The following is a 60,948-nucleotide window of genomic DNA, read 5'->3' as shown; positions in this document are numbered from 1 at the left end:
TGCCTCATTCTGCTCTCCACAGTGCTATATTGATGTCTGCTCTCCACAGGGACCTCACCACTTGTCCGCTCTCTCTCTCGTGTCCTTCCTCAGTCACTCCTGCCTGAATATAGTTGATCATTCTTTAATGTGGCCCCATTTCGGGGGCAAGGTCGGGTAGGGATGTGAGTGACAGGTAATTATTCCATCATCTTGCCTCAGAAAAAATATCTTTCAAAAATAGAGAGAAAGAATTTTCAAGCAAGCAATTAGAAAATTATTTAAATGTTTATTAACATATAAAGATAACAGATTTCATGTATTCCATAGATAGAATTCTAAGAAGATAACCATACTTGCCTCCCTTCCTCCCTCCCTTGAATGCCCTTCCTTCTTTCCTTTCTTCCCCCCCCCCCTTTAATTTCTTGCTTTTGTAGGTATACCCACACTGCAGGAAAGAAAATTCTTCAAGAAGAAATATGGTCCAAAACAAAGCATTAATATCTATGGAAAGATGAAATGGAGATGAAATGGAGATCTATGGAAATCTTTAAAATCAAGGTAAAGGTAAGATTTCAAAGTAATTTTTCAATCACTGTCTAAAGTAAAAAGAGTGCCAGTGAATTGTGGTTAGAGCACAAATCACAACAAAATTTGGGACGAAAATTGAACAAAAGATGGAAGGCAGCCATTTAAAGCACACTGGGGTGAGGTCCTTGTACTTCATGCAATTGGTATATATTGTTTTCAGGTGCCATGTGATTAATCAAAGATGTATATTGCATACCCAAAACAACCACTAAAGATTTTTTAAAGTATTATAAGTAATAACCCAATAACAGAGATAAAGTGAGTCATGAAAAAAATCCCAAGTCCCAAAGCAAGCAAACCAACAGGAAAAAGATAACAAAAAACACATGGACACATGGAAAGTACTTCTAAAATGATAGAATTTAATCTGACCATATCGATAATTGCACAAGATTAAAATACCCTGAACACACCAGTTAAAAGAGATCGTCAGATCCGCTGAAACAAAAGCAGGACTCAGTGCTGGGTAATCCTTGCCCCTTCCTTGCCAACACTTGTCTCCCTTATCTGGAAAAGCTGATCACAGAGCCTGGGGACTTCCTCCTTTGGTGCCTGTGGTCAGTCACAATGGGGAGAAATCTACCATGGCCCATCCCTAAGCCTATTGAGAGCTCCCAGCCACTCTGCTTGTCTGTGCTCTCTCTGAATATGTGCACCTGCTTGAGACACCTTCCCAGCTCTTCCAGGGACCTCACTTATGTGTGTAACTGCTCACACTTTCTCGGTCTGTGTGTGTGTATAATCATCAATCTTGACTTCTAAACCAACCTTGGGCAGAAATGCACTTTAAACGTAAGGACATAGATTGGTAGACATAAAAGTAAAAGGAAGGCAAATAACATACCACACAGGGTACTGAAAAAAGAAACTCATATGGTTTTATTCATGTCAGATAAAGGAATATTAGAAGAAACAAAGAGAGGCATTGGAAGGAACAAAGACAGGATGGTCCTCAATGTGCATGCACCTAGTGACAGAACCAGGGGTCCATTGTGATGTCTTGGGTTTGGTACCCCCTCCAAAACTGGTCCTTGAGACAAAGATTTGACAGCAATCATTACTTCCAGGGGTCACTGGAATCCCCAAAGAAAAGTGTGGAAGAGAGGCAAGGAAAGGAAGGCAATGAATACAGACGTGCTCCAAGTAGGTTTCCTACTGGACACTGGCATTTAGTCCCCCAGAGACCAATAGGAACTGACATAAAACAAACCCAGTGTTGTTCCTGAAGCGGAGTGAAGAAGCCTACGTATTTATATACCAACTCCCGTTCATTATTGGCTGAGGTGTGCTTCATGGGTCTATAAGCAGAGACCAAGCCACGAGTTAGCAATTTGGAAATCCAATGACATCTGATGAAGACTAAGTTCTACAATGATATTTGGGAAAACTAACAGCTACAAAGTACCATTCAACTCATTGTTAAAAAAAATACTACCAGATGAAATGACAAAATGGCATAGCATGTATTACTTATATACCACTCACGATCCAAGCTTTCTCAAATATGACTTCACTTTGGGCAAGTGTCTATCCATGGAGAACACATCTCCCAGTTCCTGGATATCAGGTCCTCTTCCTGTGCAGACACCCCATCATCTGCTTTGGAGAGCGAAGTTGACATTCGGGTAAGAATGCCACCAATGCCACCTGGCATCTTCTTTCTTCTTCTTTCTTTTCACTTCCTTCAGTGTTTTCTATCGAGATGTATGAAGAGCTGCCTGCAGGGTTTTCCCAAAGTTCCAACAGCCGGGTCACTCCCCAGGCCAGCAGAAGTGGGATTTTCGTGATGGGACCTGGAATCCATGTCTCCAGTCTCCGTGTGACGCCAGCCTGTTTAGGGAGCACTGCATCTGAACAGTGTGGCCTGTGTGCGTGCCAGGCTTCCAGGAGCTCTCCCTAACATCTGCTCCAATGTCTGCCTGGCGTGGCTGCGTCCATCTCTTTAGTCATTAATCTGATGCTGAGCGTTTATGAGCAGAGTTTGATGAGCAATTTGGAAAATTAGCGCGTTCTTTAGTATTATTTTTGGCATCCAGACTTTCAGAAGAAGGGTGGGGTCACAGTCCAGGGCTTTTGGAATGACTCCTCTTACATAATACACTTCCGTTTCCAGAAGAGCTAAATCAGTTCATATCAGCAATGAGACTGCATGTCAGATTTCAGTAGACCTCTGCTTGTCCATCATTGTGAACATGTAAAATAAACAATTTACTTTGTCTACTTTATAAGCAATCTAATGTTATCCTTTTCTTCTTTTTCTCAAACAATTGTGGATGTGATTCATTAAATCAAACCAAACATAACTTTGGGGACAAACCCAGTCTTCACCTGTGGTTCTCCTACTGTCCAGCAGAGGGCAGCATCACAAAGGAGCAAAAGGCTTCCTCCACTCAGGTCTGTGGGGAGCTGAAGAGGTGTCAGTGTACAACTTGGATGGAAAAGAAAACCACACAAAATATTTTAAAATTGGAGACCGGTAACATATGCCATTGTCCTTTCCCGTGTGACCTTTTTAAAGGACAGAAGGCATAATCTACTGCTGAAAAAGCCACAGAGATGGTGATGGAGACCTGCGATGTTTTCTTTTCTCGTTTGCACACTCACCTGTCAAGGGCCAGGAATTTTGTTAAACAAATGAACAACGAGTGAACAAACGGACGAATGATGAAGTCTGGAGACCATGGAAGGCTCTTCCCACAAAGCTGCCTGCTTTGGAAGGTTGTGGGCTCCTGGCACTGGAGGTGTGCGGCAGGAGGCTGGGCCACTAGGTAGGGAATGGATGAAGTTTAAGATTGCTTCCGAACCTGAGAGCCTAGGAGTCCATGGAACACGAGCTCAGGGAGTCTAAGAGTAATTTGGCTGAGCACGGTGGGGCACTGAGTGGTCCTAGACTTTGTCAAGCTTGTTCTGGGGGTCCCTAAGCAAAAGGCACCTGCTCCCCTATGGGTGTCTTTGGGAAGCTTGTGGGGCAGGAAGATTAGGCTCCTGCAAGGGAGGCAGCCTTCCGCAGGAACTTGTTGGACCAGTTTGTGGCTTCTGTAACTTGAGAGTTTGCTCCGGACTCTTAGGATAAAAGAGGGTAAACCATGATTGAGCCTGGCTTTGATTCTCCACAGATGTCCCTGGAGATCTTTGCAAGGAGAGCTTTTCTGGCATCTCATGAGCAGCCCGTGGAGCTGTGGGGGTGAGGATGTGGAGGCGAGGCCTCAGGCTCGGGGGCAGCACCTGCAAAGCCCCTCAAAGGGACACAGAGAACTCCCAGGGCCTTCCAGGCTGGGGCTCTGTGCTCTGGTCCTGACCTCTCTGGCTACCTCTATGGCATGCGGTGAGTCGTGAAATGCAAACATCAGGGGGCATGTTTGGAAATCTTTGTCCTGGGCCAAGGTGAGCGAGGACCTGACAGGTCCTGATCCTCCGCCGATATGAGTGCCCTCTGGACTTGGGGCCACCGAGCCAGACAGCCTGGTCGTTCTGCCCAGACACCAGGAAGGAAGAGAGTGCAGGTTGTTTTCCCCCTGACCATTGGTCTACATCATAGCTGAACTGTGCTAAGTGACTCAGCAGAATAGGAAAAGTCTAGAGTCTTGGATAAAGGTTTAAAATGACTTAGAATGTCACGTGTGGGTAGAAAATTTGAGAAACAGTCCAACAGAGTCATTGGAAGACAATCTGCTACTTGCAGACCCCAGTGGGGGGGGGGGTGGTCTCACCATGGAGGGAAGAGGAAGACCAGGCAAGGTCAGGAGGAAGGTGGGGCGCATTGGCGAGAGCTTATGCCAGGGTTTCTGCTGGAAGGAAGAAGCAGGGAGGACAAGCAGGCTAAGACTGGCCGGTGGCAGTCATTTCTGGAGATTTGGGCACAGGGTCTGCCCTGGCGGTGCAGTGCCTGGCTCTGGGGTGATCGGGCAGGGAATGGTGGCCTGAGTGTGAGAGCCTGGTGGGGAGGGAGTGCTGGTTCCGTTGGATCCTGGGCAACACAGTTCCACTAGGGTCGGCAAGGTCAAAGCATCAAACATACAATGGTTAATACAGGGGAACAGCATGGGTCCTTGGAATACACTGGTGCCCTCCTATAGTCAGAGAAGCTGAGACTTGCAGAGGGACATGAACCTGCCCGACGCCTCCCAGAGCATCAGTCCCTGGTCTATCTCAGGTTCCTGAATCCAGAGCCAGCATTCCAGCCCTCACTGCCCTGACAGCTCAGGCCCTCATTTGATTTTGGATCTTTTATCTTCTTTTAGGTGGTGAGCCACTGTGAGAGGCCTGGGGCGTGGCCTAAGGTCACAACAAGAAGGGACACAAATTTGGAGTGGAGCCTTCCTTTACTGCCAGTTATCCCCAGGCAATGCCTTCTTGTCCCCATCTTTACAAAGTCTGCTGCCATGTCCTCAGTTTCCTCATCTGTAAAATGGGCTTGCTAATGCTTAGCTGGCAAGGCTTTTTCAAGCAGTATTTAATGGACAGGAGTGGACATTGGGCACATGGTGTCTGTTCGGCAGGTGCACGTTCCCGTTGTTCCTATTGTTGCCTCCCACAGCGTCTGCCCACTTTTTCACTCTGGGCTGTCTGGCGCCTGCTGAAGGTGATCACTGGGCTCCTACGTGTGAGGCCCAGTGGTTTCAGCTCAGACGCCACCCCCCGACCCTGCCACCCCGCTTTGGTGCACTCAGCCCTCTACCCATCCCCCTCCCTCCTTGCTGGGCTTCCAGGGTGCGGCGACGTCCTCCTCCTCCCTCCGATGGATTTTCTAGCCTCACCGTCGCTGTCCTTGAGTTTCCTCTTTCTCAGCTCTCACACTGGCATCCTCCATGGGGTCACACACCAGGTTCAACACGCCTGCTCAAGTGCGCATACAGCATATGGCTCAGAACCAGCGTCCTAATGGGTCGATGTTTCCAGAAGCTTCTGTTCCTTGCCAACAGCTCTTCCTGGCATTGACCCGAGGGTGGATCCTTCGTATGCTCAATTCTAGGTTGCTCCTTAAAGCAGCCCTCATCCTTCTGTCGCACAAGGAGGAACTCGGGCCTGGAGGATTTAGGTGTCTTCGTCAAGGTCAATGCCTACAATGTGGAAAATCCCAGCTGGAGTCCAGGTCAGACCTCCCTGCTCTGACGTGTCCGCTCTTCCTCTCCATGTCCACCAGGGCACCCGTCTGCACCACCTGTGGTGGACACCGTGCACGGCAAAGTCCTGGGGAAGTTCGTCAGCTTAGAAGGAGTTGCACAGCCCGTGGCCGTCTTCCTGGGAATCCCCTTCGCCAAGCCCCCTCTTGGATCCCTGAGGTTTGCACCACCACAGCCTGCAGAGCCATGGAGCCACGTGAAGAACACCACCTCCTACCCTCCCATGTAAGCTGTGCACGGGGCTGGCGCCGGCATCTCTCAGGGGAGATGCTGTAGGAAGGAGTCAAGGCAACCCTCTGGTTGGCCTACACTGTGTTCTAGGGCCCCCAAGAGCATCCCAGAAACCTCACAGCATGCTAGATCCCTCGGTTCAACATACTTTTATGGGGCACCTAATGTGCTAGACATGTTTAGGTTCTTGGGATCCACTGGTGAACAGATCAAAGCTCCCTCCCTTCCTGGAGCCTGCATTCCAGCAGGGGGAGACAGATACCAGGCAATGCACAAACGGAATGAATCCTGTAATGACTGTGATGAGTGTGGGAATAAAAGCTGGGACCAGCTGAGGGCGCTGAGAAGTCATGCTCCTACTTTTCTCCTCTCTCCACCTCTGCATGATTGTGCCTTGGGATGAGTGAAGGGGCCGGGGCTTGATTTGATGAGTTCTCACTGCCGGGTGTGTCCAGCTACCCGGACACAGCAGAGCAATGGCTGGTGTGCCACAGTCACCCTTATCTCCTGGGGATGAAAGCTCAAAGCTCCCCCCCCCCCCCCACACACACACCCAGGACGCTGACACTCCATGCATCCATCCCAGTTTCACTCATCTCCTTGGCAAGGCCTTCCTGACCAGGATTCTTCCAATTGCCTTCTTTCTTTCATTTCTTTAAAATATAATGTCTACTGTTGCTACCTCCTGATTGAGAATATAATACATACTCATTACCAAAATGTAGGACATGCAGAGGAAAAAGGTAGGGAAATTAAGACCATGTGCAATGCCATGACTCAGAGAGAATTGTTTTTAATGTTTTACATCATGTTTCTCAGTATTTTTCTTGGCTGTTAATATTTTATGTAATTTTTAAAAGGTTTATTTATTTATTAGAAAGGTAGAGAGAGAGAGAGAGAGAGAGAGAGGTCTTCTACTTACTCGTTCACTCCCTAAATGACTGCAACAGCCAGGGCTGGGCCAGGCCAAGGCCAGGAGCCTGGAACTGTATCCGGACGTGGTATGTGGGTGTCAGGGGCCCAACTATGTGGGCCATCTTCCACTGCTTTCCCAGGCCCGCTATCAAGGAGCTAGATTGGAGGTGGAGTATCTGGGACTGGAGCCAGTGCTCACATGGGATGCCAGCATCACAGGTGGTGACTTAGCCTGCTTCACAATAACACCAGCCACAGTTGTTGATATTTTAGGACATTTTTTTTCAGTCTCTACCTGTTTAATATTTTTTCTCTTTAAAATGGAATAATATATACAGATATATATATTTATATATAATATTTACAGATAGTATAACGTAGGCTATATCTAATTGAGGTTTTTCTAAATATTTTATTTTATTTATTTGAAAAATATAGTTACAGAGAGATGAGGAGAGACAGAGAGAGCAAAAGTGAGGAGATATATATATATATATACATTTATACACACACACACACACATATATATATATATTTTTTTTCCATCTGCTGGTTCACTCCCCAATGGCTGCAATGAAGCCAGGCACCCGGACCCTCTTCTGGGTCTTCCCCGTGGGTTCAGGGGCCTAAGCACTTGGACCACCTCCCACTGCTTTTCCAGGCACATTAGCAGAGAGCTGGATCAGAAGCAGAGCAGCTGGGACTCGAACCAGCACCCTTACAGGATGCCAGCATTGCAGGCAGCAGCTTAACTTGATGCGCCACAGCAACAACCCCAAGTCGTTTCCTCCTCCCTCTTTCAAGATTTATTTATTCCAGAGAAGCAGAGGGAGAGGAAAGGAGAAGAGAGAGAGAGAGAGAAAGAGAGAAAAGAGAGAGAGATCTCTATCCGCTGATTCACTCCTCAAATGGCTGCACTAGCCAGGGCTATGTAAGGCCAAAGTCAGGAGCCAGGATCTTCATCTGGGCCTCCCTCCTGGATGGCAGGAACACGAGTACCTGAGCTGTCCTCCACTGCTTTCCCAGTGTAGCAGGGAGCTGGACTGGAAGCTGAGCGATTGGGACCCAAACAGGGCTGCTGGCATTGCAAGGGGTTGCTTAACCAGCTGCACCACACACCAGCTCCACTGTCTTACTTTTTAATCCATTCTGTCACCTTGTGTCATTCAATTGGATAATTTACCTTGATTTCAAGGTAATTATTAATAGTCAAAGACTTACTCCTGCTATTTTGTTACATGTTTTCTATTTATCATGCATTTTTTTCTTGCTTGGTAGTTGTATGCTTTTCTCTATAGTATGTTTTTATTTCTTCCTTTTACTTCTAGTGTATATATTATGACCTTTTGCTTGGTTGTTAGTTTGAGGTTTACAATAAACATTATAATTACAATAAGTTATTTTAGAGAGTTTACAACTGAACTTCAGGAAGTAATGAAATGAACAAAACTACTATTTAACTCCAATTCTCCCTACATTTTTAATTTTTTATTTCATTTTTTCATCTTTTTATATTACCTTTCATTAAAAAATTAATGCGGTTATTTTTGTCTTAAATATTTTTATATGGCTGGGCCAAGTTGAAGCCAGGAGCCAGGAACTCCACTGGGTCTCCCATGTGGGTGACAGGGACCCAAGTACTTGGATCATCTTCTGCTGTGTTCCCTGGCAAATTAGCAAGCGGCATGATCATAAGTGGAGCAGTCAGGACTCAAACCTGTTCTCACGTGGGATGCCAGCATCACAGGCGGCAGCTTAACCCGCTGTGCCACAATGCTGACCCCTCTATGTTCATCTTTATGCTAAAGATATAAGTGGTTTTCATAGCATGATTACAGTATCAGAGTGTTAGAGTAATTGTAGTTTCTATATTTTTACGGGCTCGTTTTATACCTTCAGATGTGTCCTTGTGACACTTCAGTGTTTGTTTTTTCAAGCTTGTAGCGTTTCTTGCAGGGCAGGTCTGGTGAGACAAACCTTTCAGCTTTTGTTTTTCTGGGGCGTCTCTCTCCATTTCTGAAGGACAGCCTTGCTGTGCAGAGAGAGTTTTCCTTCAGTGTCTGGGTCTATCGTCTCGCTCCTGCTGGCTGCAAGCCTTCTGCCAAGTCATATGAGAACTTCCTGATGTGTTATTTGCTTTTTTGTTCTTGCTATTTTTAGGTCCTCTCTTTGTTTTCTATAGCTGAAGCTTTGATTATATATCTTGGGGTAGTCTTGGTGGATTCAATCTGATGGGTCACCTTTCACCTCTTTGTACCTAGATATTTGCATCTTTCTCCAGGTTCTGAACATTCTCTGTTGCTACTTTGAATATACCTTCAACTTCCCTGTCTTTTTCAACTGCGTCTTGAACTTCAGCAGCCCAGATATTTTCTCTGTAGTTGTTGTTCAACAGATCCTATGCATTTTCCTCATTCCTTTTTTTTGTCTACTGCTCTGTGTGTTTTAAAATAGCTTGTCTTTGAATTCACTGATTCTTTTATTTGGTCAACTTGGCTGTTAATGCTCCGGATTGCATGTTTTATTCATTGTATTTTTTAGTGTGTAGATTTCCGTTTTTTAATATTTTAATCAATCAAATTTCTGTAATGAATTTTGAATTTTTTTTTTTTTTTTTTTTTTTTTTTTTTTTGCTTTTCATGAAGTTCATTGAGCTTTCTCAAAGAGCTGGTTTGAACTGTTGCCTGGCTGATCATTCATCTCCATCACTTTGCTGTCAGTCTCCAGCATCTTATTCTGTCTGTTTCCTGAGGGCCGGTGTCCCTGAACGTTCCCGATGCTGTGGGTGTGCTGATGTCTGCATGCCGAGAGACTAGCTTGTCTCAGAGTTCCTAATCTGGTTTGTGCTGGTCCTTCATCAGTGGCGTTTCAGGAGATCTTCAGTGTGTCACATGACACGTCACAACTCACATGAGCCCACGACCACTGCAGTCATCTCGGCACTGCAGAGTCTCTAACCCCAGGTCTCCCAAAAGCCTCACAAGGTCTTTAAGGTTGACATAGCTCTCCAGCCCAGATGGACCTTGGGAAAACTCAGGAACCTGGGCCATGCAGGAAAGCTTGTCAGAGACTTGAGTCCAGATTCAGCTCACTGGCCAGGTGGGTGTGTCCCCAGCAGTTCTGCACCATGGAGGACTGCTTCCTAAATACAGAGAGTATCTGGAGCTGACACTGGGTTCTGCCAGGAGATAGGTGCTGGTGAAGCCATCGTGTTGGTTCAGACAGGTACATGTTCCCCTGTGATATTTCCTTGATCACAGAAGGAAGGGCCAGACCTAACGCTGTGTTCTTTCAGAATCTGTTGTGGGACAGAGGCTGGTGAGCCCATCGCATCGTCTCAAATAGGCATGTATTCTCCCAAGAGGAGAGCGTTCCCAGACTGCAGTAAGTGGGGCCCATACTCAGCCTGGGTAGCCTTGGATCTGCTGCGAGCTGAAGGCTGCTGAATCCTTCATGGAGGCTTAGACTTCTAGGCCACAGGATGTAGATGAGGCTCTGGGTCCTTGTGTACGCAGTCCACAGATGAGACCTTAGCTAAGGGGAACTGGAGTTGAGCCATGAGTCAAAGGCCCTCTGTAAAGGCCTTTGTTGGTGGGCTGTTAAGCCCCTCTGGTGAAGCACTGGTGTGCACGATTCCTCCTAGACTCGTTGGCAAGGGTCTTGTTGCATCTCAGGCCAAACAGAGCTGCAATAACCAAGACCTGGGGAGAAGAGGGCCATTTCTGGGCTTGACCGTGGGAGCACAGTCAGCAGGTCTCCCAGCTAAGTGTGAATCTGCACTCTTGAAATGACCCTCCCGGGTCTTGGGTTCTGTCAGGTGTTCGAGAAATCCCCTCAGTAAGATCTGGCCTGAATGTAGGAAAGGCGCTCGTCTAAGGTCACCCAGTGAATTGGTGGCAGAGATGGGACTGGAATGAATCTCTCCTGAGGTTGTTGCATGGAGATGTCACCCCTGACCTGCTGCTGCAGGCTGTATGTGTCTGCCACCTGGGTGACCCTCACGGTTGCTAGAAGTCTAGCGTGGACTACAACTCTTACAGCTAGGGGGGAACCACGGGCAGCCTGCAGTCCACTGTGAGGAGCTGAGAGGAGAGCAGGGCCCCATCCTGAAGGCGCAGGAAGTGCATCTCCCAGGGAAGCTCAGTGTACGGGCATCCTCCTCTGCTTGGTCCAGAACATCCATGATGTCCTCGAAAGAACGGTGCCAAGGCCTTCTCGTGGTGCAGGGTCTTTGGAGGCCTGTGTGACTTGCAAAACCCCACCTGAACCACCCCAGGTAACCTTCTACTCATCCCCTTATCTCAAGTCAGGTGATAGCAACTCCATTACAGCCTTCCACCTCCCAGTCCAGGCCTAGCCTCACCCGAGAAGTCACCCTGCTCAGGTCTGGTTGTACCTCAGGGATTCTTTTTCTCCCTCAACAGGTGCTCCCAAATCACAGGGTCCGGGCCAGTGCTCTCAGAAGTCTTTGCTAACAGACTGGAGAACATTTCTCTCGTGTATTCGGAAGACTGTCTTTACCTGAATATCTACACTCCTGCGGACTTGACAAAGAAAACCAGGCTGCCGGTAAGCACAGGATCCCAGGTCCAGTGTGTGAAGTTCAGGTCTCAGGCTTCTTTCTACTGAAGACCAGAATGGGAAGAAGGAGATTTGAGGTTGGGGGCATCACAGGCCAAGGGTCTCAGGATTTCTTCCAGCCACAGGGAACACAAATTTCCCATAGTTAAGTTTGCCTTAGTGACACAGGGTGAGTGCTGGTTCATGCCCTGGCTGCTCCACTTCTGATCCAGCTCCCTGCTAATGTGCCTGGGAAAGCAAGGGAAGATGGCCTAAATGGTTGGGCCCCTGCACCTACGAGGGAGACTGGGATAAAGCTCCTGGCTCCTGGCTTCAGCCTGGCCCAACCCTGGCTGTTGTGGTCATTTGGGGAATGAACCAGCAGATGGAAGACCTCTCTGAATCTCCCTCTCTCTCTAGATAATTCTGACTTTCAAATAAATAAAGCTTTTTTAAAAAAAGAACCTGTTTACCAATTTAATTTCCTTTGGGTAAATTCCAAGGAGTGGGATGGCTGGGTTGTATGATAGGGTTATATTCAGGTTTCTGAGGAATCTCCAGACTGACTTCCGTAGTGGCTTAACCAGTTTGCATTCCCACCAACAGTGGGTTAGTGTCACTTTTTCCCCACATCCTCTCCAGCATCTGTTGTTGGTAGATTTCTGAATGTGAGCCATTCTCACCGGGGTGAGGTGAAACCTCATGTGGTTGTGATTTGCATTTCTCTGATTGCTAGTGATCTTGAACATTTTTTCATGTGTCTGTTGGCCATTTGGATTTCCTCTTTGGAAAAATGTCTATTGAGGTCCTTGGCCCATCTCTTAAGTGGGTTGTTTGTTTTGATGTTGTGAAGTTTCTTGATCTCTTTGTATATTCTGGTTATCAACCCTTTATTTGTTGCGTAGTTTGCAAATATTTTTTCCCATTCTGTTGGTTGCCTCTTCGCTTTCCTGACTGTTTCTTTTGCAGTACAGAAACTTCTCGATTTGATGCAATCCCAAATGTTAATTTTGGCTTTGACTGCTTGTGCTTTTGGTGTCTTTTCCAAGAAATCTTTGCCCGTACCTATATCTTGCAGGGTTTCTCCAATGTTCTCTAATAATTTGATGGTGTCGGGTGTGAGTGGGAGGGAAATTATGGAGTGAAAAGCCATTGTAATCCATAAACTGTACTTTGGAAATTTATATTTACTAAATAAAAATTAAAAAAAAGAACCTGACATCCAGGGTAGCTCAGACATGGTTTCCAACAAAGTCAAAGCCAAAAGGAATCAGAGCCAACATTTCAACTCTTTATTTACAGAGAGAGAAACTGAGGCCCAAGCAGGGGAGGGGAGCTCACACAGTGGGGTTGCAAAACTAGAAAGTCACTCTTCTGATCTTCAAACCAGGGCTCTCTAACACAGACTGGGGAAGACAGCGTGTGTTGGCTTTCCCCCGCACCCCAAGATCCATCTGTGACAATGCCACTCTCCAGCGACAGAGGTGTGGGGAGCAGAGCTAGGAGGGCTTTCCTTTCTTTGCCCTCAGTCAACCATCTGGGATTGCTCTGGGCTCCTTTCCCTCTGTAAGTGTCTTTGGCACAAGCTGATGGGCCAATGAGTCAGCATCACCTAAATCAACAAAGGGACAGAGATAGGGCAGGGTGCCTGTTGCCAGTGGAGAGAGTGGGAGATTAGGTCTGCTGGAAGCGGGCAGCTGTCAGCACCCAGCCACTCTCCCAGGAATGCCCCTGGCTTGCTGCCCAGAGCGAGCTACAAGCTGTTCCTGCACGTGCTTTCTAAGGTCCTATAAGGAAGGAATAAAAGTTTATACACCGCTTCAATCCTTTATTCTTTTATTGTATAGCTGGTGTCCCCATAGAGGTGGGTGACCGTTCTGGTTGGGGGAGAAGGAGAAGCACAGAACTCTCAACCCACATCCCCTGCCTTTGTGGATCTTGGATGCACAGAGGAGGCAGAGAGGAGGCTTATTAGGGTGAGAAACTCTCAGGGGCCTGTGAGATAATCACTGATGTGCAGAGAAGTTTAATTCACTCCAGAAAAGTTAAATGAGATGAAGTGCAAGGGCTGACCCAGTGTGTGTTGAGCTAGATGGATGGTCCAGCAAGGAGGATGTTAGAAGCGTAGGGCAGAACCTGACATCCCGGACTTTTTCTATTCCCATCATGACACTGACAGCCTCGAGAGCCTTGGGAGGAGGTGGCATTTAGGGCTGGAGATAAAGGCAGAGGTCGCCAAGGTGCTCTGAGTGATGTGATGCCCTTGGCCCCAGCTGGGGGAGCTGCAGAGGAGGGAGACTGCGTGTTCAAACTTTGCTGGACTCTGGTGGACGTTGGGTAACAACCACCCTGAGTCAAAGCCAAGAGGTGGGTCATCAAACCGGTAACCTCTTAAGCTCTGTTTCCTGTAACCTGTGTGTCTTCTTCCTCCCCGACCAGGTGATGGTGTGGATCCATGGAGGTGGGGCATCCATCTATGATGGCCTGGCCCTCTCTGCCCATGAGAATGTGGTGGTGGTAACCATTCAATATCGCTTGGGCATCTGGGGATTCCTCAGGTAAGATACTGGACTATTCTCATGTGTAGTGGTCCCACAGTGAGGGTGCTAGGACCCAGCTCAGGTCGTGTTAGCCCTCCACAAGACCCTTCTTAAGTTCCTTGTTGAGGCATCCAAGTCCCTTCATAACTGGGCTCCACCCACCTTCTCATTGTGCACAAACACTGCTTCAGTTGCTTCTGAGTTTTAAATCTATTTTTACTATTGCATGGAATGCTTAATCTACCCAACCCACTTCTATTCACCCTGCAAAGCCCACCACATGTTACCTCCTTGGAAACACTCATCTCTTTATCTATACGACCTCAGCATGTTGCATTCCTCTTTGATGATGGTTAGCAAGCAACATAGCAGTTAGGCATTCACACACTCCTCAAGGCAGGGAAAGGAAGGGGTAGACTCACAGAAGGAGCTTAGCAAACGCTTGTGTACAAAGTAATGACTGGGTGCAGGTGGGAAGTTATCTCCATGGAGGTTCCACATCCCTTTCATCTACAGCCCACGGTCTGCTCCTTGAGAATGTTAAAACTGCTCTGAGATCTCCGTCCAGCTCATTCCTCCCTGTCTCTTCTCTACCCAAGCCAGGCAGGTTCTCAGCTGTCCATGCCATCAGCCTCATCTTGTTCAGGTCACCAGTGACCTTCACCAGCCCTTGGCCCAACCTTATGCCTTCTTGGCACAGACACAGATGACCACTCAGGTCTCTGAAACACTTCCTCTTCTGGTTCTTTGGCTACAGTTACCGCTTTGCTGGCCCCTCCTTCTCTACCCCCATCTTCGGGGCTCTGGGTGTCCCCCATCCCTCTCCACAAATCCCTGTGTGATCTCATTGGTGCAGAGCTCTCTGTTTATAACCTCCACGCCCCCCTTGAAACTCAGGTGCCCATCATGAGCTACCTCCTCCCCCTCCACAGAAGTCCAAAGGGAACTTCCCACATCACCTAAACAGGCTAGACCTCGGCTCCCAAAAGCCCCTCCTCCAACAAAGACACCCCTCCCTTTCTCCAGGTTCTGCTGCGTGACAGCTGGCAGCTCCATCCTCCACGTGCACAGGATAAAGGGCTGTGGGCAGCCTGGGCTGTTCTTTTGTTCTCACCCCCACAGCAAATTGACAGGCAAACCCTCTTGGCCCCACCTTCAAAACAGAATCAGGGCCGGCACCGTGGCTTAACAGGCTAATCCTCCGCCTTGCGGCGCCGGTACACCAGGTTCTAGTCCCGGTTGGGGCGCCGGATTCTATCCCGGTTGCCCCTCTTCCAGGCCAGCTCTCTGCTATGGCCCGGGAAGGCAGTGGAGGATGGCCCAAGTGCTTGGGCCCTGCACCCACATGGGAGACCAGGAGAAGCACCTGGCTCCTGGCTTCAGATCAGTGCGATGCACCGGCCGCAGCGGCCATTGGAGGGTGAACCAATGGCAAAAAGGAAGACCTTTCTCTCTGTCCCTCTCTCTCACTATCCACTCTGCCTGGTAAAAACAAACAAACAAACAAACAAACAAAAAAACCCAGAATCAGAGGCCGGTGCTGTGGCTCACTAGGCTAATCCTCCACCTGCGGTGCTGGCACCCTGGGTTCTAGTCCCAGTTGGGGAGCTGGATTCTGTCCCAGTTGCTCCTCTTCCAGTCCAGCTCTCTGCTGTGACCCGGGAAGGCAGTGGAGGATGGCCCAAGTGTTTGGGCCCTGCACCCGCATGGGAGACCAGGAGGAAGCACCTGGCTCCTGGCTTCAGATCGGCACAGCGCACCAGCCGCAGCAGTCATTTGGGGGGTGAACCAACGGAAGGAAGACCTTTCTCTCTGTCTCTCTCTCTCTCACTGTCTAACTCTGCTTGTCAAAAAAAACCAAAAAATCAGAATCCAACCTCTTCATCTCTTTTTTTCCCAGCCATATCCAAAGCCCTTGATCTTGTGACTGGTTTTTTGTTATAACCACTTATTTTTAAACTCTTGCTAAATTTATACTCTGGCCGATCTACACAAAGTCCAGAGGGGTCCTGAAGACATGGAATGAGTCATGTCACATCTCTGCAGTGGTCTCCCATGTCACCTGCAGTGGCACCAAAGTCCTTCCCAAGACACACAGCCCCCTCCAGCTGCATCTTTTGTGTTCACACATCTGTTCACTGGGCCCCAGGACCTTTGCAATTACTGTTTCATCTTCCCGAATTCCCTTCTTTGGAATTTGCAAGATGCCTGTCCTCATTGTACTCAGGTCTTACTGAAACACGGCTGTCTCTAGGTATCTGCCCTCATCTTGGGATCTGAACTAACACCCTACCCCCCATCCCTGCCTTTTCCTCAGCCTGGTTTGTTTTCTGGTGAAGAAGTTTCACGACCTGTCATTATATTCTGGATTTATCCATTGTTCTGTGGCCTGTAGTGTGAGCTCAGTGTATTGGGAGGTCTTTCCCATTTTATTCTTAGACGAGTTCTAGCTCTGAGAACTCTGTTGGGCACATAGAAGATGTTCAATGTACAGTATCCAGGTGAATGAATGTGGAGCCCTGCACAGAGGTGCTGTGGGATTGGGAGGTGGGTGAAGACCCCTGTGTCAGGGATGCTAGAGCCCAGCCTTATTCTTAAGGCTTCCCTACAGCTCACTAAGTAGTTCATTTTCCATTGCTGCAACAAAATACCTCAGGTTGGATAACTTCTAAAGCAAAATGGTCTATTTAGCTCACGAGTTTGGAGGCTGCAGTTTCAAACAGCACAGTACTGGCTCTGGTGAGTGCTCCATTGATTACATCACATCACAGCAGGGTGTACCTTGATGGGCACCTGTGTGAGATCACACAGTGAGACAGGAAGCCAGGGCAGGGGTGGCTAACCAGGCTCCCATGAGAACTACTTTAAGCCTTTCTGAGGCCATGCCTCTAATGACCTCCCAGATTGTCCCCACCTCTTAAAGGTCTCACCACCTCTACATGTCACTCTGTTGGGGACCAAGCTTCCCACACATGAATGCTTGTTCTGCAAACTACATTGAAACCACAGCATTCTGCTCTTGGCTCCCAAGGTTAATTGTCCTTCTCACAGTGCAAACTATAGTCATTGCATCCTCAATAGTCCAAAAGCCTTAACTTGTTCCAGCATCACTCAGAAGTCCAAGTCCAAAGTCTTGTCTGAGGCTCAAGACCAACCCTTTCATCTGTGAGACCCTGTAAAATAAAGAAGTTAGATCCTTCCAAGACAAAATTATGGGACAGGAAAGGATAAAAGCTTCTATTCTAAATGGGAGAAATATGAAAGGAGAAATAGACTCATAGCAAGGCCAGAAGTCAGCAGGTATATATTAAGTCTTACAAGCTCTGACTCCAGCCTTTTGTTCATACTGTGGTGGTGGTGGGGAGGGGTGCAGGATCAGCTAAGTCCTTCACTGGTTGCAGCTTAGTGGTTGGTCTCTTGCACTGCCTGTTACTGTCTGAAGCTGTCCCACCAGTGTTGCATGTTGTCAGTGTTTCTACCTCTCTGGGGTCCCAGCTGTGGCAACTTTCTAGTGACTCTCCTAGATATTCTAGTTGGGAATCTTTGCGGTCTATGACATACTTCTGCTTTGCCTCTCAAGGTTTTCTTTGAAATCTTGGTGAAAGCTGCCATAACCCCATAACTCTTACATTTCACCCACCTGCAAAACCAGCAAACCATGCCTGAGCCTCATTGAACTGTGGCTGAAGCAGCTTCAGAAAAACAGAATCCTGAGGTGGTCCCAGGCAGCCAGGCACCATGGGCCCTTTCCTTGACACCAATGAGCACTGACAGGCATCTAGACCTGTGATGGGAGAGGCAACCTGGAAGATTTCTGAGACACTCTTAAGGCTTTTATCAATGGTTCTGGTGATTGTCATTCATGGTAACTTCCACTCTGCTTCCCTTTGCTCTCACTGCAAATCTCACTGCAAGAGGCAAATAATACCCATGCTGCACCCTGAATGATTTGCTGTTCTGCCAAGTGATTGGTCCATCGTTTTAAAATGTAATCTCCAATAAGATCCTAGGGCACAGAGTAGATTCAGCCAAGTTCTTCACAGTGGTGTAATAGGTCACTTTTCCTCCCATTTCCAATTAGATATTCATTTCCATCAGAGCCCAGTTCCCCAAATGTCATCATCTTCTGAACCCATACCAAATCACCTCTCTCCCTCCCTCTACTTCATTCTAGACTTCTTCTAGCCTGCTCCCCCCATCTCTTCCAGGTTCTGTCCTGAGTCACTTGAAAATGCTCTTCTGTGCTTTCACACATAGTTGTAGCAATGATTCCACTCCTTGGTACCAACTTTCTATAATAACTTTTCTCTGTGGCTCTCACAAAATACTTGAGACCAAGTGCTTTATAAAGAGAATGGTTTATTTTTTTCTATTTTCTTATTTGAATGGCACAGTTACAGAGAGGCAGAGAGAGAGAGAGAGAGAGAGAGAGAGAGAGATAAAGATCAGTCTTCCATCCACTGGTACACTCCCCAGATGGCTGCAACAGCCAGAGCTGTGCTAATCCAAATCCAGGAGCCTGGAGCTTCCTCCAAGTCCCTCACATGGGTGCAGAGGCCCAAGGACTTGGGCCATCTTCCACTGCTTTCCCAGGCTATAGCAGAGAGCTGGACAGAAAGCGGAGCAGCCGGGACTTGAACTGGCTCCATATGGGTTGCTGGTACTGCAGGCGGTGGCTTTACCTGCTACACCACAGCGCCAGCCATGAAGAATGTTTCCTTTAGCTCATAGTTCTGGAGCCTGAAATTTCAAACAGCATTGCACTGGCTCTGGTGAGGGTTCCCTTGGCTAAATTACATCATGGCAAATGGCATCATGGCAGGGGATCACAAGATGAGATATAAAGCCAGAGAATGGGTAAGGGACAGTCTTACTCTTCTGAAAGCCCTCCGATGACAACAAGGGTCCTGAAAGAATTATATTGGTTACTTCCAAGGACAGAATACCAACAACTCCCTCACTTGGTTCCACTTATTACAGGTTTTATGATATTCCAATAGATTGTCACATTGAAGACTAAACCTCTAGCACAGGAACCCTTGGGGAAATAAACACATATAAATCATGGCAAGCCCCTATTCCTTATGTGACCTGGTATCTGGCCATGACTACTCTTCCTCCCATTCCCATCCTGTTGTTTTACAGCACAGGAGATGAGCACAGCCGAGGGAACTGGGGTCACTTGGACCAGGTGGCTGCGCTGCGCTGGGTCCAGGACAACATTGCCAACTTTGGAGGGAACCCAGGCTCTGTGACCATCTTTGGAGAGTCAGCAGGAGCTGAAAGTGTCTCTGTTCTTGTAAGTGTTCCTGGCAGCATCCCCTCCCAGGCATGATATGATTACTGATGGAGCCTCCTCAAGACCAGCAAGTCCATCCAAAGCTATCTTTGCTTACAAGATCTATATTCAAGGCACACCATGCTCACTACACAGCATCAGATGGTGAGGAGCTAAGCACCAAACTCTCCTTGGCCAACCAAAAGCCCAGCACTCCCTTTCAGGCACTGGAGTCATGAGTCTCCACTTGAAGGCTGCAACAGTGATGTCCCTCCACATCTAACTTGGTCGAGTCTTCTCTCTCATTCCTAATCATTTCAACATTGAGACTCACCTCACATCTGTTGGGAAGAAGAGTGGGCATAAATTATGAAAAACATGGGTCCAGGACAAGTGGTGGGCAGAAGATTATTGTTGGGCTGGAAGTCAGATCTATATGTTAAGGGGACTCAGCCACAAAGAGCAGGCAGCAGGCTTCCTCTGTAGTGGGCTGATGGCTTGTACACACCCAAGAGAGAACATAGCCAGCTCTGGGACTGGAGTATGAAGTGATCTGGAAGGGGAGAAGCAGATAAGAGAGATGGAATACAGGGCAGAGGGAAATGACACAGGCCAGGCAGGACACAGACACAGCCAGGGTGCATGTGATACCTTGCTGGTGGGGCAAATGAGGCTGGGGAGATGCTGAGGGAAACAAGAAGGTGCTGGGAGCTGCAGGAGCCCCTCTAAATGTCTCATATTCAAGATTGGGGCCAGTTCTGTTACTGCGATTTTTCAAACATGTGTTGGTTTCAGAGTTGCATACTCAGAGGGAAATATTTTTATATTTTTAGGGTGTAGGGAAAGAGACAACATGAGTAAACCCAAAGAAGAAAAAAGTCACCTACAATCCTACTACCCAAAGAGAATCCATGTGAATATTTGATATGCATTTTCCTAGTCCTTCTTCCATGACTATTTGCTATCTGTCTTCAATCAGGTATCTTTTTATCTGTCATCTGTCTGTCCATTATCTGTCTTTACTGATTTTGCGCGTTAGCATATATCAGTTTCCCCCTCCCTCTACCATCCATCTTCTTTATATAATATCTTCCCTCAATACTACACTATAACATAAATACTGCACAAACATAAAAACTCATGTATAATATTTTCTTTATGATTATATAGGATTTCATGGTAAGAATCAAAAAATACATTTATTAACTTAATGTCATAATACTGGAATCTTGGGTTTTTCCAATTTTTACCATTATAGACAACATGAATACTTTCAAGATGAATTCTTAGTATTGAATTCTTAGTATTTTAAGATGAATTCTTAGAATTTGTAACTAAGAATTCCCAAGTTGTCTTTTACATACTTCCAATTATCACAATGTGCAGGTACTACACATTCTTAGTGTGCAGAACTGATTCCAACCCTTAGTGTCCCTTGCTTTTTTCTCTGAATCCATTCTGCTAAGATTCTCTTGAGGAAGCTCAGCCCAAGGGAGCTAGGGGAACAGGCCAGGCCAGGTGAGGAGGTTTGGACCCCAGTGCCTTCCGGACAATGGACCAGCACAGAGCTGCAGGTAGAGGAAGCCTTGAAGAGCAAACATCACTCTGAATCTTCCCCTGAGTATGAACTCTCCCTTTCCCAGGTTTTATCTTCCCTGGCCAAGAACCTCTTCCACCGGGCCATTTCTGAGAGTGGTGTGGCCCTCACGCCTTGTCTATTCAGGAAGGACATCACACCAGCTGCTAAGGTAGGTCTCACCCTGGACAGCTCCTGCCTTCTTCGTTCTGCCCTCCTACATCCTCAGGAATCTTTCTGAAATGAGAATGGCTGAGCAGGTAGGGCAAGGAGAGACCTCTCTCTACCTTCTAATTCTACAACAAAGCAAACTAGCAAAAAGCGGAAAGTGGGAGTGATTTGTTATCAAGGGTGAGCTGAGATACATGTTCATGACTGGAACTGCCAGAGGGAGCTCCTCACAGTGAGCCAAGCTGCACGGTGGGCAGTGGCCTGTGAGTGGTTCACGGCTCCTCAAAGGCTCAGGCTCACTGGATGCACTTGCAGGCTGTGGGCCTGGAGAAGATCTTCACTGAGGGCCTGTGATGGGGGAATTCGCTCACTGATTCATCCAGTCATTCAATGGTTAGTTTTGACATGGCCACACATGCAATGACCTCATGAAATTCCACTCTATTGATAGATTAATGACTACAAAGTCATGTAAAATATTAAATATTCTGGTTCCTGTTTACTAAGTCCAATCTTATTCTAATCAATTCTCTTTTGTTAAAAAGCACTCCCTCTTCTTGGCTTACCCTGATCACACGGACACCCACTGGTATGGGAAAAGACCTCTGAGACAATTCTCCCAAATCCTAGCCATTCCCTCCCCTCCTGCTTATCAGTCCCTGTGGTGAGGATGCTGTACTCAACACTCCACTAACACCAGCTATAATGCAGAGGTAGCCAGCACCATGGCTCACTAGGCTAATCCTCCACCTGTGGCGCCAGCACCCCGAGTTCTAGTCCCAGCTGGGGAGCTGGATTCTGTCCCGGTTGCTCCTCTTCCAGTCCAACTCTCTGCTGTGGCCTGGGAAGGCAGTGGAAGATGGCCCAGGTCCTTGGGCCCTGCACTGGCATGGGAGACCAGGAGAAACACCTGGCTCCTGGCTTCGGATCAGCGCAGAGCACCAGCCGTAGCAGCAATTTGGGGGTGAACCACGGGAAGGAAGACCTTTCTCTCTGTCTATTTCTCTCTCTCTCACTGTTTAACTCTGCCTGTCCAAAAAAAAAAATGCAGAGGTAATAGCAGAGTCAGATGTAACAACAGAATCTTAATTAAGGAGCATCTAGTCCAGGAGTTGGGAGAGGGCATTAGTAGAGTTTTTCTCTCAAAGTGACCAATGAGTCAGGATCAAAAGAGTGAGAGATATTCCACGTGGTGAGCCAATAATATTCCAGGATTCCAGAGGGAAAAGCACATGCATACTTCCTGTGGCAGAGGGAAGTATCTTGAATGTAAGAGAGTGAGAGAAAGTTGATGAGTTCAGAGCAGAGGAAGCAATGAGAAACTGGAGTGAGCTGAGGGTGGAGTCATTGGCAGGAATCATGCTGAACAGGAAAGGGTTTTGTCACTATCTGGAGAGTGGAAGGAAGCCAGAGGAATGGATGGTCGCTGAACTGGCTCTGCTGAGGAACACCTGTTAGAGCCAGAGACACGGAGTATGTCAGCGGAGCTGTGAAATCTGGTGCTAGTGGAGGGTGAGTACAGCATCCTCACCACAGGGACTGAAAAGCAGGAGGGCAGGGAATGGCTAGGATTCGTGAGAATTGTCTCAGAGGTCTTTTCCCGTACCAGTGGGTGTCCATGTGACCAGGGGTAAGCCAAGAAGAGGGAGTGCTTTTTAAGGAAAAAGAATGGATAAGGACGAGATTGGTCTTTGTTAGTAAACAGAATTTGCAAACTTAAGGGAGTCCTGCACTTTATCATTTCTTTCCCTTGAGCATTGATTCTGGGTCACACCCTGGAACAGACTGCATGTTCACCATGACCCCGGCACAATGGAGCCACATCCAGCCATCAACATCCTCCCCTCTGGTTGAACACTGGGATGCCTTAAGATGATCAATATTTGTTTCCTTAGTGCTCACACTGATATCACATTGTGTGCTTTCTTAATGCCTTTGTGTTAACAGCCTTGTCTAAGGTATTACAATTCTGCACTGTTCAGTGTGTGGGTCACATGGTGCCCTAGATATTTCATCTTATAGAATAAGTGCAATCATTATCTCCACCATTTAGTTTTTATTTTTTAAAGATTTATTTATTTATTTATTTGAAAATCAGAGTTACACAGAGAGGAGAGGCAGAGAGAGAGAGAGAGAGAGAGAGAGAGAGAGAGAGAGAGGTCTTCCATCCACTGGTTCACTCCCCAATTGGCTGCAACAGCCGGAGCTGTGCCGATCTGAAGCCAGGAGCCAGGGGCTTCTTCCGGGTCTCCCATGTGGGTGCAGGGGCCCAAGGACTTGAGCCATCTTCTACTGCTTTCCCAGGATATTGCAGAGAGCTGGAGCAGAAGTGGAGCAGCCGGGTTTCAAACTGGCGCCCATATGGGATGCCGGTGCTTCAAGACATGGCATTAACCCGCTGCACCACAGTGCCGCCCCGCCCCCCATTTATAGTGGAGAAATTAAGACACAAAGAAATGGAGTTGTCTGAAGCCTAATGGCTAGTGGAGTATAGGAGGCAGGGTTTGAAACCAAGGAGTGGAGTTCCGGATTCCATCCTCTTCACCTCCAACCTGCACTGCTTCTGATTCAGCTTTGAGATTATCATGTCCATTTAACAGAGATTAGGTAATGGAGACATAGAGATTGTGTAATTGGCTCATATCACAATGCAGATTCATAACAGAAGCAAAACTCTGTGGACCCTGAGCCCACACCTGCTGGTCTAGAGTATTTTCACTGCCTTCAGAAGTTGGACTTCGAATAGAATTTCCTACTTGCTTATTAATGGACGGGAGGGACATCACACTTTAGCTGTGCTATTGCCTTTGATCTCTGCAGCAAATTGCTGATGCAGCTGGGTGTAACACCACCACCTCGGCTGCCTTGGTTCACTGTCTGCGCCAGAAGACAGAGGATGAGCTCTTGAATGCAACATGGAAAATGGTAGGCCTCCCCTCCCCGTGTCTTTGGCCTCAGACTTCACTGTCTTCTTATTCTGGAAAAAGTACCTGGGACAGTGTCAGCGCCCAAATGTGAATAGACAATTTCATTGATTTTCTTTATCATTGTGAAATACTTCAAATGCCAAAAATTCCAAAAATAATAATATGAGGAAATAGTACATAATACTTCTGCAACTTTTCAGTTAATATTTTTCCATTCTCATGTTCACAAGTCTTGGTTAAAAATAAACATTCCAGTGTCACCAAAGTAAGCATTCTAAATTTTGTGTTTGGAGATATTAAGCACAAAGATTTTTAGAAATGGGTTACAAATTATCTTTGTTGATTTAGAAACTGCATAAATTATACCAAGTCGAGTAATAGCTCAGACATCTAGAATTTCTGAGACTCTGCCTCAATTATCATTCTAGGATGCCCATCCATCCACTCATTCCTTTATCATCCATCCATCCCTCCACCCATCCATCCGTCCATCCATTTTGTGATCCATCTATCCACTGATGAATCAACCCAATCCATTTATATCTTCTATCACCCTAATATCAATCCATCCACAATGTTTCATTAATCTATTTTCAATGTATAATAATCCATGAATCATTTAGCCACAAAATATCTTCATCCATCATGCATTTGACCAAAAATAGTGATCCATCCATCACTTATCTTCTAGCTATCATCTATCTATCCATGTATACATCTGATTGACTCACATTGCATGTATTTAAAAACCCATCCATCCATCCACCCATCCACCCCTCATCTGTCCATCCTAAGTATCTGAAGGGGGGTTAATATCAGGAATGGTAAGCCAGATGTCAATAGGACATATTCTGTACTCACAAGAACTATACAAGGAGAAACGTAATATACTTACTGGGTTGAGTTGAGAGTATAGAGAGGGGATAAATTCATTATAGCCAGCTAGGCTACTTCCCAGGGAGGGTGGCATTTGAAGACTGATGGATGTTCAGGAAGACAGATACCCAGAGAACACAGAGTCCAGAGCCAATGGGAACTGGTTCTTAATGCAAGAAGGTCTGGCCAGGAGCTCAGAAGAAAACTGGTGTCCTGAGCAACTGAGAGCACTCCTGCGCCCCCAGGGCAGGCCCGCAGCTCTGGGCTCTGCCTGTATGACTATGGGTGGTGTCTAATGTAAGGCTGGACATAGATTCTGGCTCATCAGCTCCGTCAGCTCCAATGAGGGGACTACAGTTAATTCTAATGTCTAGAAAGATGCATCTATTTTCATTGTTCTGCATGTGGCACAAGAGGACCAAGCTTATAAAGGAAGGGAAACACAAACAGCAGATGACCTCTCCAGAGCCCCAGTGTCCCTGTGCTTATTCCCAGGGACAGTCTTTCACTTGCTGATGCCTGCCCTTCCCTTGTCCTTCACCTTGACCTTTGCTCATGCCCAGTGGAGAGTCACATCCTGCCAACCAGCCTGGGAGGCACTGCGAAGTGTCCGACCCTCAACTGTCTGGCCCACATGATCAGGTTCCCCCAGGAAACTTTCTCACCACATCCTCTGCTTTTGTCTTCACAGAAGTTTTTCACTCTCAATTTACTTGGAGACCCCAGACAGGTAAGGATCTTTGATTTCTTTATCATAAGTTTCAAGTCTAAACACCTTCAAGCTCCAATTGACTTGAATGAAAGCTTCCCTACTGTGGAATCATTATCACTCCGTGTGATCATTATCACTCTGTGTGAGCACGTTGCTGAGGTTCAGAGATGGGTAACTCAAGAGATGACTTGCCTGGGTAACACAGCCAGGATGACCAGAAGCAAGACTGGAATTCATCCCTTGCATGCTGGCTCCCAGGCAGAAACTGTATATCCTGAAGACTCAGTCTCTTATTTATTTTTCCTAAGATGTCCCTGTGGGAGGAGGCTGAGCTGGAGCCTCCCACTGTGAGGAGGCAGAGAACTGGATACATGGTTTCTTCGGGAGCCCTTGTTGAGGACTAAGGGTCAGGAGGCACATGGTTGATGAGCTGTGCAGGGAGGAAGCAGAAAGTCAGTCCTGGGGACCCCAGGCTCCTCCCAGCATCCAGGGAACTGCATGAGTGTCCTTTCCATCTCGTCCCTCGTCCCAGTTGAGTTCCAGGCTCTGGTGATGTCAGCTGTGCAGCACCTTACCTCTTCCTTACAGTGCTGATTTCCCTGATACCTCCCTGGAGATCAGAGCACTTCCCTTAAAAAGACTTGCAAGGATTAACCGAGCTTCATTCACTCGTCCAGCAAAGGTTAACCAGGTACTTACTATGCACCAGGATCTGATTTATAAGTTGGGAAAATAGAAAAAAATAAAAATAAAAAAAAATAAAAAACAAAAAAACAGGTAAGATTCTTAGAGATGTCCATTCCAGCAGGGAGAGTTCAAGAGACACACAAATAAAATATGTGGTGTGTTTGATAATGGCCAGCATTAAGGAGGAGAAGAAAGTGGAAGTGGGACAGAGCTTGCCAGTGGTTTGGATTTAATCCATAGAGTCAGGGAATGAATGGCTGAGAAGGTCACATTTGAGTCAAGCTGTAGGGGAAGGGGAGAAGCCAGGAAAACTGGAGGAAGAATATTCCAGGCAGAGGGAAGAGCAAGTGCAAACACCCTGTGGCACAAAGCCAAGATGCTAGGAATTGGAGTAATTAGCGGAGACGACAGCCTTGAGGTTAAAGAGGTCATGGGAGGAGCAAGGTAGGAGGCGGTCATTTAAAGGATTTGGATTTCTACATGGAGCCAGATGGGAAGTCTGTGGGGGCTTTCAGCACAGGAGTGAATGATCCTAGAATTTCCAAGATTCTTTCTGCCTACTCTGTGGAAACTGACTGTGGGGAGTGAATAGAGCAGAGGCAGAGACCATTGGGAGGTCCCTGTGCTGCACTCAGCCAGGCACAGTGCTGTGCTGTTGGCTCAGACCAGGCTGTAGCCTTGGCTGGAGAGCAGTGGTTGGAGTCTAGGCATTTTTGAATGAATTGCTGCTGGGGTTTGCTAATGGACAGAACATAAGGTGAGAGAGAGAGAGAGAGAGAGAGAGAGAGAGAGAGAGAGAGAGAGAGAGAGAAGGTGCCCCGACTTCTCCAATCTAAGCAAGGCTATGTCAGTGGCCCAGTCAGGGCAGCCACTGCAGACACTGAGTGGACAGCAGCCATTACTATGGTTCCCCCTGTTGCTGAGGTCACTCTTCCCCCACTGGTGCTGCTACAATCAGCCCTCACTGTCTCCCTCCCAGACTTTTACTGCGTCCTCCTTCCACTTTCCCTTCCTTCTCCTGTGCCCCATGTGCTGCCAGAGTTGCTCATTGAATACAGGTGAGAGCCTGTCACTCCTTTCTTAAAAGCCTGCCCTTTCTTGCCTCTATCACGTTAGTCCTTCCCAGCATGTCTGAGTATCTGCTGGGTGCCAGCCGTAGAGCAGAAGACACACTCCACTCTAACTCTCTCTTGTCCCTGTCCCATGTTTAACCTTCAAGCCCGAGGTTCTTTGGAGTTTCTGGGACCAGACTTGCACAGTGACACCTCTGCCCTTTGCTCATGTCACTCCCAGTACTTGGAAAGTTCCACCTCTTTCTTCATCTTAATGCCCATCATTCCTCAGAGCTCACTACACATGAGAAGCACCTGTTCCAGTGACCTGCACTGTGTCTGCCCTCCAGAGAAGTGCGGCTCTTGTCAGCTCCCAGGGCTGTCCTCTAAGGCCTGCACAGACTTTCTAAGGCAGCCGGAGTTGCCCCCAGATCCCGTTCTCTACTGTCAGTCAGATTAGATTAGGATTTTTGCATGTCCTCCTGGATCTAGTTCTCTTTCCAGGACTTCTGTGGGCAGCCAGAATGGACTCATTATTCATTGCTCTTTGCAGAACAGATATAGGTCCAGGAAAACACAGGGTCCCAAACACTAGAATTGTCCACTTCCATATGGTACCCAGGTATGGAAATGTGTTGATGAACCTTGGAGCTGGAGATGTGGGAATTAGGGATGGTGTCTATGTGGGGCATCTGTCCTAACACTGCTAATGAGTGACATCTAACCCTTACTGAGCCCTTTTTGGGAACTATGCTGAACGTTTATACGTGTTCAGTCATTTAATCTCCCCAACTACTGTATTAGTCTGTTTTTGTTACTGTAAGGAAATTCCTAGGGCTGGTCATGTAATGAAGAAAAGCAGGTTTTTAGCTCTCAGTGTTGGGCATTTAAGGTCATGGTGCTGTCATTAGCTCAGCTCTGGGGAGACCTGAGGGTGGCACCACAATGGTAAGAGCACGCTCAGGAACAAGGGATCACACTGTTGACAGGAAGCCAGAGAGCAACTCGTGACTGGGCCTTGCTCTTCTAACAGCTCCCTCTAGAGAGGACTAACTCGGGGTCCAATGAGAACCACCTTGCTCTCCCCCAAATTCAGCACCTAAGAACCTCCTGCTAGGCCCCACCTCTAAAAGAATCACCATCTCCCAACACCACCTCACTAAGGGCCAAGACTCCACCACATGGATCCTTGGAGGATGCACTCCAAACTGCATCTAAACCACAGCAGTTACCCATCCCACAGATGAGAAAACTGAGGCACAACCAGATAAATTACTTTTCCGAAGGAGGAGCTAGTGAGTAACAAAACCAGGCTTCGTAGCTGGGTAGTCTGACTCCAAAATGCATGCTATTAACAACCACACTCTTACAATTAAGTATGAGCAGTAGACAACACTCAGCACCAACTGCACAGATGCTGACATTTGATTGAGGCCGTATTCAATCTATGACCCTGGAAATAATTTTCTTCAAGGGTAAAACCTAAAATTAATACGCTTATCCCTACGAGTCCATCTCTGATTCGTGTACTCATCGTATGCTCTCGGATAGGGAATCAAGTCTCAGGATAGGCACCTTGGATGATGGGGAGTTTGGACTTCCTTAAAACAAGCCATCTATCAGTAGGAGCTCCTGGTTAAACAGAGAAAATACAGTTGGCCCTCGTTCATCATGGATTCTGTACTTGTGAATTACTTGTTCAGATGTATTTATTGTCCTTAAGAGACACTTGCTGCACCTCGAAAGTCACTCACAGGCTTGAGCAGAGTGGACGTTTGAGTCACGTGATGTGCACATTCGCTTCTGAGGTCAAATGAGGTGATGCTCTATCTTCCTTTACCTCCCATGCTGAGTGTCTTCTCTGTGGTCTATGTAATGCCAAGTTTTTGCATTCTTTGATCCAAGTTTTTTAAAATGATTTCCCTGTTTAGCGTGGCTCCTAAGTGTTGTACTGAAGTGCTGAAGTGCTATCTGGTGTTCCGAAGCTTAGGAAGGCAGCGATGTGCCTTGTAGCAAAAATCTACTTCTTACAAACCTGGGATTCAGGCCTGAGTCACAGCGTGTCGGCTGTGAGTGCAGTGTCAGGGCGCCGACAGTGCAGGGCATCCAGAAAAGGAAAAGGAACCTCAACATGCACATGAGGCCCTTCTGGAAACTGTGGAAGTAACATCTCCTGTTTGTAAAGGATGAGAAAGCAGCCAAAGTTATGGAGTCATGAGACGGTGGGGAACATGTAAAAGCCTAGTGGGCAGTATCATTGTGAGACCAAACACCAAAGAAATGCACAAGCACATTGCCCAGAGTCTTGGAAGTGGTAAGTCCTTGTTGCCTGGTGCTGGAAACTCTAGCAGGACTCTCCCTTAAAAACAGTCTTTAAAGTTAGGCCCATACATAAAATGTGAGACGAGGCTCTCAGTAACCTAAGCCTGGATTTTCCCTGGGAGCAATGGCTCAATGTTCACTGCTGCAGTGTCCCTAGCACTGCTGTGGAGCAGAACTACCAGAGATAATGAGAATCAGTGATAGATAAGAAGGGAGATAGGTAGACTTCAAATTGATGTATGTTTATATGGCTCTGTTCATATATTATACCAGGCTGATTGAACACCCCAATCCCCAATACAAAATCTGAAATGTTCAAAATGTGAAAATTTTGAACACTGACCTGATGTCAACAAGTGAAAAATTCCACATTTGAGCTCATATAATAGGTTGAAATCAAAACAAAAGTGCACTAAAAAAAAATTCTATAAAATTAACTAGGGCTATGGGGATGAAGTGTACATAAAACCTAAGTGAATTTTGTGTTCCTTCTCCAAGATATTTCATTATTTATGTATGTGCAAATATTATAAAATAAAAAAAATCCCAAATCCAGAACTCTTCTAGTCCCACATAATTTAAAGAATGTTCATCTTGTATGTATAAAGTTTGAGTGAAGGTTTGCACCCCACCACCACCCCTGTTACCTTACCCCTGCTCACCATGGTTTAAGTTCTGCCTCCTGGGGCCATACATATTAGCCCCCCTTTATTTACGACTCTAAGCTTTCAAGAACACAGTCCATAGCCACATAGGTCTATGCTGCTAGCCTTGCCTTCAGATAGCAGAGTGGACAGTGTGGGTGTTACGTGGGGAAGGGCTCCACAAACATAACGCCCTTTCTGCCCTAGAGCTACCCCTTCCTGACCACTGTGATTGATGGGGTGCTGCTGCCCAAGGCACCTGAGGAGATTCTGGCAGAGAAGAGATTCAACAGGGTCCCCTACATCGTGGGAATCAACAAGCAAGAGTTTGGCTGGTTTATTCCAACGGTGAGAATGTGCAGATCTTTTAGACAGACCCGCCCACCCACTCTCCAACCTCTGTTCCCAAGAGCTCTTCCTTCTCCGGGTCCATGTGAGTCCACGGCAGCTGTTGCTGTTGGCAAGAGTTGACATTGCCATAGAAGCTTTCTCTGGGATGGATCGATAGTCACACTGGATGGTTTAGCCCTAGAAATACTTCTCACCAAACACTCTTATCATTTTTCGTTAAAGATCCTGAAATGGAAATGCTGGGAAGCCCTAGAGAGATAACGACTGAACACACGGAAAAACCAAGAATGCCTAGAAATGAAAAGGAACTCTGGGAGTCCAGCAGAGGAAAGCTGTGGCCCAGAGGCTTCTCACATGGGCTGCTACACATGAGTACCCATGAAATGGCACATGTGTTCCCTCTTGGTCACCTCAGTGGAAAGACTCAGAGAAAGTTGCTTCTTCTTGAGTTAAAATTGACTTCTAGAAGTGGTGGCTTTTGGGCCAATGATAAGCAGAGTTGGACCCTAGTTGAAGCTGGACTGGTTTCATTGAGTGCTACAATTGCAATTGGGAAAAGATGAGGCATGAGCTGAACTCCAATTCTAGAAGCAAAAAGCTGGAGGTGTTTCAAAGCAGGGTGTGCAAAGGGAAGGCCAGGATAGTGAGTACTAAGGGGGTAGTCCATGTGGTTAGACCATCTGAATTTGTGTGTTCATGCATATCTTCAGGAGAAACAAGATTATCTTACATGGAAGATAGAAAGCACTGGGATAAGGTGAATCGAGGACCCCATTGAGTTAGGCATTCATCCTTTCACAAACACTGTGAAGAACATGAGCAGTTATCTCCATGAGTGCTCCCACTTCCAAGAGTTTTCGAAAAACTTAAATGAGAATTCGCTCTCATCTCCTGCAGGAAACAGTTTGGGTAGATGTACATCTCATAGGTCAGACAAGGGGTTTACAATGGTAAACTTTATAAAGTAAGTACAGTAAGAGAGGGTGCAGGGGCATATCTCCTATCACTGGGTTTGGCTGGAGAAAACAATAGATTCTCCTGGCAGCATTGAGTTTTCTTGGGCAGGCATGTTACGGGAGGCTAAGTTCATCCTAGGACCATGGCCTTTAGCTTCTTAAAGCTGAAGTTGGGTCAAGTCTGAGTGTAGAGGTTTGGACAGAGCCATTGTCTGCCATGAGTTCTCATTTCAGAAAGACGCCCAAAGGATTGAAGCCATAACAGTAGGATTTGGGGTTTTCTCAGTCATCTGAGATAGGTGGAGGTATGGTCTGTGTCCTCTGTCCAAGAGCCCTCAACATCAATACTGGCTTCTACTCCACCTTCCCTCTGTGGCTGGCTGGTTATTCTGGGGATTCTTACTGGATGAATATGCAAGTATATATTTATATAGCAAAGGTCTCACTAGCTTCTGCTGGGCATTTTCAATCCTCTGTAACTCCATGAGTTTCTGGATCCATTAGGTATTTGATTCATTGGTTCTGTCCAATTCATTGAAGACACACATCCATCAAGGTCTGACAAAGAGGATCTTTCATCTGCATTGGCTTAGTTGGTTAGTCAATGTGATTTTTTCCTGTTAATTTCTGATGATTCACAAACACTTAAACACCCCCCATTTTTTTTAACAGATGATGGGATATCCACTCTCTGAAGGCAAGCTGGACCAGAAGACAGCCACAGAACTCTTGTGGAAGTCCTATCCCGTTGTTGTAAGAGTCTAGGGAATTATAAGAATGGGTGGGGACCCAACAAAGGGCAGGAGGTTGCCCCAAATCACAGACTAATTAAATGGCATGAGAAAGACTGGATCTGGGGTTCTGCCCCATTTTTCTGCTTCTCCCATTTTACCACCCCAGGGAGGAGTTGCACAGGGTTCAAGAGGTTTGCCACTGACTCAAGTATTCCTCACTAGCTGGGGCAACCTCATTACTCACTGGGGAAGCTGGTCACTTTCTTGGTCCATTTCAGAACATCTCCATGGAACTGACTGCTGTGGCTACTGAGCAGTATTTGGGAGAGACGAAATGCAGTGCCCAGAAGTTAGACAAGTTCCTGGAACTGGTTGCAGATGTACTATTTGGTGTTCCATCTGTGACTGTAGCTCGTGGCCACAGAGGTGAGTCCCAGGGGTTGGATAGGGGAGAGACACTGACTCTACTGGCTTCTGATTTTCCATCTGCTAGTTCACTCTCCAAATGATCCAAACCAGAACTGAGCCAGGCCAAAGCCAGAAGCCAAGAATCAGGAACTCCGTATTGTTCCCCCACGTGGATGCTTGGAGGCCCAAGCATTTGGACGACATCCACTGCTTTCCCAAAGCATTAGCAGGGAGCTGGATCAGAAGTGGATCTGATGGAACTCAAACCAGCGCACACATGGGATGCCGATGATGCTGGTGGTGGCTTAATCTGATGAGCCACAGCACCAGACCCTAATAGGAGCATTGACTTACAGGATTGAATTCCCAGGGTAAGACTCTGCAAGCTGGAGACCCTGGGATCACAATGCCATGGCTCAGTCCCAGCATGGAGGCCTCACAGCCAAGGAAACCAATGGCAGAGCTCCAAGTCTGAGACTGAAACACTGAAACCCCAGGGTCCCCTGGTGTGGCTCTGAATTCAAATGGCAGAGAACCCGAGGTTGAGACCCAAGGACAGGAGAAGAGTGTCCCTGCTCCAGGAGAGAAAGCACATCGCCTGTCCCAGCTGGTTTACGCCTCCTGCCCACGTTGGGAGTCAGTCTTCTACCTCTTAGTCCACTGACTCCCATGCCAATTTCCTTTGGAAATGTCCTCCCAGACATTGCAGAGAGAAGGCATTGCCAGTTCTTAGGGATTCCATAATCTAGTCAAGTTGACCCATCACAGCTGGCTGAAACCTAGTTTGTTAAAGTTAACAGGAGCAGGGGAGGAGTGGGGGCCAATCCTGGGACCCAGAGTTTCTCCAGGACCAGGAAGGCCCAAAGGAGGGGCGCTGAGGGTGGCGCCAGGATGGGGAGGAGCCAGTATCTGTGGCCAGGTTTGCTCTGTGGTTTCCAGAACGCAGGCTTCCACCACTCTTTGGCATTTGTCTCACTCATTTGAGAAAAAGAACTTTTCTCAAAGAAAATTAATGTATTACAAAGCACAAAGCTCTGAAAATACAGGAACTATAGAGAAGAAGCTTCAAGTCGCTCATAATGTTCACTGAGGCATCCACAATAAAATTTTTTCTATATTTCCTGCCAATAATTCTTCATACCTTACATATAATTTAAAAATAAATTTTATATTACGTGTTTGTTTGGAGATAGTGTATTAAGCATATTTCTTAAAGCCCATCAAGAACATCCATTGGGGCAGTCATTGTAGCTCAATGAATTAAACCAATGCCTGTGGTGCTGGGATCCCCCATCAGAGTGCTACTTCCTGTCCCAGCTTCTCTGTTTTTGATCTAGCTTCCTGCTAATGTGCCTGGGAGAACAGTGGAAGATTTCCCAAGTGCTGGGCCCCTGTAACCTACATGGGAGATCCAGATGGAGTTCCTGGCTCCTGGATTTATTCTGTCTCCGCCCTGGTTATTGTGGTTATTGTGGCCATTTGGGAAATGAACCAGCAGCTAGAAGTGTCTCTCTCTCTCTCTCTCTCTCTCTCTCTCTCTCTCTCTCTCTCTCTCTCATCTATCTCTGCATCTATCTCTATCTCATCTGTCTTTATCTCTCTGAATCTCTGCCTTTCAAATAAATAAACCTTTAAAAACATCCATTATTCCACAGAATGGGTACATTAATTTTTACCAGTACTACCCTCGTGGATATTTGGACTGATTGCTCAGAGTCTGCTTATAGTCTGATGCTACAGATAACATGACTCTCACTTTGTGTACATAAATCTTTAACCGCATCTCCAGTAATTTTCTTAACATTGCTTATTGGTTTTCAGAAGAGAAGTTACTTGCTTAGAACCTAAGAACATTTCAAGGCAGTTGATACACATTGCAGAATTGCTATACAGATGATGAGTATAATTCCTTAATTCAATTTCTCACCTGGAATACTTAGATAAAAAATAAAAATAAAGCACACAGCTTTACATGTTAATTTGCAGATATTTGATTACTAGTTCAATCCTTGTCTCTGCTTCTCTTGCTCCAGATTGGTGTGATGAAATGTGTGCCCTGTGTTCCATTTAAGGGTTGTTTTAGGATTGCAGGGATTTTATAAATTTAATATTTTAGGCAAAAAAAATTTAGAAATAAAATTTTTGGTCAGCATTCTGTCTAAAATAAATTCTCACATTCACAGAAGATCTTTCTTTACTCTTAGATTCTGAGTCCTTTCTGAAATCATTAAATGGTAGAGGCAAGGTTAAACCCTCCTTTCAGCAAGTTCTGCTTGATTGTAACCAGCTGTGTGCCAAGGGGGTTGTAGACCTTGGCAAGATCACTTGTTCCATACAGCAGTTCTTGCTAACTAGGGCACAGTGGTGGAGGCTGATGGGATGACTATAAACTTATTCCACATCTTCAGGTTGATTTATACCTGTTGTTATTATCTCATCCACTTGTGCATGAATATTTACTGATAGGAAGACATTGTTAGAGTATGTTGCAAAATAACATATATACCATTATCCCCTTGTATATACATAACAGAAACATGTTCTAAAATATCAAGGTGGTGGAATTATGGATGAGTCTCTGTTCTTTTCTGTTATCACAGTTCTGAATTCATTACTGTCCCAGAGGGGGACATAACATTTCCCCACGAGCCTGACTGAGGCTGATCCTTCTCTCCTAGGGGCTCTCCTGTGTGGGCAGCATGAGCAAGGCAGAGCTCTGAGCTCCTCAGCTCAGGTAGTCCATGAGTTCCTGCTGGAGCAGGGATTGGTGGCTCTGAGGATCCAAACAGGGCAACTGACATCTGTGGATGTGCACAAGGGATTGGGTGGTAAGAGAGGGAAGCAGAGAATAAGAGGAGAGGGGTCAGGGGAGAGACAGTGCAGCTTCTCTGGCCCCCTCTCTTTTCTGCCACCCCCGTATTACCTTATCCCAGAACACTCCCTGGGCCCAGCAGGAAGCAGCTCTGTGAGGTGACAGAAGTAGGACAAGTGCAGTCTGTGGCTCCTGAGGTACAGGAGCCAGGTTGGTCCCCTCTGCCCAGATCTGCATTTACAGATCTCAGGGTTCACATCAGCAGTGTGCATTGCTCCACTCCTCTCTGAACGCATGAGAAAAACACCGAAATGGCTCAGCAGCGGCCCCAGAGAAGGCACCTGTGAGGCTGTAGATGTTCTCCAAACGCAGGAACACCAGTTTATCAATGACGTTCACCCGGCGTGACCTGGATGAATGGAGTTTCAGGATTATGTACTCATCCTGAGTGAAAGGGGTTTTTGAAACTCACTCGGTGTCCCTTTAGTGATATTTATTTAAAGGATAGAACCAGGATTTCAACATTCATTCTTTCAATATTCATTCATTCAATCAATTCAGGTTCAAATCCCAGTTTCTGCTCAACCAGCTGGGCAGTCCAAGTGTTTCCCTGACCTTCAGTTTCTGTACTATGCTAAAAACCAAGGACTTATTGTAGGGCCACACTTTGATGTGGCTGCACGGTTTATAATCCAGAGTTTCCTGAAAGGCTAGAGATGTGGATACCAACCAGGTGTGTCTGCCAACATGAACTGTGCATCAGTCTGTGTCTTCCAGATGCCGGAGCCCCCACCTACATGTATGAGTTTCAGTACCGTCCCAGCTTCTCATCGGACATGAAGCCCAAGACAGTGATAGCAGACCATGGCGATGAGGTTTACTCTGTCTTTGGGTTTCCCTTTTTAAAAGGTAACAGCTCTATGCTTGCTATGAGTGTGGAGTTAGGAAAGCTGGGTCCCAGGCTTGGTTTGGGGCCTTGGGCAAGTCTCTCCATCTCCCCTGGTCTAACATGAAGGAAGGAGGATGTGTATTCATGTGCCCTCAGCCATTGCCACCCTCAGAATCCTGCCTAACACCAATATGACAGGAGGTGGCTCTCCTGTGGGTCCCTGCTCCATGGTGAGAACATTCCACTTGACTTCCCAACTCCCAAGAGTCAGATGTGAGTGTGAGAGAAGAGATGGTGAGAACTGGGGTTAATTTTACATTGTGTCCTATGTGTATTTGTTGGACTTTATTTCTGTGTATTATCCCTCCACCCATCCATCCATCCATTAACTCATTCTCCCAATATCGGCCCCAATTCCAGTCTGACCTCAATCAGCTTTACTATCTCTGAGCTTCTTTCTAGCTACATATCATCTATACACCAGTCAGCTAATCATCTACCTAGCATCTGTCTACCTAGGATCTATCTACTTCTATCTCAAGCTCATATGTTCATCTATAATATATTTAATCATAAGATATTTCAAAGAAAGGTTTTTACAGATGCCTTTCATATCTTAAGTCCCAGCAATTGTCTATCACCTACAACCTACCCTACAGCTGCTGTGGTACACAAGGGCCCTTGGGCATCTCCCAGTAGGGAGATTATTTAGGGTGCTTGAAACTCTGCCATTTTTCAGACTATGAAAACATGAGTGGGTAAGATATATACACTTTATACAATATACACATTGATTGGGACAAAAGCCCCAAGAAGGAGCATCCCACAAAGATGAGTTGCTGGAGAACAGGGGTGGGGAACGACCAGCCTGTGCGCTCTATAATCTGAGGAAATCATTCTGTCTGGCTCTGCCAAGCAGCCACAGGAAGAACTAGAAATTTGATAAATCTCTAGCAGGCTAGCTTCTAAGTTGATAATTGTGTTGTCCACAAATGATGTTAAATATGTCTAAAAGGCACTGGGCAAAAGTTTCACAACCCCTGCTGGGGAAGAGACATTAGGGTATGACGTTGCAGCCCTGGGGGTGAGGCGGGCAGGTGGGCACAGAAGACTGAGGGAGGGAGGTTGGCTACATGCTCACTGATGAGTGCTCAGCCAGTGATTCTCCAAGTGCAGACCTATTACTGAGGATCGTGCTAAAATGCAGGTGTTTGCTCACTAGGTGTGGAATAGGGGCTAAGAGTGTATTTCTAACAAGCTCCCAAGTGGTGTGGATGCTGCTGGCTCAGGGACTACATGTTCAATAGCAAAGGCTTGTCTTTGATGTCCCCAGGGGGTGCTTCAGAAGAGGAGACCCAACTCAGCCGAATGGTGATGAAATTCTGGGCCAACTTTGCTCGGAATGGGTGAGGCCGGTGACCAAGATGGAGCAGGGTGGGAGGGTCAAAGCTCATACCTATTGAGAGGGGTAGCGTCTAAGGTTTGGGTGATCAGATTCCTGACTTTGTTACAAGGGGACAACTCCAAAGCGATAGTCATTCAACGAGATGGTGAGCTCCTCGTATCTTGCAGATGTGAGAGCGAGGGGTCCCCTAAATGCCTCAGATGGGTTTTAGCACTGCAGAGCAGCTTTGAGGAATTTCCATTTTATTCTGTTCCCAGGAACCCCAATGCGGAAGGGCTGCCCCATTGGCCAGAATATGACCAGAAGGAAGGGTATCTGAAGATTGGTGCCATCACACAGGCAGCCCAGAAGCTGAAAGACAAGGAAGTGGCTTTCTGGACAGAACTACTGGCCAAGCAGGTGTTGGAGAAGTCACCCTAGGCAGAACACATGGAGTAGGAAGAGGGAGACCCAGCCAGCATCAAGATTCTAAAGGCACCAGGAATGGAGTACTCTGCAGGCATTTGCAGGCCAAAGAGGCATCTGATTGCGGAGGCTGGAGATTGTCCTGGTGGAAAGAGGCAGAGGCCAGGGGGGAAAATGTGCTTGTGACCACAGTGGGGTGAATAAATATTCTTGGGGGACCACATCAGTGTCTTTGTCTAGGACTGGAGATTGGTCCATCATCCAAGAGAGTGAGGGGTGAAGAGAGCCCACCATCAATAGGAAAGTGGCTACATTTGGATGACATGTTTGCTGGACTAGCAGCGTGCAGGAGGCAGGGCCCTTGAGGTATTAGGTAGACTCGGACATAAACCTGTAAATGCTGGACCACCAAAAATTGACAATAGGCAAAGGGCATTCCTCTCCTGTCTTCCCGAGTGAGACGTATCAATCACCAGTGTGGAGTGCTCCTGTAAAGGAATGGGGCTGGCGACTGCCAAACTATTCCGATGCTGCCGATGCCCAGGTCCCCTGTTGGAGTGCCTGGGGGTTCAAGTCCCGGCTGCTTGTTTCCAATCCTGCTTCCCAAGGATGGGCACCCAGGGAGGTGATGGTTCACATACTTGGGTCCCTGCCACCCTTGCTGTAAACACGGCGGGCGTTGTGGGCTTCTATGCCAGGCCCAGCTCTGTGGGCACTTGGGGACTGGACCATCTGATGACGATCTCTCTCCATCTGTCTCTCTCCTATCTCTCACTGTCTCTGACTTTCAAATATAAGAACCAAAACATCATGAGGAGAGAGGGGGACACCAGCTTGTTTGTTGTCCATTGTGCTTTTTCTTTGAACATACGGTTTACTCAAGTCCTTTACCCATACAAAAATTTTGACTACAAGTTTGTACTTGAAAGGCAGAGGCAGACAGACAGACAGACACACACACACAAACACACACACAGAGTGGGCAGGGAGGGAGCTTATCTTATGATCACCAAGGCTTGGCCAGGTATTTTGTTTTTTCTTCGTCCACTGTTTTCTTTGCCCTGAGACAGGAGCTCGGCTGCTTAGGAAGCCCCACAAGTAAAATGGCCCTGAGGCCATTCAGCATGGAAGTTCTGGGTCCTCAGGAGGGTGCTGCTGCCTTGTTTGTTTTCTGATAGCTCTCACTGCCACACTGACAGGAGCAGGAGGCGCCTTAACCAACTTACTGTGTCCCTGAGAGTGGCGGTGAGAGTAGGGGCCAGCATTGTGGTGTAGTGGGTAAGGCCCCCGCCTTCAATCCCGGCATCCCATACGGGTGTCTGTGTCCTGGCTGCTCCACTTCTGATCAAGCTCCCTGCGAATGGCCTGGGATAGCACTGGAAGAGGCCCAAGTCCTTGGACTCCTGCCACCCACGTAAGAGACCTGATGAAACTCCTGGCCCCTGGCTTTGGCCTGGCCCAGTCCTGTGTGTTGTGGCCATTTGGGGAGTAACCAGAAGATGGAATTTCTGTCTCTCTCTCTGTCACCATCTATGCTTCTCCCTCTCTCTGTAACTCTGCCTTAAAAACAAAAACCAAAAAGATAGTGAGAGTAGCCAGTTGCTCTGTCAAACTTCACTATCATACTCTTTGCAGTCTGGCTTTGGGGAGAGAGTGCCATCGATGGATCCCCGAGTAAAGATTCTCTCACAGCCTGTGAAAGGCAGCCCAGCCCCAGGCTGTTGTCCCATGGTTGATGTGGACGGGGAGTTTTTTGGTTTTGTTTTTGTTTTTAAAGATATATGTATTTGTTTGAAAGGCAGTTACAGAGAGACAGAGAGGGAAAGAGAAAGAAAGAGTGAAGTTTTCCATCTGCTGGTTCATCTCCAGAGGGCCCCAATGCCTGGAGTTGTGCAGATTGGAAGCTAGAGCCACAGCTTCTTCCAGGTCTCCCACAAGTTGCAGAGGCCTAAGGACTTGGGCCGTCCTGTACTGCTTTCCCAGGCCACAGCACAGAGCTGGATGGGAAGTGGAAAACTAGGAACTGGGCTCCATACGGATTCGGGCACTGCAGGCAGTGGCACCAGCCCCAGTGAGAGGTTTTGAAAGTCCATTCAACCCTTCCATCAGAGCAGCTACTTCCAGGAGATTGAATGAAAAGTGGAACCACTGAATCCCATGGACATAAGACTCTTGCTTCACCTCTCTGGATATGAAAGAGATTCCTTGATTAAGGAATTGTTCTCCGGGGTCTATGACCACCCCTGGGTCTTCGGAAAGCATCACAGACAAGGAAGACAAACCTCTGCACCTGTAGCTGTGGCTGTGTTGTCTCCACATGTGTGTGTGTGTCTCTATCTAACCTGAATCTCTATCTGTACACCTTTGTCTACCTGTGTATCTGTATCCATTTCTATATCTAATCTGTATCTCTATCTCTGTATGTCTGTGTCCTTATACACACGTATATCTGTATTCCCGTCCATACCACAGCTGTGTTTCCATGTCTACACCCGAAGGAGGCAAGGACGGGGACCCAGCAGGGCTTCAGATGCTCGCTGCTGCCTACAAGTCCTCCTGAGCATCCAACAAGTCCATGAGCCGCCTGCTCACTCCTCACTGCAGTGTTGCTGCTCAGGGTCCCAGGGCTCACACAGGGTTGGGAGAGCAGATGCTCCTGGAGCAGGCTTCCACTGCCCTCTGCCCACCCTGGATGTAGCCATCTGCCTCCCCATTCCCCATGCAGGGAGCAGATGAAATAGGTGTGGTCCTGGGTGTGCTATGTGAGAGCAAGGATGACCTGGCCATGGGCATTGAGAACTGGCCTTGACCTTTGCCATCATTGTTGGCCTACCCTACATGGTAAAATTGACCAGACTAGACAAGAAAGCTGGCTTCCCACACACGGCCATGTTGGCCTCTGCTTTCACCTCCAGAGAACACCCTGTGAGCACTTGTGGCCCTGAGACCTTTGTGGGACTCCCACTGACGTGAGCCCAAGTCCAGGCTGGAGTTAAGGACACATAGTCAAGCCTTGAGCCAGACCTGATCCTGAAAGGTCCTGGCCCTTCGAGACACATGCTTAGGAGTGACCCTGACCCTCCAGTGTGCCCTTGGCCTTAAGATGAGCTGGGTTCCACTCCCTTTTGTGAGGCAGAGGGTAGAGGAAGGAGCGGGTGAAGTCGGTTTCAAGGGCCAGTGTGCAGGACAAATCCATGCAGGGAGCCCACCCAGGGGAGGGGTCCCCCGGCTCGTTTCTAGTGCAGCAACCTGTGCCCTTACCCTGTGCCCCTGTCTCCAGAGCATGCCCGTGCCCCACATGAGACTACAGAAGAATGGAGGCTGATCCCAACAGGAGCGTGCCCGGCTGACTGGGCTGCAAGTGTCTGCCCTTAGCCCCCAGAGTCAATGCCCACGGCCACCCAGAGAGGCCACCACTTCCTGCTATCTTAGGTGACTGACCTGCTGGTCCCAGGTCTGTGTGCTGCAGTGGTCTCTGTAGCCAGTCCCAGTTTCAGATCTGGTGGAGTGGATTCATGGAGGAGGGGGAAGAAAGGCACGGAGAAGACGGATCCATGGAGGGGAAGGGACGCTGGACCTCACCAGCTCAGGGTGGGTCATGAGGTGACTCACACCTCACACAAGGCTTGCACAGTGTCAAAGGCCATGTGACATGGGGACCCTCAGGAATCACTGGGTGGCCGGGAAACACGCATGTGGCTGAGGTTGGAGAATGAAGTGTCAGTGGCCTTGCACGAAGTCCATTGGGAGCCTATACACCGGGGCCTTGGGGCCACAAGAAAGGACCAAACCCTTCAGAAACAAACTCTTTATTCTATTTCCATCAGCAAGGGGCAGGGGGAACCCTGGGGCATTCCTGTGAGTTTGAGGGCAACCAGCGCCTCTGGTTTTGCCATCTCCACAATGTGTTGGCCGGACACTCTCGCTGCCTCCCCAGGCCAGCAAATTGGTAATTCAGTGTATGCCCCCACCCCAGGGAGTCAGAGAATGTTCTAGAGGAGGGATGGGTACTGGATGCAAGCACGGCCCAGTGGACAGCAACCACGGACTGGAGGGACTCATACTGACCTCAGCTACTGGGTGGGGGACACAAAGCATACCTGGGACCCAACTTTGGAGAACAGAAGAGGCCAGAGGAGGCTGCTAAGGATCAAGGACCAATGCTGTAAGGACCTCTGTCCATAAGGAGGACAGGGTGTTAGAGGCAGGGTCATTGACTTCAGGGTGCTGCTGTGGTTCCATATTTCCCTGCAGTGGCCTCAGCGTGCCAGCCTCACCATGGAGGAGCCACCAGGCTCTGCCAGCACTCGGGGCCGTGAACCTAACATGGGCCTGGCCCTAGGGATGCTCGGCCCAACACTGCCTGAGTGCACGGTCTGCATGGGCCACAGGGCAGGGGTCCTCAGGCCTATCTCAAGTTCTGGGGGACACAGGTGGGGCTGGGGTAACAGGGGCCAGGGCAGATGGGGCGGGGTCACAGGTTCTACTTGGTTTTGTTCTCTGGGGTTCCAGAGTCCCCAGCTGGCAAGGACTCCCTAGGCTTAGGAAAGCCAGCTGCTTGTGCCACACTTATGTCATCCCCTGAGATGTGGGCTGGGCCCAGAGGCTCTGATGCCCCGAGGGACAGGGCTGGCTCCCAGGGCTCCAGGGAGCCCTCCTCATCACCCCACTCCTCATCGCTAGAGAAGGGCCCGCAGCAGGAGATGTCTGCTTCCTGGCTCCCTGCAGTGCAGACAGTGTCTCGGGGCTCCCCCAGGCCCTTGGTCCAGAGGGGAACCAGAGTGGCCTTGCAGGGATCTAAGAGTGCCTGCAGGATGTCGCTATCCGGAGGCCAGCGGTCTGCGGCCAGCATGTAGACCACCAGGTCAGGGAGGGAGCCCCACCCTGATGGCCCTTGCTGGTCCCCTGCTCGCTCCGCAGGGCGGGAGAACTCAGAGGAGCCCAGGGAGAGGCTGGAGGCCCAGGTGTCAGGGGAGTCCTCTTCATGTTCCCAGGCTTCCGGCATGGAAACTTCTAGCACCTCCATCGAGTGAGGGCAGGGAGGCTCGGTGGGCCCACAGGGCTGGCCCTGTCCTCGGAGCCCCAGGGAGGCTGCAGTGGGCTTGCCGGGCTCTAAGAGCGCCTGGAGGATGTGGCGCTGTGGGGGCCAGCGGTCTGCAGCCAGCATGTACTCCACCAGGTCAGGCAGGGACGCCGGTGCTGACGGGCTCTGCTGCTTCCCGGGGTTGTGGGCGGTGGGAATGACAGAGGCGGCACCCAGACTCTCCAGGGACCCTCGCAGGAGGCCGGGGACCCCAGGCTCTGGGGAGGCCTCCTGTGTCTTCCATGTCTCTGGCTCCAACGTATCCTGAGGGATGGAGCACTTGGCTCCTCCCACGCCGTGGCTGCAGGGTGCTGAGCCCCGGAGCTCCTGGGGCAGGGTGGACCCAGCAGAGCGACGCACTGCAGCCTCATCACCCAGCACCTTGGGCCTCCGTGGCGTGGGGAGTTGCCCTGGCTCCACAGCCTCCAGCGTCCGGCCAAGGCGACCACTGGGCAGCTCCTCTGGCGGTGCTGAAAGGCAAGGAGAGGCGGTCGGCTTCTCGCAGAGCCCAGTGATGCCCGGGCTGGGCCTGGAGCTGGGTCCCTGGGGCACTCAAGGTCCTTTCTGGCCCCTGGCCTGGTCCTGAAGGCACCTGACTGCTCCTGCCCAGGGAAAGGTCTTGGCATCTGTGTTGGGCGAGCTGTGAGGGGGCCCCAGGATACCGGGATGGTCCCCATGGCAGGGCTGGCTCTGGGCTCCCTATTTGACAAAATCATCCCAGAGACCTGGGTCACAACAAGACTCCCATTGAGTTCTCTCCATCACCAGGCCCACCTCTCACATAACAGCCCCGTCAACCATAGGAGGGGCTGCTGTGGCAATGACAGGAACACGACTGCCAGGTCGCCGGGCACCTGGGTTTGGAAACCCACCTGGAGGTTCCCTTGGCCAGGATGTGTGAAAGCCTCTTGGAGCAGATGACATGAGGAGGGAAGCCCAGGGCAGGTCCTGGGTACCTGGCACGCCCTCTCCTGACTCCCCAGGGGGATGGGAGCATGCACGGGGGCCCACCTGGAGGAGGCAGCAGGCAGCGGAGCTTGCGGAGCTTCGACTGGGAGGCCTGGAGCTGCCTCCCCACGACATGCTCGTCCAGGGCCCAGGCCTGGCTCAGCTGGTCCCGGAGGAACGCACTGAGGGAGTCCTGGGACAGCTGCAGGAGGCGACCTACACGGGGGACAGTGGGGGTGAGCGGCTTGGAGGAGCCCAGGCAGGAACAGCACCCACGGTCTCTCCATCCCCTGTCCCACACCCAGGTAGCCGCTGGATCCTGCCAAGGCCTCCCCTGTGGTAAGGTTGAGACTCACATGTGAGGAACCCTGTCACCCAGCCAAGGGACAGGGACTTGCGAGGGGGTTCCTGGGGTACTCTAGGCCCATGCACACGCATGGGGCCCAGGCAGCCACTCCGGCTCTCCCTCAGTCCATGCTCCCAGGGGCTGAGCAGGATCCCCCACCCTCAGCCCAGCACCCCGCCCTCCATGGCCCCAGAGGACTCACCCTTGTGGATCTTGAGAGCCACGTAGGCCATGGCGGTCAGCACGGGCTCGCCCTCCAGAATGTAGATGTCCCAGAACCTGAGGGTCACTGGGAAGGGACTCTGAGGGGGCAGCAGGGGTGTGAGGATGTGGCCGTGCAGGCTGAGCAGGGAGCAGAGGGCAGCGCAGGGGACCCCGCCCAGGGTGAGACCCCGGTAAGGTGGCCCCAGATGAGGTCCTGCCACTGCTCAAGGGTGGACTTGTCCTAGTGTGGATGTGGGGTCACCTGCCTGGGGGCTGTAAGCTCCACCGGGGACCCAGTGGACTGGGGAGAAGGGGTGACTGGCAGCATGACCACTGGCCTGCCACCCGGCCCTGTGGGCACAGCTTCCCGGATGCAGGTGTCCCTGGGCACCTTACCCCGTCGGTGAAGCAGCCTTTGAACCACTTGGGAATATAGGTCCTGGTGGCCACACCCTGGCTGTCCTACAGGAAGGGAGAGAGGGGCTCAGGGCCTGTCTGAGTCCTCCCCAGAGAAGATACTCCCATGGTGGAGCGGCTCCTCAACCCCCACAGTGCTGGGTGTGTGGACACAGGCGACACCTGCTGGCCCCTGGGGACTGTGCCCCGGGTGCTCTGTGTGAGCAGAAGGACAATGAGTCCTCCCTGCAGAGCCACTGCAGCCCCCTCCCACCAAGAGGGCTCCTGGTAAAGCCTTGGCCCCACCCCCGTGCAGAGACAGCTGGGACCCTGCTCCAGAGCGCCCCCTGGAGGAAGCCAGGGCCACACCACTCACCAGGTGGCTCTTCAGTGTGGGGAGCACCAGCTTCAGGATGGTCTCGTGATGCTGCTGCAGACGCGCCAGCTTGGGCTCCCCGGCCTTATAGAACCCTGAGAGACCCCGACCCCCCTGGGGAATCAGAGCCTGAAGGCACCGCCGGGGCTGTCAGGGGGCACTGAGGGTGTAGACTAGGGAACACGGGGAGGCTCTGGTGTGGACAGTAGAATCCCCCCTGCCGAGGGTGCAGAACAGCATGGATCAGGGCTGCAGGTGGGTGGCCCGGGGTTAAGTCCGGACTGCACAGAGTGCTACCAGAATAATGGGTGAGCAGCTGGCGGCAGTCTGGTCGAATCTGGGGTACAAGGATTAGGCCAAGGGGACCCCGTTAGGGAGGCCCTTTCTGTCCATCCTCCAGCTGTGCTGAGTAGGGGCTGGGTGGCGGCCATGGTGCACAGCAGCAGGACCAGCAGGCACCTGGACCAGGACGACCCAAGGGCTGAGGTGGGGATGCACAGGCAGCCATGGAGAGGCTGTGGGCCCGGCTGATGGGGAGACCCAGGGTCTCAGGCTGTGTGGGGGACCCCCAGCCCCACATTCAGACTCTCCAGAGGGAGAATGTTGTGGACACCCAGATGTGGGGCAGCCAGTGAGCCGACCATGGTGGCAGCTCGCAGCCTGGCTGCTGGGGCCTGGTCCAGCCAGCACCTACCCTGCATCGCATGCCTGTCGTTGGCCATGAGCTGCGCCAAGGCCCAGAAGGCGTCTTCTTCATCTAAGAAGATGAGCAGCAGGGCGGCCACCTGGTTCAGGCCCGGGCTGTAGCCCACCTCCTGCAAGAGCCCAAAGTCGCCATGGAGCCGCACCGCCTGGCTGACCCGTGTCAGTTCTTGCTCCCGGAACTGGGCACCCCAGGGCAGCAGTCTGCGCCCCACCCCTTGCAGGCCGAGCTGACATCACACAAGCCCCCTCGCCCCCAACACCCTGATTGCACCATGCAGATACTCACAGGGTCATACACAGAATAGGCCAAGAGCAGGTGAAACAGGGCCTGCTGCCTGGGGACGAGAGGAGGGAGGGTTGGCGAGGTTCGTGAGAGGCCGTGAGCTCAGCTCTGCAACCCCCCCCTTCTCTGCCGCCCCCAGCCAGCGCCGTGCACACCTCTCACCCTGGTCACAACCCAGGGCTCCTTCCTACCCAGCCACCCAGCACGCCTACAGCCAGCTCCAGGTCACCCTCAGCCCTTGGCTTGCAGTGGAACTCAGGGGCTGGTCCCGGCCCCAGGCCACTCTGGCCTTCAGGGTCCTGGCTCCTGTCCCTGGGCTGTCTCTGCTGCTGTCCCTGTCCTCCTGAGCTTCCTGTGTTCTGGCCCCACCGGCCCAGGTCTCCAACCAGCACCTGGCACCCAGCAGCTGCTCAGGGCCCGGTGCTGGCTGATCCTCCATGGGCAGCCTCAGCACCTACTGTGGGCCCAAAACTTCCAGTGACCCCACCCTCATGCCAGCGCCACACATCTCGCCCAGGACACTCCCAGTTCTCCATGACACTTGGTTCCCCGGAATCCCTCCTCAGGCACAACCAGCCCAGGCCTCACTTGACTCCGAATCGCTCCCGGAACATGACGTGTCCCCTGAAGGTCTTGCTCACGGCCACATCGATCTGCTGCACCCACTGTGACCGCAGCCGGCCCTGCGCCTTCAGCTTCTGGAGGGCGGGCGGAGGGCGGGACCAGCCTCAGCACACAGCCCCCGCTTCTACCACTCCTGTGCCCACAGACCCCAGGGTCCAGCAGGGGCCGAAGGAGCGTTTGGGCCTCAGGAGGATCAGGTCCCTGAGTCCCTGAAACCAGGGAGGTCCCTGGTGTCAGCTGACCATGGTGCCCGTGTCACCCATGAGATCCAGAGCCCTGCCGAGGGGTCCCCTGAAGACCACCCTCTGCTGATGGGCAGGCATGAGGGTCTGTGCTCCAGGGGAACAGTGGAAGCCATGGGCCTATCCAGCACAAGCTGCACACAACCTCCCAGTGGAACACTGCCAGGACATGGTGAGGGGACAGGGCAGTCACAAGTGGACAATGTGGAGCAAGGACAGTGGGACCATCCAGAGAGGAACAGGAGCACACAGGGCCCAAAGGAGGCCTCTTCCCATCCCAGGGCTCTGCCAACCACGCACTGAGCTCTGGATCCACCCGGCCCAGCAGTGGCATCTCTGGCCCCAAGCTCAGGGCCCTACCTGATAGGTGCCGGGGTTCTCTGCCTTCACCGCGTCCACCCCGAGGAGCAGGCCCCACACCTTCCCCCGCACCTGGGCGGGGACGCCCTTGTACATGCGGCGGCGCAGCTGCAGGAAGGAGGGGCTCTGGTGAGCCGGGCCCAGGGCACCCTGGGCAGGCTGGGGGCAGAGGCTGCAGCAGGATGGGAGCCTGGGTGCCCGCTGTCCTGGGAGGGCTTGGGTCAATCCCCAGGGACAGAGGTGGTCTGGGTTTAGGGAACAGAGGCCTGGATCTCAGCCATGGCCTCCCTTCCCTCGGCCGGGGCGTGGCCAATACTGCCATCAATTCTCTCCCCGGGGGACCTAGAGTGGAGGACACGAGGCTGAGCCAAGGCCTGTGTCCTTGGGGATAGGCACCGTGGGCCGCCAGCTGACTGGAGAGAACCCAGCGCCCCCACAGACATGGGTGCTGCTCCCCCAAGGGCAGAGAACGGCCCCACAGCTCCCTCAGCTGCCACGCTACCTTCTGAGTGTTCTGATACTTCTGCCAATTCTTCAGAATTTTCAGCCATTTTTGGAGGCTTCGGTTCTGCCGATTCTGCCGGAAGGGAGCGACTTTGTTGTCAGCACAGCTCTGTGTCTTCTAGAGCGGCCCTCGGAGGCAGTGCCCAGCCTGACCTCACTAAACTGCATGGACCCACAGGGGCCCAGATCCGGGCCCAGACCTCTGAGTGGGTCAGAACCAGTGACCTGTGGCCGCCTCCACAGGAGCCACACTGAGGACGAACACCCCCGCTGTCCAACCCTCCAGGTTGTCCCGTGGCTGTGGGCAGGGTCCCGTGGCTGCATGTCTTTTTAGGACGGGAGGAGGTGGTGGGGTATCCCAAGAGTTCCTGACTCTGGATGACTCTGGGTTCTGCCCCTCACCACCACCCAACACACCAAGGCCTGGGGGATCCTCCCAGCCCCACCCGGCGGTCTCCACACACAGCTCTCACCTTGGTGCCCCAGGCGCAGTCCCGGGGCAGCTTCTTCTCACTGGGAGGCAACAGAGGCACAGCCCTGAGGACCTGAGCCAGGACTGAGCCTCTCCACCGCCCACGCCAGGCCAGGGAAAGGACAGCATAGGCTCCCAGCCTCAAGTCTTAGCCCAGGAGATCAAAGAGAAAGCAGGAGGCAGCTTCCTGCACATGGACATCCCTGGGAGGATGGGACCCAGGAATGTGGGGAGCACAGGGCCCACAGGGTCCTCGGTGTCCACAGGGGGCTCTGCCATGGGAGCTCCCTCCTGGGCAGAGACCGGGCCCTGTGCAGGATTGAGAATCCACAGTCCTGAGACAGGAAGGCTGCTTGGAAGCCGAGGCCTGAGCTTTCTTGGGAGCCAGTGTCAAGAAATGACAGAACCACCAACCAGACCACCACCTGGCCTGAGATCTGCCCAGTGCTGGGAGGACTGTCATGGTGCCTGCTCCCCCGACACCCTACCCCGCCGTGGGCTTGCCCTATGCCACCTGCCTCTCCTGATCTCAGGCTGTTCAGGCCCCAACACGAACTCACCCCCTTCCCTGTCCTAAGATGCCTGGGGCACAAGAAGAAGGCCTAGTACCTCCTCCCCAGGCCCCAGCTCCCCGGCTCGGACTCAGGCCAGAGCGCCTTTGCTGTGCACCCTCCCTGCCCAGTCCCTTCTTCAGGACCCCAGCCAGGGGCTCTGCCTCAGCCCAGCTTCCCTTCGGGCACTGAAAAGAAGACTGCTCTCGGGGGACCCCGAGCCCAGCAGCCCGGGTCTGTCTTCCTGTGCCCACACCCTCTCTGCCAGTGACAGGGCCTCTCCCCTCCCCGCTCCCTGGCAGCCCTGTCCCGCCCAGTGTCTCCTGAGGCTCAAATCACACAAGGAGGGCCCAGACTATAGAGACAGGTCCCTGTACCAGAGCAGGCGCTCTGAGAACAGAAGCTGCCCTGAGAGGCCATGGGGTGTGCCGACTCACTGCAGGATGCCCAGGTGATCCGGGAATGGGCGGGTGGCCTCGTCTTCCTCCTCCCAAGGCATCACCAGCACCCCTCCTCGGCGACCCTGCAGCCAGAGGGGCACCCAGGTGAGAAGCCAGGGGCACAAGTGCTGGGGAGAGCAGGAGGACCCCAACCCCCGCTATGGCCCTTGGCAGCCCGGTCCGCTGTTGCCATGGACACGGCCGAGGTCCTAGGGTCCTTCCTCCATGGTAGGTGCCTGGCCTGTACCTGCTCATACTTGGTGATGGTCACGGCTCGCTGCCGGGCCTCAAGCATCTCCAGAGCCTCCATCTCTGAGCTGCAAGAACAAACTGTAAACATGACAGAGCCCAGGAGGACCATAGGGAGCTGCTTCCTACCACCCCACCCTGGGACTCAAGTCCATCCGATCTGAGCCACCGCCAGGCAGATGGCACCTGGCTCTCAGAACCAGGAGGGTTTTGGGTCCAGAGTGGATATGGATGACACACGAGGGAGAGGGGGGTGCACCTGACTTCTGGCCCAGCCTGACTGAAGGAGCCTTCTCTCCCGTGAGGTGTGGGCTGCCCTCCACTGTGCCCAAACACACCCTTAGAACAGAAAGTCTCCTCTGGCTCCCAGTTCAGAGGCCCAAGTCTCCGATGAGCCCACAACAGGTACCCCTGCCCCCTGGGGAGCTCAGTGTTGACCTGGACACCCACCCTGGGGCACCTGGGCTGGCACAGACCCACACTAAGGGCATCCTCACAGCCACCCCACTCCATCATGGAGGCACTGAAAGGGACCTCGGTAGCCGCACTCAGCACACAGCAGGCAACGCGCAGTTCTCAGCCGGCGACACTCATCCAGGAGCCACTGTCCCTCCCCAGGGAGCATCCCTCTCACCTCTGTCCCAAATCCGTCCTTTCTGCCGAGTCCGCTCCAGTCTATAAAGCACACGAGTCAGTCCCTCACAGACACGAGCAGCCTCTAACTGCCACCACCCACGCAGGAGGATTCCAGGAATGCTGACATCACGGGGTTCCACCAGCAGTGTCACAATGCCACCCTCCCGGGTCAGCAGAGCCTCCTCCCCTCAATGGTCAGATCCCCTGGAGGTGGGTCCTGTGCTGTCTCCACAGCTCCGGTCAGGAGGGCAGGCCCAGGACAGGTGTTCTGGAGCCAGGTGCACCTGCACCTCTGGCCCCTGTCAGGCAATGAGACAGAGACCTTGCTATCTGTAGAACAGCCTTTAAGCCTCTTCAGTTTGAATAAAGTTCCCACAGTGAGCCCACTTCCTAACTGGGATGCTTGTTTTGTCGTTGGTGAGTTTCTCCTGTTCTTTATATGTTCTGGGTGTTAACCCTTTATCGGATGCGTAGTTTGTAAATATTTCCTCCCGTGTCGTTGGTTTCTTCTTCACGTTGCTGGTTGTTTCTTTGCTGTGCAGAAACTTCTTAGCTCAGGGTATCCCATGTTCACTTTGCTTTCCTGTGCTTCTGGGGTCGTCTCCAAGTAGTCTTGGCCCAGACCCGGGTCCTGCAGTGTTTCCCCTATCTTTTCCTTCAGGAATTTCTGGGTTTCAGGTCTTCTGCTTAGATCATGGATCTAACGTCGTCTGAAAAAGTGTCCTTTCTTGGAAGGATTTAGGTCTCTTGTCAATATTAGTTGATCAAAGATGAGTGGATTAATATCTGGGGATTCTCTACTGTTCAATTAGGCTACACGTCTATTTTTGAGCCAATGCCAGGTTGTTTTGTTTATAACAGCCCTGCAGTAGGTTTTGAAATCTGGTACTGTGTTGCCTCCAGCTTTGATTTTGTTATTAATGATTGTTTTGGCTATTTGGGATCTTTGTGCTTCCATAAGAATTTTTGGATTTCTTTATACCTATGTGAAGTATGTCCTTGGTATTTTCATTGTTGATCACTTTTAATATGTAAATTACCTTAAGTAGTATGAACCTTGGATATATTAATTCTCCCAAATCAAAAACAGGAAGATTTTTCCATTTTGGTGTGTTCTTGTATTTCTTTCATTAATAATTTTTAATTTTCATTGTATAGAACATTTTCATTCTTAGTGAAATTTATCTCAAGGCACTTGGTTTTTTATGGCTATTTTTAATGGGATTTCTTTCTCAGCCAGAGCTGTATGAGAATGATGTAGATTTTGATGTTCTATTCTGCAACTTTACAACTTTTTTGATGAGTTCCCAGAGTCTCTTAGTGGAGTCTTTTCCTGCCTGTATGTAAGGAGCATGCCATCCACAACAAGGTGGACCTCCTCCTTCCCACTTCGTATACCTTTGATTCCTTTTCCTTGTCTAATGACTCTAAGTAAAACTACTAGAACTATATAGAATAACTACAGTGAAACTGGGCACCCTTTTCTGGCCTGGCTCTTAATGGGAATACTTCCATCTTTTCCTCATTCAATATGATGATGGCTGTGTGTTTGCTCACTATTGCCTTGAGTGTGTTGCAGTGTGTTCCTACTATATCCAATTTTTATGGTGTCCACCATGAAAGAATGTTCTATTTAATCAAATGCTTCCTCCTCATCTATTGAGCTAAAATAATGGTTTTCCTCCGTGTTGTTGATGTGACATAGAGTGTTTACTAATTTGCATGTGTGGACCCCTCCCTGCAAGAGGCACAGGTAGCACGTGGCTGGCAGCTGTGTGTCTGTTCTCTCTCCTCTCTGCTCCAAAGAGTCTGTGTTCTGTTCTAGCTCCTCTGTTTATGTGTTTGCCACTTTCAATCTCTCTCAGTCCCTGGGAACATGGTCCTCCCTTTGTGTCTCTGGCATCTGTCTGGGGCAGAGGTCAGTGCGGCCTCTTCCTGTTCAGGCATTCTGGATCATCCCTGCCAGCCATTATTATTCTGCAGGCCACTCTAGCCTTGGGACTCTGTAGAGAGCCCAGCTAGAACGACCTTTAGCTCTGGGGAGCCCAGAGGGCCACCAGCCACCGAGGGTCTCAGCAGCTCTTCCCATCTCTCATTTTTGCTCCCCTTCTCTCTGTCACTCTGCCTCTCAGGTAAAGAGATGATAGATGATAGAGGATAGATAGATAGATAGATAGATAGACCTTTTTAAAAAAGGAATGGCTCCATCAGTAGCCAGGAGCTTGAACTGTTTTCCATGAGTGGGGTTGGCAGAAGTTGCTCCTGGACCCCCACTTCCCAGGGTAATCACAGGGCTGATGATTGTCCCCTCCTCCCAGAGTGCAGTGGGAGCTGAATGCCCTGTTGTCTCCCACAGCTCCTTCTAGGGCCACCCCCAGGAAAGATGGAGCCATCAGCGATGAGCTGATCACCACATGCCCGGACCTCCCTCAACCCCACAGGGGCACGGCCTGTGTGGAGCACCCTGCTCGCCTCCCTACATCCACCGTGGTCACGCTCAGGTCTCCACAAGTCCACATTGGACAGGTGAATGCATTATCATAATGGACACTATTCTGTGTCCTGCAGCAAAACTGCTCCCAGGGAGCCCTGCCTCTGCTGCCTCCCCAGCAGAGCTAAGCACAAGGAAGCCGGCGATGGGTTTCCCACCATCAGAGTTCATCTGTGGGGGCAGATGCTCCCAGACACATGGGGACACATGTGAAGCCACCAAGAAGCTGTTTACAGTGGACCCAAAATGGTCAAGAGTGAGCGACAACTAGCACCAATCAACGCACAAATGGAGAACACGTGGATGTAACCATAGGAATAATAAGGGGGCGGGTGACAGGAGCCGAGAGTTGGATCTGAAAGTCAAAGAGCCAGGGTGTGTGGCAGCTTCCATCAGCTGGGAGAGGCAGCGACAGATTTTCCAGTGGGGAATTCATTGACTGATTACTGAGATGCGAAGTGACAGAGAAGGAGAGATGGAGAGAGAGAGATTCCATGTGCGGCCTCATCCCCAAATGCAGCCAGAGCTGGACCAGGCAGAGCCAGGAGCGGGGAACTTGTCCCGCTCTCTGTGTGGGTGCAGGGGCCCTCACCAGGGCTGTCATCTGCTGCCTCCCAGGCTCTTTGGCAGGAAGCAGGATTGGAGATGAGTGGCCAGGCCTGGACTTGCATTCTGACATGAGATGCAGACGCCCCAGGGGTCACCTTTGTCCAGGGCTCCTCTCCCCTCCCCCCAGGACACTGTTTAGCTGTGCTCATCAGGGGCCTGATTTTGAGCAGGGTGGCCCCTGTGACTGACAGGGCTCTGCTGCCCTCTTGTGGACAGTGCTGTACAGCCACACAGGCTTTGCAGTGGTGCTGGCCTGTGCTGACAGCTTTGAGATGGACCTCTTGGCTCTCTCAGACTGGGCTCCTGGTCCCTTGGGGCTGTTTGGGGGGAAGCTCCCACATCTCAGGCCTCTGTCCAACTGAGATCCAGTGACGCTGGCCCGGGGGCCTCCCCAGCCACCAACGATGAATCCATCTTGCTCCTGGCACCCAAGAAGGCCTTGGGAAACTCCTCCTACCAGCACTGTCCTGTGCCTCCCTCCTGGGCTGGGCTAAGATTCCTGAGCACGGAAAACCCACTGTTTGCCCTGCACCCTCACGCTCACTCTCCTCACCGCACTGACAGCGGAGTCAGGGTTCTTTCCCCAGGCAGCTTGTTCCCAGGGGACACCAACAGAAGGTCCTACAACCTGACGCCTCCCCTGTCTGCCTGGAGATGGCGTCAGAGGCCACCAGACTGCCCCTCATGACCGATGCCAGCGGCAGGGCCCGGGGTCACCATTGAGCAGGTTCGCGTTGTGCTGCACACCAACTTGTCCGTGTCTGGGGAGACGGCACACTCTCACGTGCAGCGAGGTACATGGAGCTGCTGATCGCCTACAAGGCCTGCCCGGGACAGCAGAGCCCAGGATCTAGTGTGAGCCCGTCCCCCAAGGCTGTGGACAGCTGCCCAGGGCAATGCAGTCTCACGGGCACGTACCCCCCTTGCACCACTGTGAGGGACCCAGAATGCAAGCTCTGCAGGGTGTGTACCCAGGGACATCATGACACATTGGGTTGATCATTTCCAGACAAACCGCAGCCCGGGTCTAAGGCCGCCCTCCTAGCTCGCGGCGCTGGACTCCCAGCACATTCTCAAGTTGTCCTGGAGAACCTCAAGGAAGAAGGTGGGGGAACCAGGGCAGTCCAAGCCCCTCTACCCCCGCCCAGGGAAGTGTCCTGCAGTGACCTGTGCTTCTGACCACCCGGCTCGATACCCAGCGTCCCTGTGCCCTCCCCGCTCAGGGTCAATGCTGTGTGAGAAGGGCTCCCGGGACACAGGGCAGCACGTACCTGTCCAGTTTATGATGAAGATCGCTGCAGAGACAGAGGCGTCCACAGCCGAGCCTGCAGAGGGCCAGAAATGTGCGAGGCAGAGGCGCGGGGCTTCTGCCCTCCCTGGGGAGCACCACCCTCCCAGTGCCTCCTGTGTCCAGCAGGTTCTCCAGGCTCTCCATGGAGGCTCCTTGGGCAGCATGATGACCAGGTCATTGGCACTGGCGGGGACCTCAGCCCACCAACTCCCAACCCTGCCCGCTCTTGGAAACAGGCGGAAAGTTCCAGCCTCCGAACCACACGGCCGTTCCCCTGGCACCAAGCCCCATCCTGAGACTGCCCGGGACACCCCGCCTCCACCTGCCATCCCCTGGCATCCAAACTACATGTACTGGGGAGTAATTGTCCTAGCAGTTACGCTGTCTCTGGGACCCCTTTGCTCCATATGGGAGAACCTGGGTTCGAATCTCAGCGTCCCTCCCCTCCAGCATCGGACTCCTGCACACGGTGGGAAGCAGCAGTGAGGGCTGAAGTCACGGGGTCCCTTCTGCCCACCTGGGAAAATTGGATGGAGTCCTGGCCACCTGGCCTCAGCCTGGCCCAGTCCTGGCCATTGTGTACTAGCAGATGGATCTCTCTCTCTCTCTCTCTCTCTCTCTCTCTCTCTCTCTCCTGCTCTGAAATAAATGTTTTAAAAGACACTTATGCAAGACTTTTAAAGACAATGTGTCAATAAGAGTTGAAAGGGAAGAAACCACATACACATTTCTTTTTTAAAACTGATTTTAGGGGCTGGCTCTGTTGCTCACTCTTTAATCCTCTGCCTGCGGAGCTGGCATCCCATATGGGCGATGAATTCTAGTCCCGGTTTCTCCTGCTCCAGTCCAGCTCTCTGCTGTGGCCCGGGAAGGCAATGGAAGATGGCCCAGGTGCTTAGGCCACTGCACCCGCATGGGAGACCAGGAGGAAGCACCTGGCTCCTGGCTTCGGATCGGCGTGGTGTGCCAGCTGTGGCGGCCATTTTGAGCATGAACCAACGGAAGGAAGACCTTTCTCTCTGTCTCTCTCTCACTGTCTAACTCTGCCTGTCAAATTTAAAAAACAGATTTTATTTATTTATCTGAGAGGTAGAATTAGAGTGGGGAGGAAAGAGTAGGAGAGACAGAGAGAGAGGGAGAGAAAGAGAGAGAGAGAGAGGTCTTCCTCCTACGGGTTCACTCCCCCAGATGGCCACAATGCCTGGAGCTGGACAGATCTGAAGTCAGGAACCAGGAGCTTATTCCAGGTCTCCTACACAGGTGCTGGGACCCAAGCCCTTGCACTATCTTCTAGTGCTTTCCCAGGCCATAGCAGAGAGCTGGGTCAGAAGAGGAGCAGCCGGGACATGAACCTGAGCCATATGGGATGTCGGTGCCACAGGCGGAAGCTCAGCTCTCTACAGCACAGCTCTGTCCACGTACATTTCTGATTATTTCACACTTCATCCTTGGGGATGCTGTATTCCTGTTGTGTTTTCTAGTTCCTTCCTGGTACTTGGTGGGGCTAGATTTGGACGGATGACTCCCCAAGATAAGACACAACCGTGACCTTTCCTTCCAGACAGGAACTTCTTTCCAACCCTGGCTCAGGAGGGTCCCCGGGCCCTGAGCATTGTCCAGGGAACAGAAACCCCGGTGCTCACTGCATCCTTCAGCCTCTGCTGAGCAGCAGGAGCGTGGTGCTGCCCCCTGGTGGACACGGACCGCGTTCTCTCTTCACAGCTTCCTCCCTGGATGCTGAGGTGCCCTCTTCTGCAGGGCAGAGAAGAGAGAAGATGTAGAGGTGGATTGATTGGGATGTCTTCCCTTGTCCAATCTGGCAGGTGCCACCACCGAACACAAACACACACACACACACTCAGGATGCTGGGCTACCAGGACTTAGGGCCAATGATGGGCTTCGGTTGGCCGTGCAGAAGCCCAGGGGCTCCAACAGAGGAACTGCGGGATTGTGCCCAGAGAACTGGGCTGCCATGAACTTGCATATCTCCAGTGCTGGGATCTCCCGTGTTCGGCAGAAGCCTCTTCTGTGTTCTGCTCTAATTCCAGGATGCGTGCCTCTTCCCCAAACGGTGGCAGTGCTGAGGTCTCAGGGCCTCAGAGTGGGTGGTGTCCTTCCCCGGGGAGTCAGTCCAGGAGCCACGGTCCCCTTGAAATTCAGCCTAGAGAAGGGGCGGGGACGGAACACCACAGTGAAAGCGGACGGCTACACCTGCCCTCACTCTCAGCGGATTTTATAAAATAAAAATGCATGCCGATCTCAGAGACAGAATCCTCCCCAGTCTCTTGTCTGATAGGAGATACAAATGTCGTAAAATGAGGTATGTGGGTGACAGCTGGGCCACTCCGACCAGAATCTCTATTTTGCACACAGCAGACTGGTCACAGGGAAACCGCTCACGTACAGAGCCCGCAGCATCTTGCGGCTGCCGCAGACAGCACTCACTGTGCCGTCACCAGGTGCTCGGCACAAGAGACAGCCTTCATTGTTCTGTACACCTATTTCCTCCAAGAGGAGAACAACTTTGAAAGAAAATGCAAAGCCGACGTAGGAATTGGCAACGACACTGGGACAGTGCATGACACAGAGAGGACACGGCTGAAGCAGAGACGCAGGGGTGAGGGTGGGTACCAGGACGTGACTTCGCATCAAGGATGGTGAGGGGTGGTGGCTTCTATGGTGGTGACATCAGCTCTGCTTCCCACCTGGCGAGTGTGGCTCCTTGGACTTACAAGGTTGTGGCCCAGAGTCACCCTCCAATTACTGCAAAAACCTCAAAACACAAAGGATAGCCATTTATAAATTCAAATACTTCTGGCACCAGCTGAGGAAGGATCTACAAAAGGGTGGGACTGGATGTCCAGAAAAATCCAAGTTCTGGGGACAGAAGGCTGGCGTAGTCTGCTCCATAGCTCATTCGCCAAAAGGTTGCTTTGCACAGTCCTGCTGGAAGCATCGTGCCTCCTCCACGGTGAATCCAGCACAAGTCAGGGCTGCGTGGGACCTTTGTTCACTGATCCAAGCCCTGATGTTCCACAGAACTGTGAGCTCAAGGAGATGAAGCCCATTCCCCAGGGCACCCAGCTAGGCAGCCACAGACCCAGAGCTGAGCAGCTCCTGATGCTGTGCTGTCTGCACCACACCTCACACCCTCTCTGTTCCTCCTCATCCCTGATTTTCCTGGGAAATGAGCAAACAAATGAGGTGAGTTCCATGGGCTTTTCTTTTTTTATCTAACAAATGACTTCTTCGGTAAGATGCTTCAGTCTCTGGTGGACAAGGCTAGAATACCCATATTAGGGCAAGAGATTGGCTCCGTCCTGGGCGTGAAGGCAGCTCTGGGGCTGTTGGTCAGCGGGGAATTTGGCAAGAGCCAGCAGCTCCCTCCCCTTTGTCTCATTTTCATTCAGAACGGAGGCGGGCAGGCTGGGTGCTGGACACCTAGATGGGAACTGCACGATGGCGTGATGGTCTGAAACTGATACCTTACACTACACAGAAAATAACAGTTCGAGATCTAGGTCTGCCACATGGATGCTTGAGGTCCATCACGTGGGCCATCTTCCATTGCTTTCCCAGAGCATTAGCAGGGAGCTGGATCAGAAGTGGATCTGCTGGGACACAAACAAGAGCTCACATGGGATGCTGATGTTGCCGGCAGTGGATTAACTGATGAGCCACAGCACCAGACCCTAACGGGAGCATTGACTCTAGGATTATGGAGGTTGAGAATTCCCAGGGTAAGACACTGCAAGCTGGGGACCCTGGGATCACAATGCCATGGCTCAGTCCCATCACGGAGGCCTCACAGCCAAGGCAACCAATGGCATAGCTTCAAGTCTGAGACTGAAACACTGAAACCCCGGGGGCCCCTGGTGTGGCTCTGAATTCAAATGGCAGAGAACCCGGGGTTGAGACCCAAGGACAGGAGAAGAGTGTCCCTGCTCCAGGAGAGAAAGCACATCGCCTGTCCCAGCTGGGTTACGCCTCCTGCCCACGTTGGGAGTCAGTCTTCTACCTCTTAGTCCACTGATCCCATGCCAATTTCCTTTGGAAATGTCCTCCCAGACATTGCAGAGAGAAGGCATTGTCCATTCTTAGGGATTCCATAATCTAGTCAAGTTGACACACCACAGCTGGCTGAAACCTAGTTTGTCAAAGTTAACAGGAGCAGGGGAGGAGTGGGGGCCGATCCTGGGATCCAGTTTCTCCAGGACCAGGAAGGCCCAGAGGAGGGGGCGCTGAGGGTGGCGCCAGGATGGGGAGGAGCCAGTGTCTGTGGTCGGGTTTGCTCTGTGGTTTCCAGAACGCAGGCTTCCACCACTTTTTGTCACACCTCACTCTTTTTACAAAAAGAACTTTTCTCAAAGAAAATTAATGTATTAGAATTGCACAAAGCTCTGAAAATACAGGAAATAAAGAAGAAGCTGCATGCACTCATCATAATGTTCACTGCGGCATCCACAATCTACTTTTTTCCTCTATTTCCAGCTGATAAATGTTCATACCTTACATGTAATTTAAAAATAAATTTTATATTACATGTTTGCTTAGAGAAGAATGCGGTGCGGCTCACTATGCTAAAACTCCACCTGCGGCACCGGTATCGGGGTTCTAGTCCCGGTCGGGGCGCAGGATTCTGTCCCGGTTGCTCCTCTTCCAGTCCAGCTCTCTGCTGTGGCCTGGGAGTGCAGTGGAGGATGGCCCAAGTGCTTGGGCCCTGCACCCACATGGGAGACCAGGAGGAAGCACCTGGCTCCTGGCTTCGGATCGAGGCAGCACGCCAGCCGTGGCGGCACTTTGGGAGGTGAACCAACGGAAGGAAGACCTTTCTCTCTGTCTCTCTCACTGTCTAACTCTGCTTGTACAAAATAAAAAAAGAAACAGATATTTATTTAAAACCCGCCCTGAACATCCATTAGGAGCAGTCATGGTAGTTCAGTGAACTAAACCATTGCTTGTGGTGCTAGCATCATATTTCAGTTTGCCGCTTCCTGTCCCAGCTTCTCTGTTTTTGATCTAGCTTCCTGCCAATGTGCCTGGGAGAGCAATGCGTGATTTCCCAAGTGCTTTGGCCCCTCCCACTTACATGGGAGATCCCGATGGAGTTCCAGGCCCCTGGCTTTAGTCTGGCTCCTCCCTGGTTATTGTGGCCATTTGGGAAGTGAACCAGCAGCTAGAAATTTCTCTCTCATTCTCTCTTCTCTCTCTCTCTCCCTTGCTCTCTCTCTTTTTCTCTCATCTATCTCTGTGTCGATGTCTATCTCATCTGTCTTTCTCTCTCTGAATCTCTGCCTTTGAAATAAATAAACCTTTAAAAACATCCATTAGTCCATGGAATGGGTACATTACTTTCACCAGTCCTACCCTCGTGGATATTTGGACTGATTGCTCAGAGTCTGCTTATAGTCTGATGCTACAGATAACATGACTCTCACTTTGTGTACACAAATCTTTAACCACATCTCCAGTAATTTGCTTAACATTGCTTATGGGTTTTCAGAAGAGAAGTTACTTGCTTAGAACCTAAGAACATTTCAAGGCAGTTGATACACATTGCAGAATTGCTATACAGATGATGAGTATAATTCCTTAACTCAATTTCTCACCTGGAATACTTAGATTAAAAAGAAAATAGAGCACACTGCTTTACATGTTAATTTGCAGATGTTTGATTACTAGTTCAATCCTTGTCTCTGCTTCTCTTGCTCCAGATTGGTATGATGAAATGTGTGCCCCGTGTTCCATTTAAGGGTTGTTTTAGGATTGCAGGGATTTTATCATTTTAATAATTTCAGGCAAAAAAATTTACAAATAAATAGTTTGGGCAGCATACTGATAAAATAAGTTCTCACATTTGAAAAGGATCCTTGCTCTATGCTTAGGTTCAGAATTCATTTATGAAATCATTACTGACAGAGGCAAGGTTAAGCCCTCCTTTCAGCAAGTTCTGCATGATCGTAACCTGCTGGGTACCAAGGGGTTGTAGACCT

General features: G+C 50.4%; 1 pseudogene; it reads left to right on the top strand.

Moving 5' to 3' along the window:
* Nucleotides 1-3,656: 3,656 nt before the first annotated feature.
* On the top strand, nucleotides 3,657-38,177 carry LOC133747707 (liver carboxylesterase 1-like; annotated as a pseudogene).
* The last annotated feature ends 22,771 nt before the right edge of the window (nucleotides 38,178-60,948 follow it).

The sequence above is a fragment of the Lepus europaeus genome, chromosome 19 (genome assembly GCF_033115175.1).
Source record: "Lepus europaeus isolate LE1 chromosome 19, mLepTim1.pri, whole genome shotgun sequence".
Classification (NCBI taxonomy): domain Eukaryota; kingdom Metazoa; phylum Chordata; class Mammalia; order Lagomorpha; family Leporidae; genus Lepus; species Lepus europaeus.
This window is presented reverse-complemented; position numbering and strand designations above follow the sequence as displayed.